The sequence below is a fragment of the Pinus tabuliformis genome, chromosome X (assembly GCF_031772625.1).
Source record: "Pinus tabuliformis cultivar Carrire ecotype Pingquan chromosome X, CPIR1, whole genome shotgun sequence".
NCBI classification, from domain to species: domain Eukaryota; kingdom Viridiplantae; phylum Streptophyta; class Pinopsida; order Pinales; family Pinaceae; genus Pinus; species Pinus tabuliformis.
Window position 1 is genome coordinate 5,644,699 of NC_142308.1, and position 72,089 is coordinate 5,716,787.

Consider the following 72,089-nt stretch of genomic DNA (forward strand, 5'->3'; position numbering starts at 1 on the left):
CATTACAAATGATTAGGTCCTGGGAACTACAAAGTTTGAGGAGCTCAGTGCCGAATAAGTTCTCGATTATGTCTTCAGATTTTCTCTTGAATCTATTAGCTAAGTGAACATCCTCGTCAAGCCACAAGGGGTCGGGGCTAGAGTTGTTACTTAACATGATAGCTTAGTTAGTAGCAGTCCAAGCATTAAATTCCCCAAGCAAAAGGATATTGTCTTCATTCCTTAGGTTGCAGATGTCTTTTTCTAAGGTATTGAAAGGACAATTTTGATCCAAGTTGTTTTTCTTATAGGATGTAAATTTGATAGGGCCGAAATCGCAGATTGGAAGGAAGATCCTATTGGTTGTGGAATCAGAGATCTCAATCAAAATGTATTGATTGAAGCGGTTGGTTTTATGAAGTCGGATGTGAGAGGAAACAATGTTCCTAATATAACAGGTCATACCACTAAAACCTCTCCTGAAGGATTTCTTATTCCAGGCAGACCAAAGAGTGAACTCGTCAAGGTGAGGGACTCTAGATTTGTCATGTTCCTAAGCTTTAACTAAAATAATAAGATCAATATCACTCGTGATCCAACTTAACATAGGACCTTTACACCATGGAAAACCATGACAGTTCTAGAAGATGATCCATAATTATGTTATTCCTTATTTATCATTCATGTTTGGGACTTTGTCTCTAATAATATCTTTTATATTCCTATTGATTGCCCATTTCCCCTCTTTTCTTGCCTCCTTGACCTTTTGTACTTCTTTTCTAAATTCAGCTTGGTCTTCTGGAATGAGGGCTTCATTTATAAAGATTCTTATTCCTTTTAGGCTTGGTGATTTCCTAAGTATATCTAATTTATGGTCATTACAACTACCTTGACACAAATTAGTCTATGTTTATGCTCAAGTATCTTTCCTACCCTTATAGCTTTGATGAGATAAGTTGTTTGAATTTGAGATTTTGTCTTTAATTGTTAGTTAACTAATTCTAATGTGTCTTCATTGTTTTGTTCTTTTATACCAACAATTATAAGGTGTAAGGCTCTTTTGTGGTGCTCACGTCCGAGTACAATTAGTTTATTAATTTCTTCTTTTATGGGTTTAATATCTAATTTATTTTTTGTGTTATTTAGGGCTGAGTTTTTATGTAGTTGTTCTTTTAAAGTTTTAGTCTCGTTTTTACAATTAGTTTATTGATTTCTTCTTTTATGGGTTTAATATCTAATTTATTCTTTGTGTTATTTAGGGTTGAGTTAGTATGTAGTTGTTCTCTTATAATTTTAATCTCGTTTTTACAATTAGTTTAGTAATTTCTTCTTTTATGTGTTTAATATCTAATTTATTCTTTGTGTTATCTAGCGCTGAGTTATTATGTAGTTGTTCTTTTAGATTTTTAATTTCTCTTTTCAAAGTGTCATTTTCTTTAACCATTGTTTGTTTGCTATGTTCAATTTCTTGAATTCTACCTTTCATTCCTTGGAGTTGAGAGTAGTTTATTTTCTAATGATTTGTGGTTATTGTCAAGCATTGTAGTTAATTCTAGTTTAAAACGATTTTCTCTTTCTTCTCTTTGTCTTTCCAAAGATTCAATGTACTCATAAAGACTCTCTAGGGTAACTTTACTTGGTCTCCCTTTGCTAGAAAGGGGTTTAGAAAGATGAGGAGAAATACTCATAGTGAAAATAAGCAAAACTTAACAAGAAGAGAATAGGTGAGAATGTATGCATTTGTGAGAATTGTCTGTAGTTAAAGTGATTCCTCTGGATGCGTGCTCTAATAGCTATTATAAGTAGCAAATTGCCCAATTTCTAATCTGCAATATTAAATTGCTCCCGTTCTACAACAACTACTTGAAATTGTAAATTGCCCAGCTCTGAATCTGGTAATGTTTGCCAAATAAGAGAGTGGAGTTTTTCTTTTGGCAAAACCAAAAAGCCATAGATAAATCTAAATGAGGCCGCACTAAGGTATTCCACCAAATATAAGCAAAAGAAAAGAGACTCATTGATATTTCAGGCCTTCGTTGTCCTACACATCCTCTTTGAGTGTGGCCAAATAACCCAAACTTCAATGAGTGGCACTTAAACTTACAAGTTCAAGAAATGTGATTTGTTTATCGTTTGCCTCTCGTTTGCGTCAGGTCATCAAGGTTGAAAACAATTCTGGTTAGGGCATAAAAATCTCATATGTTGGATCTTGAAACACTTCAATTAAGCGCTGGAGTAGTAGGCGCAAGTCGTTAGGGGAGGGACGCCATTACCTGTGCGCCCTCCCCTCCACCTGGCGGACGGGCACGTTGCAGGCACGTGGCCTCGTACGACACCACGCCAACTCAATCCGCCACCTGTTGCCGAACGTGTCAAGGGTTTAGGGTTTATTAAACGAGCATGGAGGGGCTCATTTCCGCCTTTACTGCGCAATGTATGCTCCGACTGTGGGTTTTCTGTTCGGGTCTGGTGGTTGTTCGAAGCCCTCCGCCGATGATGGCGCGGGAGGGCTCCATTACCTGTGCATGAGGTCCGCCATTGTTGAGCTCCTGTCCGCCCATTGCTGTTCAGCCAGGACCGCCGGTGGTTTAGGGTGGTCCGCCATTGTTGAGCTCATGTCCGCCAATCGCTGTTCAGCCAGGACCGTCGGTGGTTTAGGGTGGTCCGCCATTGTTGAGCTCATGTCCGCCAATTGCTGTTCAGCCAGGACCGTCGGTGGTTTAATTCGTGCTATTTGCTGTTTGGGGAGGAGCCAGTACCAATTTACAGGTAACTGCAAATTTCGGTGGTATTTGACTGGTTTTTTGGGTTTTTTTCTTCTGCATTTGCTCATTTGTTAATTTTTTCCAATTGTTGCAGGTGTGGCAGGTCCGGCGAGCACTGGAGAAGGTCCGCCGAATGTGTGGCGAGCTCTGGACTGATGGCTTCTATCCGGTAGGATTTTTATCCTACCAGCCATTTTCTGAAGTGTTTTTCAACACCTCTCACCGTGTGTTTCTCAACACCTCACCTCGCTTATTGGAAGTTTTGTTGTAGCTTTTCGGTGTTAAGGTCTTGTGCTTTTTTCGGTGTTAAGGTCTTGTGCTTTTTTCTGATATAATGGTAGCCCTCTGGTTTTGTTGAATGTATAATTTATTAGCTGCTTTGTTGAAGGGTTTAGGGTTTTGGATTCTAATGGCAGCTTGGTTTTTCTGATATAATGGTAGCCCTCTGGTTTTGTTGAATGTATAATTTATTAGCTGCTTTGTTGAAGGGTTTAGGGTTTTGGATTCTAATGGCAGCTTGGTTTTGGTTGCCATCTCCAAAGCTTGCAGCTAGTGTGAGACTCGGAACATACGGAAATGATGTTGTAGCTTTTCGGTGTTAAGGTCTTGTGCTTTTTTCTGATATAATGGTTTTCTGATATAATGGTAGCCCTCTGGTTTTGTTGAAGGTATAATTTATTAGCTGCTTTGTTGAAGGGTTTAGGGTTTTGGATTCTCATGTGTATATTTCTTAATAGGAATTGTAAATGCTCTTCCGAGGCCAAGATATGCTATTTTTACTACACCTCTTCGCGTATCCACCAGGAGATTGTGAGGCTTCAGGTCCCTGCCATATTATAGGCTGCCTTTCAATATTGGAGCATGAACAGAGAATGTTTCAACTGCCTTTCGAGCTTCTGTACCATTCCATATAATTTAGGCATACTTCATGAATTGTAAGACTCCTAAGCCGGTGGTGTTCTAAGTTGTTTGCTTGTAGGAAGTTTGTCAGACTGTCTTAAGGTGGCTAAGCTGTTTCTAGGGTTCTACTGCGTCTAGTCTTGTTCTGAGGGTTTGAAGGGAGTTATACAGATAAGATGGTATGCGGATTCCTTCCTAAGCAGGTATTGGAATTGAACCACTAGTTCTTTGATATCATGATTTGAACAAGGTTACTGCTACTAATTTGAATACATCTTATATGTGTTAACACTATCATACCTAAGCTTTGAACAGTGTTAATTGAGTACCCCACTAGTTCTGTCCAATAATGATTGTTGTTGTATTTTATTCTTATCGCTAGTTCTGTCCAATAAAGATTGTTGTGGTATTTTGTTTGTATCGCTAGATGGAAAGTATCTCCAACAACAAGTAGCTCTAACATTGTTTCTCTTACATTTACTCTACTAGGAGTTGAGTAGGGATAAAGTCTACAGAAATATCAAAGACTTTGGAGGAGTTGCCCAAGGCCATAACGCAATACAAGAATTGAATTGATGTTTATATGGAACCATAAAGTAATAAATAGTGGGTAAAGTTACACTATCATTACATGGATCTTCTTGAAGCGTGGTTGAGCTTACGAGTAGTCTAACTTATGACTACTAGATTGTTTCACTTTCTTATATTCTTTTTTCACAATATTTTGGGACCTTAACGCATGCTCTAGGATGTTTTCTTTTTGTTTTTCCACCTTATGTTTTCTATGAGATGTAAGGTTGTTTGCTTGTAGGAAGTTTGTCAGACTGTCTTAAGGTGGCTAAGCTGTTTCTAGGGTTCTACTGCGTCTAGTCTTGTTCTGAGGGTTTGAAGGGAGTTATACAGATAAGAAGGTATGCGGATTCCTTCCTAAGCAGGTATTGTAAGGATTCAAGGTCTAGTGTTTCATTCCAAAGATCTAGCTTCCTCAGTCCTTCTAAGCTAATGTCTCAGACCATCTTCAGATTGTCTCTGTCCTTCTTCGGAATGTTGGTTTGCTTCTTGAAGGATACTAGAGCCTATGGTGTAAGCAGCTTACGTATTATTCATATATTATGATAGCTTGTTTCTCTGTATTGGTTACTAGTAATCACAATGCATAACCTTATGGACAGTGTTCACATAATCTACATGCCTTAATTACGATAAGCTCTTGTTCCTGTATTAGTATAGCTTGATTACAGTGATATCATAACTCTTACATATTACTGATATAAGCTCAATGTAAGGATATGGAATATGAAGCGTATAGTCTAATCACTTACACGGGATCAATTGATGTACCATATATAATTGACTAAGCTTAAACTCCATATTAGTAGAAGCTGTAATACATTTATACCTATAACTATTTCACACATATGGCTCTGATTCCCATTGAATTGATTACAATGAGTACTCTTATTCAAGCATTGTGTTAGCTTCTCACTTCCATGGGACTAATCTGATGAATACCGATATAGTGCTTGCAGTAGTTTGGGTTAGGTTCCTAAAGACTATCTCCCATGTTTGCCTATGCCATTCAATTTTGTCTATCACATGCATTTTGTTCGTTTCCTTGGAAAAATACTTAGCTCAATTATTTTAGAACTATATATGACTACATATTTGATTATATTAAAATCAGATTTGTTGGATTTATTTACTTATTTATGGTTGAGAATTTATTTGCAGCTCTGTGTCTTATTATCTCAATGTTTCAGGTTTTCTTCAACAAATTTAAATAATAATTACTTCAAAAATGAAGAAAATGACTTCAAAGAGTTTGTAACTCTTTATGATCTTTGTGGAGTAAATATGTTGTGTAGGCTTTAAGTTTAGTTCAGTTTTGGTTTTGAGCTATTGTTGTGTATTGACTTCTTTCTGTATTCAATAGAAGATGGATGTGTTTGAGAGTTGGGATATTTTACAGAAGTATGTGCTTGTAGGTAAGCTTACTTAGATCTAGGTTATTCTTTCAAAGTTGAAAAACTGCTTACAGTGGCCTGCTTTCTATGATACTTGTTGACTGCAATGAATAATTAGATCTAAAGCATATTGCTACGGTGACTGCATAAATACCATAAGACAATAATAATAAGCCCAAGACCACTGCACATTGACCATAAGAGACTAATAAAGTCATATGTTTTTCTGTTGGTGACTTTCCAAGTGTTTATCTAAGGTCTGGTATATGTTTTCTGATATCTGAAATATGCTTTTCGAGATCTGGTGTACTTGTTTTAGTAAGAAGAAATCAATTTGCTAAGGTTTAATATCCATAAGAAATCACTTATCAGTGTTGGGAGCATCATTTTGAAGCTAATGGTGAAGTATTAAGTGATTTATTTTGTGAAATATAGTTCATCTTTGCAGTGGAAAAAGATGCCCCAAGACATAATATGAATTGACATAACAATTTCAAAAGGGAAATAAGTATCTAAGTTATCATTGTAGTGTCTTTTGTGGACTGATATCATTTGTGCTTAACTCGCAAATAAAACTACTTTACAACCAACCAAGCTGCTGTTGGCTTTTCAATGTAGTGAATGCATAGCACCATAATGTTGTTAGTGTTTCAAAGCAATAAAACAACCTAGGTTGTAAGCCAGAATGTTTTTGTGACAAGAAAAAGACACAATCCATCCAAAATCCACATCATAATGTGGTTACAAACAAAAACATATGACACCCCTATTCTTTATGGCCCTGAGAATCTTGAGTGCCAAAACTCCCCGAGTTACCTTCTTGAGCCAAGTAGGTTGGCCTACCTGTCAAGGGTTGATTAGGAAATGGTTGATTGTTGCCATATGATTGACTCCAATTTGCAGCTTCCAACCATGGAGGTATTGAGTACCCATACCTCACATTTGCACTACTGGTCCCTGCATTAAGTGGAGGTGTGTAATGAGCATACATAGAATTGGCACCAACTCTGGTAGGAATAAGGCAAGTGGGTAAACCCTCAGTAGTATAGTGAGGCACTTGAATGTTTATGAGATCTTGGAATAATGGTGTATTATCTGCAATGGAGTCCAATGAGTTTGAAATAATTCTGGTTTCATTAGCTATTCTTGTATCATTGTCAACCATATTGATCATCCCTTGTTCCTTTTCAAGCATTTGTTGTGCCTTTCGTTTTTCCTTTTCCTGTCTTGCCATTTGCTTTTGTTGGTCCTTAATTTGCCTTGCTTTATCTCTTTCAATCTTTTCATCTGCTCGATGTTGTGCGGCAACAATCCTTGCTGCCTTCTTCTCCTTGACTAGATCCTTCTTTTTCTGTTTTAATTCTTGCATTTCAAATTTCTTTTTTTCAGACTCAACTAACAGGGTTATATAGTCCTCTGAGGTGAGTAACTGTGAGCTTCGGCCCAGACGAAGACTACCTGGTGCACCTTGCTTTTTTTTCATTGATACTCTCTGTACTGGTAGCTTTAGGAATTGTCCAAGTGTCTTCTCCACCCCTCCCACCTGCATGTCATTGCTTGGTACTTCCCTTCCAGTTTCTGTTGGAACTGATTGAACTATATCATTATCTTCATTTGATGCCTCATTATGTCCTTCATCTTCTTCCATTGATATATTGTCCACAAAAAAATGAACAATTTCACTGTTCAATTCTGCTGGTTGTGAGGGCATGTTCATGCTTTCTTCATTGGTTGCTGAGACACTATGTGCATTCATATTGATCATTGCTTCTGCTAGCCATGAAGGTGGGGTTACTTGGCTTGGCAATGTCAATTGGTCATTGTCAACTGCATGTTCAGCAATAACATTAACAATATCAACAACAGGAATTTCATGTTCTTGAGTTGGTGGAACAATCTCCATGTTACTGCGAATTTGTTCATTGTTATATTGTGTTTCACATACAGTTTCATCATCTTCAGCATATAAGTGTCCTTGAGACAAGGAAATCATATTACCAGCTGCAACAACATCATCTTGGTCATCTACTTCTTGCACTTCAACACCTGTTTGGGCATTCCCTTCTTCCTGACCATCCACATGAAACGCTTGGCTACAACCAGTATCATGCATGAGAGCATCATAGTTCAGTGGCCAGATTCCTGTCCTCCTAAAACCAGCCTTGATATTTGATGGTGTCAAAGCCCTTTTAAAAGCTTTACTTGCAAGCTCTGCTAGCTCAAACCTTTTCACCTCAACCCCTGGATTCTTTGCCATCCATGCAGCACGCTCCGACCTGAAATAGTTCTTGAAAGGGCCAAACACACTAACATCAAGGGGTTGCAGTCTATGAGTGGTATGAGCTGGCAATGTCAATAGGTCGATGCCTAAATTGTTTGCTTCCTCAATTGTTTGTACAGCCATGTGGCTCCCATGGCCATCTAATATCAAAAGGTGTCTGTTATTAGGCGAGACGCCACCTGGTACCGATGCAGCAAAGTGAAAAAGCCAACTTAGAAACAGTTCTTTAGTCATCCATGCATGGGGATGTGCAACCATGCATGCACCTGGTTCGCAGTTCTGTATATAGTTTTTCAGTTGATTTTTACCTTTGAATAGATAAAATCCTGGGATTGAAGTACCAATTGCATTAACACAACATAAAATAGTTATCCACTCCCTGCTCTTGGGCAAAATCTTTGGCACATTTCGGCTCCCTCTCTTGGCAATTACCCGCATGCCACAATTCCTCCCTGCCTGTAAACCTGTTTCATCACAGTTCCATATATGGTCTGCTCCATAAGAATGTTTATCATAAGCACTAGAAAGTGTGTCATAGAATTTTTGCACAACTGCAGGGCGCAAATTTAATGCTCTGTCTCTGTCAAGGCCCTCAGCAGTACGCAATACAAGTTCTGGATGCCTTTTTTTAAACCCAAACCACCATGATTTACCAGGAAACCCATCTTTGAATGGGTTTGGCCTCCCTTGACAGATTTGAGCAACTGTTGATTTGAGTTGTATCAACTCTAGCCCATGTCCCAGTTGGGCCATCTCTTTACACCACTCAACCACCTCGGCCTCCTCATCCTCAGTCATAACTGTAAGAGGCCCTCTACGTTTTGTATGAGTCAGTCCATTTATCCAATAATGTATTGATGAGGGAGGAATACCATGTTTTTTTGCAGATGCCCGAACTGAGTATCCATTAAACTCTATGTCGTCAATTGCAACTAACATTTGTTCTTTTGTCCATCCTCTTATAGCACTGATTTTTTTAGTTGAGCTTGCCCCTTGGACTGTTGTTGATGGTGGTTCTGTGGCTGATGGTGTGTTAACATCAGCAGCTGTCACATGGTCATCTTCAACAATGTTCCCTGGTGCATTGCTGGCATCGACATCAGCTGGCCTGTCATCATCGGACGATGTGCATCGCAGCTGCGCACCCCTTGTCACTCTCCTGCCACTTCTCCTTGTACGAGCAGAGTAACTTCCTTTTGCCATAGATGCAACAACCTATAAAATTATTGCATGCATTTAGACATTAGAATATATGTTAAATTATGCTTTATTACTTCTGCAAAAATTATCCCTATGAAGCTGATGATCGAATAATTCCTGTAAGCTAACCTTCAATTCCTGTAAGGTAAGCAACAAATAAGGTCAACAAATAAGGTCAAAACAAGATTTTTACGATGGAGGTAAACTTGTGCTTTTATTTACATTATTGGGACATGTCTTCCTCTGCTTCGCATATCTGGTTACAAAAACTTAGAAATGCTTCCCACTTGACTGATATGGAATTTGTGAGTTTGATTTTAGTTTTTCATGTAATGTCTAAATGAGTCTTTTTCTCTATCTTTACATAATTTCAAAAGAGTTGAAATTATTGCTTCAGTGCTTCCTGTAAGGTAAGCAACAAATAAGGTCAACAAATAAGGTCAAAACAAGATTTTTACGATGGAGGTAAACTTGTGCTTTTATTTACATTATTGGGACATGTCTTCCTCTGCTTCGCATATCTGGTTACAAAAACTTAGAAATGCTTCCCACTTGACTGATATGGAATTTGTGAGTTTGATTTTAGTTTTTCATGTAATGTCTAAATGAGTCTTTTTCTCTATCTTTACATAATTTCAAAAGAGTTGAAATTATTGCTTCAGTGCTTAGTATTTTATTGGTGTTTACCATGCTTACTGGAAATTTGAATCGTTGAAATTATTGCTTCAGTGCTTAGTATTTTATTGGTGTTTACCATGCTTACTGGAAATTTGGATTCAGTGCCCTGTTTTGATTGTTTCCTTTACAGTTACTCTGTCTCTTCTTTCAATTAATTTGTCCTTAGGCTTTTTGAAACAAATGGCTTGCATCTCCTCATATTACTTCACCGATAGTTCACTAAAATCCTATTTAGTTTGTTCCATGTGCTTGTTGCATGAGCAAAAATAAGCGCGACCTTTGTAAAATGTGACTGAACTTAAAATTCGGCTGAGAGGTCTCACTTTTCATTATATTTTGATATATTTGTGAAATTTTCTCTCGTAATCATGTAAGTTCACGGGTTTCTTCAGTATCTGTTTTTCCTGGTATACCACTTAAGCGCGACCATTGTAAAATGTAACTGAACTTAAACTAGTATTTCTGAAATTGGCACCTTTAAAGTTTTGAGTTTTGCAGCTATGGCTTAATAGCGAGCTGGATTACTAATGTAGCCCAAGTATTTTTAAACTTAAAAACACCTGTTTTATTAAGCAGACTTAAAAATAACCCACAGTCGGAGCATACATCGCGCGGTAAAGGCGGAAATGAGCCCCTCCATGGTCGTTAAATAAACACTAAACCCTTGACACGTTCCTTAACAGGTGGCGGATTGAGTTGGCGTGGTGTCGTACGAGGCCACGTGCCTGCAACGTGCTTGTCCGCCAGGTGGAGGGGAGGGCGCACAGGTAATGGCGTCCCTCCCCTAGCCCAAGTATTTTTAAACTTAAAAACACCTGTTTTATTAAGCAGACTTAAAATCTAATAGCATCTTGTCCTCTTATTTGATTTGCTGTCTTTCTGAGCAATATGTTTGATAGCTTACTGCACTAATTTGTTTGTAATCCTAGAAAAAATGATCTATAAACTCTGTATAAAAAAGGTTAATTGTAACTGTATAGGTTAACTGTCACCACCCTATGGACAGAACTGTAATGTAAGAAATCTGATAAATGAATGGACAGAACTGTAATGTAAGAAATCTGATAAATGAATGGACAGAACTGTAATGTAAGAAATCTGATAAATGAAAACAATGAAAACAGAACTGTAACAGAACTGTAATGTAAGAAAAATCTGATAAATGAAAACAGAACTGTAAGAAGATATAACTAACTTGAATATATTGGCCACTGTTTTGTGATGTTGTCTTCAAGTTTGCTGAATAGTTTGAAAGCATAAGATGCAACTTCAACAGTGGGTGGATTTGTTTTATAGTTTTGGGGACTTGATTTTAATTGGTGGACATGGATGCACATGGATTGCAATGGCTTCATTTTGAATGTGTGGTATGGATTTAATTTGCTGTGATCTAATGGTTGGGAATTGTTTATTTGTTGATCCATGTGCTTTGATTTGTTTTAATGAGAAATACAATGAGTTGGGTGTCATTTATTGCAGTTATTGGGTCTGGGTGTCATTTATTGAACAAAGTGGATTTAATTGTTATTGGGTTGGGTGTCATTTATTGAACAAATTGGATTTAATTGTTATTGGGTTGGGTGTCATTTATTGAACATAGGGTGCTTAGTTGTTGAACAACACAGCAGTTATGGCTGACATACATTCCTTTTGTTATGTGCAGGTAGGCATATTTATTTGGGATGCAAAGTTGGAGTTCTCATGAGTGGGGGTTGAAGTGACTGCTGTTTTGTACTTCTGGAATAGACCAGTTTGGAAGCCTTTATGGCTCTAGCTGTTTTCTACTTGGGTCAATATGTTTTGCAATATTAAGTAGTAAAATACTATTTATGGACAGTTGTGGGCCCAGTCAATGTATGGGTGATTTTTGGACATAATTTAAAACTTATTTATACATAATGTTATTTATTTCTGTTTAAAATTTGGTTTCACAAGTCTTAATCACTGGTGGTTTGGTGGGACCAGTATTATATCAACTACTGGTCCCTGCACAAGAATAGGAATCCCTCCCCTATAATCGCTGAATTAGGTCTGGTGCAACGAAACCCTTTTTTGTAGTACTTCCAAACGAATCTTGTTAGGGCACGTGTTGTCCAATGATGGGATGAGTGAATATTTTCGGTCTTCGCAAACCTTTGTGGATGCATACAAGAACTTGGCGAGTTTTTCTACATGTAGGACCAAGAAACCATAGATAAATCTAAATGGAACCAAACCTTTTTAAAATAATTTTGATTTTGAGTTTTTAAAATAATTATGATTTTGATTTTTTAAATTAAGATTTTAAAGTTTTTAAATATTTTTTGAAATATTTTTTCTGTAGAGTGTGGTCTTTTCCAGTATAATATGGTAGAGATGTTGGAATTTAATGTCTTGTAAACATAAACAAAATAAAAATAAAAGAATATTTATTATTTATAATAAACAAAATAAATTTGAATATCTTTATTTTGGTCAAGTTAGGGTGGTTTTTGAGCTCCATGTTTTATGAGAACCCATGGTATTGGCCCATGGTATTCATGTAAAATATAACATATTTAAAGGGGAGAATTAAATAAGCTTAGATCCATCTTTACTCCTGATGTAATAAGACCCTAGAGAAATCACTTATGCAAACCTTTTTTAGAGTGAAAAGACATTTGATCCCTCTGGGCTCTTGGTAGATCCTAATGCAAACCTCTTTTAGAGTGGAAAGAGATTCGATCCCTCTGGACTCTTGCCTGATGCAAATATCTTTTAGAGTGAAAAGATATTTGATCCCTCTCGGCGCTTGGTAGATCCTCAGTTGAGATGGTTCTAGGCACCTCTTTTAGAGTGAAAAGAGATTCGATCCCTTTGGAACCCTTTTTAGAGTGAAAACATATTTGATCCCTTTAGAGTGAAAATATATTTGATCCCTCTAAGCGCTTGGTAGATCCTGAGTTAAGATGGATCTAGGCTAGTTTATTGCTTCAAGAGGCTCTCTCCAAGGCAACATGATAGAGATGTTGTAATGTCTTGTCCTGTTTAACATTTTGACTTGGTCAAATCACATAAAAATAATAACTAAAGTAAAAATGTTGTAATATTTTGTCGTTTAACATTTTGACTTGGTCAAATCACATAAAAATAATAACTGAAGTAAAATGTTGCAATGTCTTGTCCTGTTTAACATTTTGACTTGGTCAAATCACATAAAAATAATAACTAAAGTAAAATAGTTTATTCATCGTTGACAATTTTTGGATTTTAGATTTTGAATAAAATATTAATATATATTTTTTAAATATAAGATAATAGCCTAGTAGGGAAGAGACGATACAAATAAAGCATTAAAAAAAAATAGTGATATGTTAAAATAAAATAAAAATAACTTTTTGAGTCATTGTATTCGCTCATGGTATTCTTCTCTAATGTAGGCTATTTAAAAACATGAATTTTTTTCTCCAAATAGAAAGATTTGATTAGGGCTTTGAGTGGTATCTATTTGTTGAATCCTCACAAATTATAATAGTCATTTTCAACTAAATGTTAAATGTTGAATCCAAACAATAATGAGAATCATAGTCATAGTTATAATGGTTGTTCATGTTCCATGGTTAAACATTTAAGTTGAAGAATAATCAAAATCAAAACAATGAAAGGTGAAAACGCAAGTATCTTCATTTATTCATTTGGTTTACCTCAATAAACATAAAAGACAGCTATGGTAAAGATCCAAGGAGCCTTTGTAACTCAATATTAGCCAAGACCCCAATATTTGTTACAGAGGATCCAGTTTGTATTCTCATCATTATTTCGAATTCGTTGATATTTCACAGTGTTTTCATTAAGATTGATATTAACTACTATTTCTTCTTATTCCTTTTTAATTCTTAATTTTTGAAATTTTTAGTTTATAAGTTTAATATTAATTTTTGACATTTTTAGTTTATAAGTTTAATATTTATTTAGATTGAGAAAATTAAAAGTTTGACTATCATTTCCACATTTATTTCAGTTGATAAAATGAGAGGTTAAGAGGTGGTTTTAACATTAAAAAGGGATATTAACTTTGTTATAATTATTATTAATTAAAAAAATATTTTATTTTTTAGACAAAATTTAGATTATTTTTAATTTGTTAAGAGTCTATGTTCTTTGGAAATAAGTAAATAAGTTAAAGCTTTTATCCTAAAAATCTATTTTTATAAATTACTAATTGCATGGAAGAGATATTGTAAGGTTATATTATGTGATGTGATGTTATGTTATATAAACATTTGGACATGGTGAAATTAGATAACAATAAAAATAAAAGTAAAATACAAATTAAATAAATAAAATGAAATGAATAATTATTTATAAAAATGAAATTCATAATACCATGGTATTCTCAACCCATGGTTTTTTCTTATGGTATTCTCTAAACTGGGTTTTTATTAAGAATTTGAAACATGATTATCTTAAACATATTATAAAGTTAGGTCCTCTGTTGTTTAACATTTTGACTTGGTCAAATTACATAAAAATTAAAATTAAAATTAAATTAAATAAAATTAATCATTTTGCCAACCCATGGTTTTTCCCATGGTATTCTTTAAATTGGGATTTTGATAAGAATTTGAAACAGGATTATTTTAAACATATTATAAAGGCGTAGTCTAACTTATAGAGAATGACTTTTTTCATGACATTTTTTGTGGTTACTTTAATCAAAATCGGACAGAGAAATTTTTTTAACTTGAGTTTAAATTGTTTAATTTGCATAATTGGAATGCCTCAAGGTATTGTCGATTTTGGTGAATTTCTATGAAAAATGCTATTCGTCTATAAGTTAGACTAGCCCTATTATAAAATTAGATAAACATATAAAAATACTCTAAAATTTAAAAGTTTATTGCGTTGAGAGGTGCTCTCTAGTTCATTATGGTAGAAATTTGGTGAATTTCTATGAAAAATGCTATTCGTCTATAAGTTAGACTAGCCTTATTATAAAATTAGATAAACATTTAAAAATACTCTAAAGTTTAAAAGTTTATTGCATTGAGAGGTGCTCTCTAGCTCATTATGGTAGAAATGTTGTAATGTTCTGTGCTCCCACGTTGAACATTTTTAAGCCGTCAAATTGTAGAAGGCTTTTTATTTCAACTTAATGTGGATGAGGATCTGTTGACTTTTTTCTCAAGGGAATATGCTCAACATATGCTTATGAAGGGTTGTAGTGTGTTATAGAGTTTGTTAGGTTGTTGACGTTTAATAAATTTAAAAAAATTAGATTCGTGTCAAGTGGCTCCCCACCCACCAATCTCCTAGGGATTTGAGATTATTCCAATTTTAATAAGCTCCTCCATGATAAGTTCCTCATTATTATTTATAATAGTAATTTATGTATAAGTAAATTTTATTTAGCAAAATGGTCCATTACTTTTAATAAATTAAAAAAATTAGATTTATGCCAAATGGCTCCCTACCCACTAATTTCCTAGGGATTTGAGATTATTCCAATTCTAATAAGTTCCTCCATGATAAGTTTCTCCTTATTATTTATAACTTTCATTTATATATAAACAAATTTTATTTAGCAAAATGGTCCATTTTACAATAAGATGTGTAGTTATTTTTTAAGTTAAAGTTGACCCATAACTTTTTTATACATGGTTAATTACGTAAATGTATGCATTGGTAAGAAACATTCTACATGTTGCAATAGTTTTTTTTGTTATATTTATGAAGCCTTTGCCTATATCAACCACATTAATATTTTTAATGTGGTTGTACTATTAAAAATAACAACAATAATAAAATTAATAATTTTGGCAATCCATGGTTTTCTCAATGTATTCTTAACCCATGGTTTTTTCCATGGTATTATTCTCTAATGTAGCCCATTTAACTAGGTGCATAATATTTTTTTAAAATTACAATTTTTCAGTTTTACCTAATTTACAGTCTATAATTAATATTAGTTTCTTCATTTTTACAGTCTATACTCATCGAGACATAATAGAAAACTCAACTATGAATTTAACTAGTAAGCTATCCCTTTCATCACAAAATAATATGATTGATTTCATGTTAAATTTTAATTTATTTATCAAATAAGTGTTAATTAAATTTTGTATTTGAAAATAACATAAAGAAATCAATAAAATAAATAGAAAGCAAACCTAGTTATTAACCATAATATTTTAAAATTAACAAAGAAGAAATCCCAACTAACAAAACGCGTTTTATCTATCAAGTAAATAAAACATTTGTAATTGCTAAAATTACATTAAAAAAATAATAATGATAATTACGTCTTAAAGCGTTCCATCTGAAATCAACAATCTTAACTGCCTTCATGTCATAATCTGTACCATTAGATATTTTGTTTAAACGATTGAGTTAAGATGATTCATCGACTTCAATTGCATGACGATGCAAACTACTTTGGCTGAATGAGTCAAACGTGTTCATTTGCCCCCGTTTGGATAGCTAATCAGTTGCAACCACTCTCGATAGTTACTCTGGCTAGTGAGTCAAGCGTGTGCAATTGCTCTCGATAGTTACTCTCGCTAGTGGAACTTATGCGCTCGGGCTTGTTGCATGTACTCAGTGTGCTTGAGATGGGCAATTTTTCAGAAAGAAAACAAGGCATTCAAGAGTGTAGAGACTACCTTGTTTGGATGTGTTTTTCAGAAAGAAAACAAGGCAGTGGTGGATGAACAGAATTTTGTGCTTTTTTAACTTCTATTTGGCGAGTATTTTACTATAAATGCCATGATAAGTTCTCACAAATTTAAGTTCTGGTTTTATTTATGTGGCCTTGCAAGGTCAACTTAGTTTAGGGTATTGCAAAAGGTATTTTTAATGGCTTCACCTAGCGCTTATTTCATAATAAATTGAAATAGAATATTTGAATATTTTTCGGCATCAACCTGACAACGTACTCTGTAAATTCTTTTTTTTTTTTTGCTTTGTGATGGTTGTTTTTCAGTATTTTGTTTTATTTATAGAAAATATATTTGTTGCTGGATATTTATTTTAGATCATTGGACAATATTTAATTACTTGAAAAAAAGTTTTAGGAACAGCAATGTACTCTGTAAATTCCTTTTCTTTTGCTTTGTGATGGTTGTTTTCCAGTATTTTGTTTTATTTATAGAAAATATATTTGTCGCTGGATATTTATTTTAGATCATTGGACAATATTTAATTACTTGAAAAAAAGTTTTAGGAAGGCTCATTTTGGCGGATTATTTATTTTAGATCATTCCACAATATTTAATTACTTGAAAAAAAGTTTTAGGAAGGCCCATTTTGGCGGATTATTTGGCAGGGATGCCTGTCATTCTTTCTAAGTTTTTATTGCCATGTGGCCCTATTATGAGGATTGATTATTTAAACAAACAGTTGTATTCTTTTTTAAGTCATCAAGATGTCTGCCATTCTTTATAAGTATGGTTTTTATTGCCATGTGGCCCTACTATGAGGATTAATTATTTAAACAAACACTTGTATTCTTTTTTAAGTCACCAAGGAATAACTAAGCGCAAGTAGTTCCTTTTACTTCACAAAATTCTATTTCAAGGAATGCAATTTTTTTAAACCCTAAACTTCATAATTAGTCTGTATATTGGGGATTACTATCATTTGACTTAATTTCTTGTAGTATTTCAGTTAATTAGGCTTATTTATTTTGGAATAGTTTAACATATGGGTTGATAAAAGCTAATAAACATTTATTATCAAATTTAAAATAAAATTAAAAATTAAAAAATTTAACTATATTTAATTTTATTTTTATTATTAAAAAATAATTAATTGCACTTGGAGTCTTATTTTACAACTCAATATGAGGGAGATGTGTGATTCTATCAGTGGTAAATATGGAGTTGACACATCCTTCTTAAAATAAAAACAAAATAATTTTTTAAATAGAAAAGCAATATTTGTATAATATAAAACAAAAATGAAAAATAAATATGCATGTTGATTAATTTTTAATTAATTAAAAATATGATAGAACATCAATAATCCCAATCTTATTATGATAAGTAGATCTATTCTTGATATTACAAATAATTCACTCAGTATGGGTTGCAAATAAAATATAATATTTTATGTCCACATGGCATAATATAATTTGACATCAACTTTAAAAAGAGAAAGTAGAGAAAGTAATTAAAGGTAAAAAAATGACATATACAACGTAAATCACATCATGATGTGATTTTGTATTAACGATAGGGATAAGGTTTTATAGATAACAATTTGATTGCATGACGGAGATGGAACTTCAATCAAATTAAAAAGCAGTTTTCTTGCACTTTAAATGCTATGTTTGAGATGCATAATTTTTCATGTGACACCATAATTTTTTCCAACACTTATTAGCAATATTAATGGCACAGTATTATACATAGTAATTGAATTTGAAAGGCCTTGGGTATGATTCCTCGGCATATAAAAACTGTGCTTTCTCTTCTTATTCTCGATCCTCTTACTTAGAAGCAACTCATCCCTTTTCATCCTATGACCCCCAGAATCTATGGGCAATCAATGATTCATAAAAAGAATATCCCGTTAAGACCCATAGTTATGCCTTAAGACCCATAGTTATGTCTTACGACATTTCCTTTGCAACATCTAATGCAAATGCTAGTTAATAATTAAATCAGCAACATCTAATGCAAATGCTAGTTAATAATTAAATCAGCGTAGATCCATGTTAACTCATCTACCAAGAGCCGAGAGAGATTAAATCTCTTTTTACTCTAAAAGAGGTTTGCTCAAGATATTTCAAATTATTTTTAATTTGTTAAGAGTCTATTTTTTTAAATAAGTAGATAACTTAACTCTTTAAGAGTGAAATTATGGGTTTTGTAACTTATTAGTAGATTATTTTAATTGATGTGGTTTTCTTGAACAACAATGATGAGGTAGTGTTAGCTCTGCTACAAGACAAGGATTCCATATGGTCGGAGGCCGATTTGGTTTGCTTGGTTGTGCCCAAAAGGATTCATGCATGCTGTTCAAATCTTCAAAGTTTGGTTAATGGCCCTCCACTGATCAAGGCTATTGCAAAGGAAAGCCCTTGGGAAAGCAGAAATAATCTATCAGGTGGCCAAAAGCACTCCAAAACAATCAAAAATCAAAAGCGCAGGCCTAGCAGTTCAAATGAGCGACAGCCGTTCGATCTGGCCGATCAACGGTCCAGATCGCGTCGGCCTATCGCAATCGGAGGAGGCGGGTAGTGGTAGCGACATAAGATTTCGCCGATGAGCGATCGCCGATATCGCATCGGCATATCGCAGTGGAGGACTTACAAAGGGGGAGATGCAATCGCCGATGGGCCGGACCAGACATCCATACAACGCTGCATTTTATATTATATCGGGTCCGCGACGATATCGCTATCGGCCGGGGCTTTTAACATATGTATGTTTGCGATGCGATAACCCAGACCCGATGGCGCTATAAGTTATCTTTAATGAATTATCAGGTCCGGGGTGATTTCGCTTTTGGCATTTCGCTATCGGCAAAACCAAAGGGGCGGGCCTTTACCATTAGTTATGTGCCGATGCGATGGGCCGAACCCGATATCATTCAGCACTCCATTTTATAAACTTTCAAGCCCGCGCGGAGGCCATTTTCATTGATATTGGGCGCGTTTTCTGTGAATTTTTCAAATTTCAAGGAACAGAGGATCGACCGGCTACTATACGCGACTGCAATTAATTCACAACATGGCCGCATGGAAAGAGGACATGCCTTGGGCAGATAGCAGCAATTATCAGTCATGGACTTCGTCCATATTACACGCCACCTGCTCCAAGGAGGACAGCAGAGCACCAGAGAGGGTCAAATCCATTTAAACACAGCCAGATATGTACCAGAGGCCCATTTCTAAATGTAAATGCGGTTGGTGACCATTTATGGGCTCCTCCACGCATAACTTAGAAGAGCAATCTTGTAAACCAATTGTATATATACCCAGAACAGAGATGTAATGGATTGATGAGTGTTTGATGAATGAGAGCTTATTGTAGCCCTTTAACTTCTGGAGACTGTTAATACTATGAGACCTGCAGCTTCTGGTCTTGATTTCCATTAATACAAGCTTCTTTTGCTGTCACCTGCTCACTTTTCACTTCTGCTTCTTGTTCTAGGCTGTGCTTGCTTCCATTTGTTGATGTGCTGTTAATGTTTGATATCAGAGGGGCTGTCATCCCACCCCTGTATTATGATTTAGTGGCTCATTGAAATTGTTTGCAGGTGGTTGTTGTTCAAATAGCAGAGAGCTGTCATCCTCACTGTCTATTGAATAATAGTCGTGCAGATCCTCTAACTGATTGCAGCTGGCCATCACAGAGCTCTGTGCATCTGCTGGTGCAATCAGTCTTCTCCATTATCACCTTTACCTTAAACCGTGAGTAGTTGGTGGTTGAAAGTCTCGTAGTTTGGGGGTCTTCACCCATGCCTGGGGTAAATCATAGTAGGAGTGGTTATCTGGCTTAAAGCTGCTGCACATCTTCCATTTATCCATCATTTTATCCAACAAAAACTGTTGAATTTTTAATGTTCCTGAGCATCACTGATTTACAACCTAGGTGAGTTTCTTGGGGTGATAACAGGTAGTTTACATTACCGAAAGCTATAACAAATGACAATTATTTTTACCCATTAAGAAATGAGTTATCTAGCCCACTATGGTAGAGATATAATGTAATGTAATATAATGTCTTGTAAACATTTTTACTTTGTCAAAGTAAAAAAAAAAAAAAAAAAAAGTTAAACATTTTTACTAGTCAATATAAAATAAAATTAAAAATAACACTACATTAAAATAAAATTAACTTTAAACTAAAAAAATGAGGTAAACTTGACTTAAGTTAGTGGTGGTTTTAAGATGGGTCTAGGTTGTTTATAATAAATTGAAATAATATTTGTGTCGAGAGGTACTCTCCACAGTCCTGTTTAACATTTTGACTAAGTCAAAATACATAAAAATAAAAATAAAATAATAAAATAAAAAAAATTAATGCAATGTAATGCAAACATTTTAACTAGTTCAAAAAAATATAAGTAAAAAACAATAAAAATAGAAAAATAAAAATAACTATATAAAAATATAATAAAAATAAAAATGACCCATGGTATTCATGTGGAATATAGCCTATTTAACGAGGAAATTAAACCGGCCTAGATCCATTTAACTTTGAATGTACACAGCTCCTTGGGGGATTAAATCTCTTGAGATGCAAACCTTTTTTAAAGTGAAAATATATTTGATTCCTTTTGAGCTTGTTAGATTCAAAGTTAAGATGGATGTTTTAAATTATAATTTATGAATATACAAATTTAAAATGAGATGCAAATTTCTTTAGTGAAAAGAGATTTGGTCTCTATGGGAGTATGGTAGATCTATAGTTAAGATGGATCTTTTAAATTATAATCTATGAAAACACACATATTTGTTAACTAAATTAAATAATTACAATTTGTAATAAATTTAAATGTAAATATAAATATGATTTATTTATTTTTTCATTTTATAATAATAAATACAAATTTATTAAAATAAAATTATTTTGAATTTAACAAAAATATTTAATTATTTTCAATTTTAAGAAACAATGATTAAATCTTAAAAGTTTGTTTGATAAGTCTATAGAAGAATAAGAAGAAATTATATATTGATGTTGATGAAAGCTTTTGGTAAATTTTGTGTAGTATTTGTTGATGTTCCCTACGTCTCACGTGAACACTTGGCCCATCTTCAGGGACATAAACCAAACTGATGCTGTGAAGAGTGCTAGACCAATATAGTGCTAGACCAATATAAATAGATGACAAAGTTGCAATATATTCGTTAGGGTAGGGAACGAGGGGAACGATCGATATTATAAAAAATGATTTAATTAGTAATTAATTAAGTAATTAAGGAAATAGGGAATTAAAATATCAAATAAAAGAGTTAGAATTGAATTTGAATGAATTTAAATAGCTAAATTAATTAAATTAGACAAATATGGCAAAAATTATTGGGCGTACAGGTGCTCTGTAGGCGTAAATGTTTAACATTTTTACTAACCCACTGTATGGATAGTTGTATAGGCCTAAATGTTTAACGTTTAACATTTATACTCCATTAAAAAGTAATAAAAAGTTAAAATTAATATAGAGCGCGTATGAAGGAGATGTTGTTGTGTCTATAATGAATGTAAACATTTAAATCTTGGCTCAATTAATAATAGAGGTTAAAAGTAATAAAAGTAATAAAATTTAATTTGTCATAGTGTAATTTTGTTTTGCACGGTAACTTAACCCCTCCAACTTAGGCTATAAATTTTACTCTATGAAAAATTACATAAATAATTATAAGTTAGATTGGTCATTGATAAATTAATAAGTTGATAGACAAATCATCCTATGGTCTTGCCTTGGTAAGGAGTAATAAATTGAGATGTGAAGTGGATAAGTAAATTGCTTACTTGCAAAAAATTTGGTGGGTAGTAACCACTAGTAAGTCTATACATTTAAAGTTTTACTCCATAAGTGTTGAAGATATCATAAAAAATGGTTGCTTAAATTTTGGTAGGAAGTAATTGATGGTAAATATGTCATTTAATTGAATATAAGTGGTGGCAGGTGTAATGAACAATCGTTCAAATCCAAAAACTATTTCTACAAGTTCAGGTGGAATTTCTTCTTGGATTTCCTTTGGAGTATCCGTCATCTACCTCCAAACTTGGCTATTTTGTTAAATTAGCAACTTGGCTATTCTATTAAATTAGCATAATTGATTAATTTTAGCCACAACCTGAGAACTTTTCAATTGCCGCGGAATCAAAAGGAATTCAAACTTTTCTTTAATTCCTTATCGCGCCCGCCTTTCCACAAATATTATCGCGTTAATTCTTCATTGTTGATCTTACCCTTCAATCTGATGGTTGATGGTTCACCCGATCAACGAAACTAATCGGTGATGCTCCATCGTTGATCATAGTGCACTTGATCCAACAGTTAACATCGATATCAGGTGAGGCACTTGCACGAGGATTACCCTCTTGATAAAGGGGTTTTCTCTATCCACCCAAGTGCTACGTGTCGGTTGATTAATGGAATCAGGTGATCACTTGAATTACCACTTACCACTTTTTCTTCACCCGATAACCAACTTTGCTGATAAAACCGCCTTCCTTCCTTGACTATTGCACGAGCTGATTGGTGCGCGATGACTGTTAGATCTATTGGATTTGTAGATCGGACGAATCTCACTCTTCTTCCCGGTTTACCACCATTTGTTAGGCTTCCCTCTGTTTTGCTGTGATTTTAGCGCTTCTACTAGATTTAGTTCTACAGTTTATAATTCGAAGCTTAGCTAATTAAAGCTCTGTGGTTCGAAACACATTCAATTTAACTTAATACACGGCGAAAGAGAAATTAAATGCGACCACACCAGATCATATAGAACTCTAATTTTTCAGGCCAAACTGAAATTCAATAATACACAAAGATACTTCGAAGGGATGCAACGCCTCCGGGATTGACCAATTATACACAAAAAAAAACACAAAGATACAATTTCTGTAACTTAATCTTATATGGCCAAATCAAGCCAAATCAGTCAAAATCCACTTACAATCATTCAGAACATTCTAACAATCAGATCCTTAATCTCTGGATCGAATCTACCTAATCTTAAACAATATCTAATCTGGTTGATATTCTCCTCGAGAATCTCAACTGAATCTAAACTACTTGAATTAATTACAAAATCACTTGATCCCTAAATCCTAGCTCAATTCCTATCTAGAAAACTTGTAAATTGATAGCTAAAGGATCCCACTCCTTTGCTTGTAAACTTTTTTTTTGTATTTTTGGAATAAATTCGAAGCCTTTTGTCTTCAAGCCTCATGCTCCTGCATCAGACTCCTGAGAACAAAATTCTTCATGGGCTCTTGTCCATGAGCTCTTCTATAGAATTGCCCAACTTCTGTAGCATGGAATCTGTCATCCAAGTAGCTTCAGTAATTGGTTGATCCTTCCATTTGACCAAATACTGAAAATACTCTTGTCCTCTTGTCTTCTTCAACAATTTCTTGTCCAAAATCCTCTTTGGCTTTAATTCTTTTGCTATAGGTAACTGTTTTACCCAATCAATCTCTTGTTCTTCTTGATCCTCTACTGTGTCATCTGCATTTCCACTTTCATACCTATACAAATCAGCAACATTGAAAATTGGAGATATTCCAATATCAGGGGGTAATTCAATTTCATATGCATTTGCAGAAAATTTCCTCAAGACTCTGCAATTTTCTTAAAATTTAGCCTATTATATTCCCTTTTTGGGAATCTTTCCTTCCTCGGGTGTGCTAAAACCAAATCTCCAACCTCAAAATTAACTTCTCTTTTCTTCAAATCTACTCTGCTCTTGTATTTTATGTTGTTGTCCTGTAGTTGTTTTTTTACCTGTTCATGTATTGCTTGAACTTCTGTAGCAAAATCTTCTCCTTTCAGATTTTCCCAAGTCTATCAATTTAGACACTCCTCTTGGGTGCATTCCATTGATAATATGGAATGGACTCTACCTTGTACTCTTGTTAGGAGAATCACTATATGCATATTCTGCCTGTGCCAATACTTGATCCCACTATTTTGGATGTTCACTTGCAAGACTTCTCAGAAGATTACCTAAGATTCTATTTACAACTTCAGTCTGTCTGTCAATCTGAGGATGATAAGCAGAATTGAAACTCAATTTAGTTCCAAGCTTCTTCCACAACGTCCTCTAGAAATTTCCAACAAATCTGGTGTCTCTGTCTGAAACAATGCTCTTAGGGAACCCATGTAATCTTACAATCTCCTTAAAAAATAGATTAGTAATGTGAGTAGCATCACTAGTTTTATAACATGGAATAAAATATGCCATTTTTTAAAATCTGTCAATTACTACATAAATTGAATCATTTCCTCTTTGAGTTTTTGGTAAACCTAAAGCAAAGTCCATACTTACAATATCCCAAGGCCTATCTGGAATAGGTAATGGAACATACAAACCTGTGTTTTGGCTCCTTCCTTTTGCATACTAACAGACTTTACAATTTTTCACATACTTAATTAATTCCTATTCTCATTAAAATCACTCAAAATCCTAAATAATTACATTAATTTAACACTTAGGAAACCAACTTCCTTAAAATACAAGACCCCCTATGTCTACTAAAGTATAATGATAATTCTGAGTTGAATGCTCCTGCATCAATAAGTTATTTTCAAATATTTCATTTTTAGAAGGTTTTCTTGCAAAAATTAGGAATAAAAAATCACTACACAAATACCTAAAAATCACGCATGAATATTGCAAGCATATCTAAAAATTATAGCATAAAATATGTAAGGTAGTTATCCAAATGGAATTATATTGTGCAAAGGTTGCAATAAGACCTTCAAGTTATGGTCCAATCAAATGTTTGAAAATTACTTTTTTAATAGGATTGAAACATAAATATTTACTTTTCAAAGTTAGCATTATAATTTGCATTAGTCAATGCTAATCTAATAGCTATGTCACAAGGTTCGTTGAACTTCAACCTTGAGGTCGAACCTCATAGCCATTGACCAAGTCCATATATCAAAACTCCTAACCTCGGGTCACAACTCAAGATTGTAATTTATCCTTGCAGTTTCCACCTAATCTAATCATTGCTCAAGCTTGTAATCTATCCTTGCAGTTTCCACCGAACCCAATCATTTTTGAGTGCAAACCATGTGACTTAGTCTAATAGTGATAATAGACAAATCAATTGTTATTCCCCATAACCATATTTAAATTCAATTAACAAGCACACAAAAATTTAACACTTACAATAAAATTAGAATATAACAAGTTTCTTAACCATGGATATCCACCCTCACTTTAACATAACTCATGTCACAATTAAAAATTAAAACGTGAAATATATTAGACATTACATATACCATTGATAACATAGAGTAACAATTTTGGATCATATGGATGGAGGCAAAAGAGAGGGGGGGGGAGGTGAGAAGGAGAAAGAGAGGGAGATAGTGAATAGAGATGGAAGAGAGAGAGAGAAAGGGGGGGAGGGAAGAAAAAAGACATAGATAGATAGAGAGAGAGAGAGGAAGTGACAAGGGGGAGATAGAGAGAGAGTGAGGGTGAGAGGAGAGGAGGGACGATAAATATAAGGAGAGGAGAGAGAGAGGGAGAGAAATGGACGAGAGAGAGGGAGACATAGAGATGGAGGGGGGAGAGAGAGGAGGAGAGAGGGAGGGAGATAGTGATAGAGTTGGATGGTAGACAGAGAGATGGGGGGAGAGATATAGGGATGTGGGGGAGAAAGGGAGAGAGAGGGGGGAAGAAGAAAGACATATAGAGATAAAGGTGGAGAGAGAGAGAGGGAGTGATAAGGGAGAGTTGGAGAGGGAGAAAGTAAGAGAGGAGATGAGGGAAGAGAGAGAGGGAAACATGGAGACGAGGGAGGGGAAGGGGAGAGAGAGAGAAGGATATAGGGAGGGACATAGTGACATAGTTGGAGGGTAGAGAGAGAGAGAGTGATAGAGAGAGATGGGGGGAGAGACAAAAGGATATGGGAGAGAAAAGGAGAGAGATGAAGGAAAAAAGAGAGGACTTGAGAGAGAGAAGGAGAGAGGAATGGAAAGAGATATGGAGTGGGAGGGGTAGAGAGAGGGAGGGAAGAAGAAATACATAAAGAGAGAAAGGTGGAGAGAGAGAGAGAGAGAGGGTGACAAGGGAGAGATGGATAGAGAGTAGAGTGCGAAGAGAGAGAGAGAGATGAATCCAACCTAGATGTGGTATGTGTGTATATAAAAACCAACATAGACCCATCTTAACCCCGAGATTTATCAAACACCAAGAGGGATTGAATCTCTTGAGGTGAAAACCTCTCTTTTAAGAGCAAAACTTAAGGAAAGGCTTTCACCTTGAAAGATTTGATCCCTTTCGAAGCTTGATAGATTCGAGGTTAAAATAGATCTACGCTAGTATATATGAAACAAGGTCAAATAATCAAATTGAGAAAAATATAAGAGAAAGTCAAATAATCAATTTGATAATAGTTCAAATAAATAAATTTAGCATTAAGAATAAAGGGTTAAACTTTGACTAAGAATTTATTTTTATTAAATAGAATTTAAAATTTTATAGGAAATTATTATTATTGATGATGATAATGGTGGTTAACGTCCACCAAGACCAATATGGTCTACTAGACCTAAAGAAGTAATTAACTAAGACTCTTTAATATTTTATTTCTATGATAAAAAAGAAGGGAGAGAAGCATCCCAAGATCATTGTAGTTTGCTAACTTATTAAGTCAAGAAGGTTGGTAGTGTGGCCAATGTTTTGAAAATGAGAACATATGCGAGTAAAGGGCAAGCAATCCAAAAGAAAGTGCTTTTCATCTTCATCTTTCTTAGTATCATAAAGGGGGGAAATTCTTTCGTCCCAAGGTGTTTTGGGAATAGACCAATGCTCGGTTTCACTCCGAAGCTCATGAGAATTAGTTCTTATCTTTGCAATGTTCATTTTATTCTTAGCACTGGTCAAGACAGAAAGTTAATTATGGTTAACATGAGTGGGGTTGATCACCTTCTTATAATACCTTAGTTTCCTTTTTCCATCTAACTCCTTATCATCCCACATCTTTTCCTTAAATTTGGAAGTAATAATGTTTTTAATATTATCCTTATTCTCCCAGATGATTTACTCCTTTATCCCCCAATGATCAAGTCAGGATTGGGCATCCTTATGCCAACCTAGCTTGAGCTGGAGGTGGGGGTTTTGACTAGAGTAAGAAGCAATTCTGGGGAGCCTTTTGGCTTCCATGTTGTGAAACTTATACTTGTACATTAAATATCTATACATAGCCATGTTTTCAATGGGGGAAAGGCTAGCTTTAATCAAGGGAATAAGGTATGAAGTGTTTCCTTTAATCTTGAGGTTGTAAGTTATAATTTGTTTTTGGATCATCTCAATCTTTGTCCACAATTCTCTAGATATATTGCATCCCCAAACCTCACATCCATATAAAATAACAAGGGTGATGGGAGTCTCGAAGAGGGAATTTTTTCTACTCCAAACCCAAAGATCTGTTGACTTACAATTGTTTTCAAGCTCATAGTAAGATTCAAAAATCTTCTTCTCAATGTTATAGTTCCAGTTGAGTTGATGGTGAATGTCAATACCTAAATATTTGTATGAGGAAACCTTCTCCAAGTAATTGTTATCATAAATGAAATTATCATAGTTAATCCTTTTGGATTTAATTATCATGACTTTAGTCTTGTTGATATTTACAATCATACCCATCTTAGAGTAGTAATCATGGAGGATTCCAAGTTGTTGTTCAAGATCATGAGGGATTTTGACAAGAAGAACAATATCATCAACATAGAGGGGAATAGTAATGAAAACACCATCGAGCTTGGGTCCGTCACATCGTATAGCTTCTAAACACTCTCCCATTTTATCAATATAAATTCCAAAATGCATAGGGGATAGGGGACAACCTTGCTTAACCATGATATTGCATTTAACCAACCCTTGGTGGTTTTAAGATTGGAAATAACATTCATGTATAACCTAGTTACAACCACCCTAACCTCAAGAGGAACCATTATCTCATCGAGCCTTTACCATAACTTCTCCAGAGGAATAATGTCGAAAGCTTTTCTAAAGTCAATAAAATAACATAACAGATCAATTTTACTATTGTGACACTCCTCGACAATGGTCCTAAGAGTGAAAAGGTGGTCAATAGTTGAGTGATGCCTCCTAAAACCAACTTTCCCTTTAGCTCTTTTACCATGGATTTCAAGCCAGAGGCTAATCTTCTTCTCCAAAATGAGCCCATACAATTTGGCTAAAATGTGGCTAATCATGATAGTCCTATAGTTAGAGGGAATGTTTTTATCCCCACTTTTAAAGATAGGCACAATAAGACTTTGCGTCCAAGGCTTAGGGAAGTCATGTTTCACTGCCAAATTGAGGATTTTGTGTATATGAGGGATGAGGATAGACCTTCCCATTTTGAAAATTTTAGCTTGGTAACCTTCAATATCCCTAGCTTTCCCATTAGCAAGCTTCTTAATCCTAAACTCTATGTCTTCCAAAGAAAAGATATATTCCTCTATAGGAGTGTTTATGATGTTGCACATGGTGTCTGGGGAGTCATAGAGGTTTTTAAGATAGATACCCCATTCTTTAAGGGGATCAAATTATCTTCTTTCATTTTACAGACAATAATATTCCTCCAAAACTTTCTAGGCTCAACTTTAAAGAGCGAAGAAGACACTCATGCCTCTTATTTTTATAGTACATTTTCTTCATTTTACTGAGAGCCTTGTACGCACTTATCTTTTCAAACTTTATAATGTCGTTAGGAGCATCCTTAATCGCCTTCTTGGTCAACTTACAATCCTTATCATACCAAGGGTTGGAAAATCTATTATCCTTTTTATACAATACCTTGGTAAAGAATTTGTTAATGGTACTAAAGAGGGTTGTAGTAAAATTGTGGTAGATGTGGTCAATGCTATCATTATACATTAGGGAACCTAAATCCCTTATTAAATCTTTTAAGAAGAGATCCATATTACTTTTGTTGAAGTGTCTATGCCTTTGACTTACCATTCTTTTACATGTGGTGGGTGTGTATATCAATATTGACGTTAAAGAATAACGATATGTTTTCCTAATTTAATTCTAATTTCTTTAAATATATTTGTGTACAATAATTAATTATCCCCTTAAATCATATCTTTTAACCTTAATTTAATTTAATTCATAAACTATGCATTAAACCTGTGGGATATACTTCAGCAGATTGGTCGTGGATTCATGAAAGGTTCTTCAAGAGGATAGCGAGCTAGGAATTTAAATGTCTTTCATTGGCTGGGAGATTTATATTAACGCAAGCAGTTCTGGTCCAGTTAATGGTTTATTGGGCCCATCTCTTCTTCATTCCTGTTAATATAATCCACAATCTGAATAGGACTACTGCTAATTTCATTTAGGGGAGTAATAAGGATCACAAAAGATTCCATCTGACAAAGCTCTCAAATTTGTCTTGTCCTAAAAAACTGGGGGGCTGGGGTATTTTGGATCTAAATTTGTTCCGTATTGCTCTCCTTTGCAAATCATTATGGAAGGCTGTATTTGGGGATAACATTTGGAGCAAAATCATCAAGACAAAATATATGGAAAACAAAGATTTATCTTTCTGGTATAGACAAGGATCTTTTGGTCCTCCCCATGGATCTGCCATTTGGAGAAGTTTCCGAAAAATTGAGCATTTTTTTCTTAAAAACTTGGCATGGAGCTTTCATTCGGGGAAAAAGATCTTTATTGGTCTTGATTCCATTGTGGGTGGTGAAGAGGATACGCCTATTTCTCAGCAGTTACTTTGGTCCTTACAGCAAAAAGGGATCTTTTTTTGGGACCAGGCCATTGACAGATGGATGGGATCCCTTCCTATACGGTCGAGATGTTGGATCTCAATGCTGATCTAGCTCCTCAATGGGATAAGGTCATTTGGTCTATGAGAAACAAGGGTATTTTCAGAATAGAGGAGGTGGATCAACTAATTTGGAAAGGTTACAAGGGGAGGTCTTCAGTTTATGTAAAATATATTTATAACCAACTTCAGCTGGACAAATCAAACCCCCCTGATATCATTTTCCCCTTAACCTTTTGGAAATTGAGTTGCCCTATCAAGATTATTTTATTCGCTTGGCTGGTTTTCCACAATAAGAATTTAACGTGGGATAACCTACAAAAAAGGAATTGGAGCGGGCCAGCAATCTGTCCTATTTGCAAATCGAATGAAGAAAACAATTATCACATTTTCCTCATCTGCCCCTATTCTCTGAAGATATGGAAGTGTCTTGCTGATCATTTTGGTTTTAATAGGATTTCTTTCCCATCTATAAAGGATGCTTTTCAATGGTGGAGTAAGATGAAAACAGACTGGAGACCTATTCCGCTGTTTGCCATTTGGGCTATATGGAAATGGAGGAATAAAGCACTTTTCCAAAACAGCAAGGAAAGCTATTCCAGTGTTCTTGATTCCATTTTATCTCAACTTTCCGTCTACAGATCCCCAAATACTCTTCATAGTTATAGGAAGCATTTTGGAAATAAGATGGATCCCTCAATTGTTCCACGTGCTTACTTTGATGGGGTGACAATGAATGGTTTCTGTGCATGTGGGGTTCTTATTATTCCATGTGAGGACCAACATATTGACATCTCTTGGCACGGTGGGAAAGGGACGAACAATAAAGCAGAGGCTATGGCCTTGGCGGGACTCTTGATCCTTAGTGACTTTTTAAACATCTAGGGTCTGCATATTTATGGAGACTCCAAGGTTGTAATTGATCATGTAAAATTTGTCCACCTGGATAGAATAGCCTCTATCTGGAAATCACGTAAGGACTATTCTATTCAACATATCGATAGAGCTTTTAACAAAGAGGCAGATGCTCTCTCTAAAGAAGGCCTTTCTTCACCAAATGAATTATGGAAGGTTTCCATAACAGTGGGAGATGTTCGGCACAATATACAGGACTTCTATCTGCCGGGTACATAACATATTATCTCTTTTCTCCACATCTCTGGTATGTAGCATGAACCCTTTTATATTTTCTCTTTTTTTGTCAGTCATTCTCATCATAGTTGCTTTATACAGAAGGCCTCTATATAATACTGTATAATCTAGAGATGGATTCTGTTTTTTTCTTGGTGATCTGAAGCGGATATCTATCAATCTGATGGCTTGCATGCCAATATCTGGGTATATTTTTGTGATATTTATCATGATATCTCTCATCATGGGCCTACAGGCCATAACTGGGTTCACTATCTGATAATTATATCTGGCAGATGTATTATAAAAAATTATTATGAATATAATATATTTTTTTTCTTACTGGAAAAAAAAAATCAAAAAATCATTATAATATTTTATTCAAACTTTTTATAATTCAATTTCCTATCTTCCTATTTAATCCCACAATTTTTTTATTCCAACAAATGATAGGTTTTATTCAAACAAATTCTTCTTAGTCAAATATGTGAGATTTTATTATTAATAATAAAATATTGGAAATCTTATTATTAATAATAATTTAATTTTTATTCCATCAAAATAAAATTTTAATCAAAATTTGACACTTTATTTTTAATAGAATTTCCTATTCTATATGCTAAATTTATTTATTTGAACTATTATTAAATTGATTATTTGACCAACTTTTATATTTTTATCAATTTGATTATTTCACTTAAGTTTATATATACATTTTTTCTCATATTTCTCTAATTTAATTAATTTACCCATTTAAATCAATTCAAATTCAATTCTAACTCTTTTATTGGATATTTTTATTCCTTATTTCTTTCCTTAATTAATTAATTAATAATTAAACCATTATTGAATAATATCAACAGTGTCATCATTTTCCTTATCCTAACGACTATATTCCAATTCTATCTTCTATTTATATTAGTCTAGCACTCTTCACACCATCAATTTGCTTTATGTCCCTGAAGATGGGTGAGACAACACAGAGTTTGCTTTATGTCCCGAGTTGGGTGATACAACACAGAGTTTGTTTTTGTTTTATGTCCCCGAAGATGGGTGATACATGTCCCCCAAGATGGGTGATACAATATAGAGTTTGCTTTACCTCCCTGAAAATGGGTGATACAACACAGAGTTTGCTTTAAGTCCTTGATGAGTGATACAACACAGAGTTTGCTTTACGTCCCTCTAGATGCGTAATACAACATAGAGTTTACCAAAAGCTTTCATCAACATCAAATTAATCAAATTAATGGCTGCAAATCTTCATGCTAAATGTCTATATATTGTTATTTACCTTTAGTTTATATATTATGAGTGATTTCATGACTAGGAGTTGAGAGTAAGATATATTGTTATTTACCTTTAGTTTATATATTATGAGTGATTTCATGACTAGGAGTTAGTTTATATATTATGAGTGATTTCATGACTAGGAGTTGAGAGTAAGATTTAATTATGAGTTGAGAGTAAGATTTAATTATGGACTTTACAATGTTTTATGAGCATCCACACTCCATTAAGTCGGCATGCAAGAGCGTCTTGATACAATATTATTTTATCCATTGAAACTAATCCCAGAGTAAGATTTAATTGCGGGCTTTATAATGTTTTATGAGCATCCAAGCTTCATTACATGTAAGAGCGTTTTGATACAATATTATTTTATCCATTGAAACTAATTCCATAGGCTATTTTCTTTCCCCATTGAAAGCATCCTAGTTCAATTAAGTAATATTTTTTTATCCATTTATATATATATATGCGCGTAGTTTAATTTATAGACAAAATATTTTTCACCTGAATTCACCAAAATTTGATTATACAATTTTCAAGATTTTTTGTTTTTTAAAATACATCTTTGAATGCATAAATGGATTCAACACCCTGAAAAACCTGGCAGCATGTGAACATTTTTTGTTTTTTAAAATACATTTTTGAATGCATAAATGGATTGAACACCTGGAAAACCATACTTATAGACAAAATAACTTTTTTCCCCTGAATTCACCAAAATTTGGCTATACAATTTCAAGATTTTTAGTTTTAATGCATAAATGGATTCAAAACCCTGAAAAACCCTGTTGGCATTTGAAGATTTTTTGTTTTTTAAATACATTTTTGAATGCATAAATGGATTGAACACGTGGAAAACCAGACTTATAGACAAAATAACCTTTTTCCCCTGAATTCACCAAAATTTGGCATTTGGCTATACAATTTCAAGATTTTTTGTTTTAATACATAAATGGATTCAACACCCTCAAAAACCCTGCTGAAAAACCCTCCGGGCATTTGAAGATTTTTTGTTTTTTAAAATACATTTTTGAATGCATAAATGGATTGAACACCTGGAAAACCAAACTTATAGACAAAATAACATTTTTCCCCTGAATTCACCAAAATTTCGCTATATAATTTCAAGATTTTTTGTTTTAATGCATAAATGGATTCAACACCCTGAAAAACCCTGTGGGCATTTGAAGATTTTTTGTTTTTTAAAATACATTTTTGAATGCATAAATAGATTGAACCCCTGGAAAACCCGGGGCATTCTAATTATGCAGATTAAACAATTTAAACTCAATTTTTTAAAACTCTATGTCGAATTTGGATTAAAATTAACCAGAAAAATAGTCGTGAAAATAACCATTTAATCTATAAATAAATTAGACCATGTCTATATTTTTAAAATGTTATTTCAAAATTGAATAAAAAACACAACGAACTGGGTACTCTCACGACCTAGTCAAAATTAAATGCTCTACTAAAATTATTTAAAACTCAGAAGGAATTAAATCCACATAAAACCCTATCAACCTTGAATATCCAAGCTTGAATTAGTGCCCATCATTACACAATACTCTTTTTATCTTTTAAAACCATATATATATATATATATGACATCAAAGCCATTTCTATATATGGGGACTCCAAAACAATGGTTGATCACGTCAATGGTAAAGGTTTTGTCAGCTGCCCTCACCTCTCTGTGTGGATGGATCGAATTATGTTTTTTTGGAGCCGTATGCAGGGGTCTACAATTCAGCATATCTTCAGAGTTTGGAATCAGAGGGCGGATTGCCTATCTAAGGAGGCGCTTCTTATGGAATCTGGTGCATGGTCCTTAAAGATTTCTGATGGCAGGGAGTCCTATATCATTCAGGACTTTTGTATCCTGGGATTTTGATTTCTTCTGTGCCTTTTTTGTCCTATCTCTTTTAAGATCTGTCCTGGCATATGTTAGATCTGTTTATGTCTATAACTCTCTCCGTTTTTTGATCCCAGCTGGTGCTGGGGATGTCTTGTGTCCTGGCTATTTGCTCTGTAGACTCTTTCTGAAAAAATATATAGATTTTAAATTTTAAATTGTAGTTAGTTTTGATGTCGAATGAAAATAATGTGTAAAATACCCTTTCCTGAGACTAGTCGAAGTTGAATGCTCCACTAAAATCAGTGGAAGTACCCATAAAACACTACAATTACCTCCCACTCTCCATTCCTAAAAGTAAAATATACTTAAAAACACATCTAATCAACCTTATAGTTCTAATAACTTTGACAATTTATCTCCATTCTAAATTTAGAATCCTTCTCTCTCATAGTTGGTTCGATTTGGCCGTGGTTCAAGGGCGAGATTGACGGAGAGTGTACTGCAAATTCAAATTTTCTGAGTACCCGTAATGGTTCTAACGGGCAGTTCCCGAAATGGCACCTCGCAGAACCGTATACAAGAAGAGTCGGCTACAATGCCAGCTCCAAACCATTCCACAGCTGATGCATTAAATAAATTTTGGCTATGATTCCGCCTTTACTTTTAGGCTTGCGAAGGATCTGAAGTTTATTAATAATTATAATGGTATGGTAAAAAGGGGCCGTTAGGTTGTATGTGATAGTATCTCCGCGTCGGCAGGAATTTGCGCATTTGAATCAGATCCATTCGCAATGGTTCTCCCAACCAAGAAATTGCTGGGGGTGAGGAATCCTGGTAAGAAATGCCAGAAGCGGAAGCAGAATAAAAATCAGCTTCAAGGATTTCTGAACAATGTGGTGGATGGTTTGAAATCCGTCAATGTGGTGGATAGTTTGAAATCCGTGGCCAAATCAGTCAAAGGTGCCCATCACACGGTGTTTAGAGTGCTAGCAGAATGGCTGGAATTGGACCGGGTTTCCCATCAAAGGCAGGCACTAACAGACAAAAAAGAGAGTACAGCTGTTGTTACAAACGCCATTTTGCCGCCCATGGTGGGTTGGGATTTGAAGATGCAGAAGAAGACGATAGTTTTAGATTTGGATGAAACCCTTGTTCATTCAAGCGAAAAGCCCCCCAGGTTTTACGATTTCGCTATTGAAGTCACCATGGGGGGCGAAACCACCACTTACTATGTATTGAAGAGGCCTGGTTTAGATGAATTATTAACTGAACTGGCAAATAAATATGAACTTGTGTTGTTCACTGCATCAATGAAGGAGTACGCGGATGCTGTTCTGGACCGGATCGATCCTCATAGGGCCATCAGGTATCGGCTATTCAGAGATTCATGCACAGAAATCTCAGGAAAGTTTGTGAAGGACCTCTCATTGCTGGGGCGAGATTTGAAGAGGGTTATCATAGTGGATGATAATCCCAATGCATATATGCTGCACCCTCAGAATGCGATTCGTGTCAGTTCCTTTGTGGACAATCTGCATGATGGGGAGTTGGCAAGTGTCATAAGGTTCTGTAAAGTCACTGAAAAATATGAAGACCTAAGGGAAGCAATAAGGCGTTATGTTGTACCTCCGTTGTCATCCCCCTCCTGGGGTCAATAACGACAAAGTCTTCTGAATTTACAGGACCGTCAAAATGATTCTACTCGCCATACAAGTTGTCTTTGATACGAAAAACAAGGTCAGTTTTAAGCTGTGATGTTAATGCATCTGAAGGGCTAATTTTGATTCAATTGTCACGCTGCCTTTCTGTTTTTTAATCATTGGAATTGCAAATCCCAGATTTGATCTTGGAATCGTGTAGTTTGTGGAAACCAGCTATTACTGTTTTGGGTCATCTTTATTCGCGACATTACCTATTTTCTTAACTAATGCTAATGTCTATATATACCGCACCTCACAGGGAACTCTACTAACAATCTCACCCAAATGTGTAATGTTTTGTGGCAGTACCATCCATTTGCTCTTTTTTTCGATTGCTGGCGAGAGGCAGAGCATTGCCTTGGCATAGCCTTTTTTTATTCCAAGGCATACGCAAGGTGCAGAATAGTTTGTTCAAGTCTTTTTATTTAAGCAACCTTGAAAATGGTTATTGGAGCTAGGACTCCTTTGTAATTTATAGAGATGTATTTACAAAGAAACGAAAAGTGTTTGATTACATTGGGGGAATTGATTTTGTACACATTTGTGTTTTTATTTAAGAAACCTTGAAAATGGTTATTGGAGCTAGGGCTCCTTTGTAATTTATAGAGATGTATTTACAAAGAAACAATAAGTGTTTGATTACATTGGGGGAATTGATTTTGTACACATTTGTTATTCGATTCATTAATTTAATCTGTGGTTTATTCCCTTGGCACCCATAGAATTGCTGCACGATATTTGCCTTTATTATAGTCTCTTTGTTAACTCTATATCTCGTTGCTTACATCCTGTGGTTAGAATCTGGATTCTTGGATGGAGTAGTTTTTCTGTGTTTTTAATTTATTTCTGTTACAGTTATGTGCTTCATGTTGGTACCTTTTCTGGACATAATCTGAAGAGATCCGCTGTAAACTGTCGTTCCCAAGGATTTCCGAAACTTGTCATGGACATTTCATTATAAGTTAACCACAATTCCGACCAGTACTTAGGTTATCAATTTACATATTTCCTATACACACATCATCATTGTGAAAAGTAAAATTCTTAATTGTTGGCATATGAAGTGCATCCAGTGTAAAATATTGTCTGCTGCATCACACAGTACATGATTCAAATGGTTGTACGCAATTGGTATCTGGCTTACATGATGACATTTTAACATCAGCTAGTTATGAACTCAACTCAGGCCATTTTATGCAAAATGATGCAAGGCCATGCAGTAGCCCCAAAAATCATGCAATTACCATGGCATACATCATACGATCAACGGCCATAATATAGGATCTAACCAAGATTCAACTAAAATCAGTTTTGCAATAAACAGAGTAAAAGTAGGGGAGGTATTTCGTTACAACCAGCAGCCCCAGCCCATCCAAACCTCTTAATTATTTCCTATCAGCAACCGGCTGCTTACAGCCGCTGGTAACATTTTCTCCAAATTGGAATTTTCTAATTTCACACTTCGTTGTTCTCTATTATAGCATTCAATTCTGACTTGTTTAAGCGTCATTTTCATCCTAGACAAAATTAACTGTTTAATCTTATCCTATCTTCATGCAACCACTTATCCACATTTTGCTGGGAGTGCTCATGCAATTTTTGAAAGTGCGTACATGCAACTTATTTTCACTGGCCAAATGTGCTTCTGTATCCAAACAATAGTCCAAATTGCATTTTCTATCAACTAGATAAAGTATGCTCAGGTATCCAAAATTTGGGGATCCCTCATCTTCGCTGATATATACAGAATATATCACGGTGTTACCAGACCTGCCAGGTTGGACCTGTACTTTGAGTAAAATCCAGTGTGCCAGCGAAAAAGGTCTGACTCAACCCGTTACCTAGTTTGACTTGTCAGGGATGGATTTGACCTGCAAGTACTAGTCGATCAAGCTGGAACTTGTGAAGCACTTTTTGTCATTTTCGACTTGTCAGTAAAATGAACCGGTTTGTCTATAAAACCTAGAAACTGAGCCATTTTTGTTCATCTTCTTCCCTGGTTTTCCTATTTTCTCTACTCGTTCCTGTATTCTTGTGCTAGCTGAGTTTTTCCCAAGCTTTTTCTGACCCGAAATGAACTCTTGACTCTTTTTCCAAGCGGAGTCTGGTAACAATGATCTATATGGCACATAATTTCAAAGCTGCCGTGCACATTCTTTGCTTAGGAATGGCACTGATTGTAGAATGTGACAGGTGAAAAGCAAAAACACAAGAAATGATCTGCATAGATTCGACATTAAGTGAAATGAAATTTAAAAATTAATTGATGTCCTCTAGCAACGGGAGAATGATCGATAAGATTTTGTTATAAGACAAATTGCAAAGTGAAGAGGGGTGCCTAGCACAACTTCCAACAGTAACGACGAGGCATAAATACAAGTATAAGAAGTTGTTTGACATTAAAAAGTTGAGAAACACTTGATTCTAAGGAATCTAAAACATGAGGGTAGTCAGTCACCAATATTCATATATCAGCCATTAAGACCATTTGAGCCCTACTAGAAGATTACTCTGGACTTTGGTGTCTTTGAAGTTTGTATTACATGATGACACATCGATCTAGTCCTAGATATTGTGAGATCACCAAATAATTCGTGGATCATGTGTCTTGTGGGTTGGCAAACGAGATAATCACTAATCAGTCTAAAATCGGTTAGATCTAACCCCTAAGAGGCTAAGACCCTCTTCCTATGTTGAAATACCTCTTGAACAAACATGATAAGAAATCACTAATCCTATATAATTTATCGAAAGGGCTAAAGTGTCGTATTTTTTTAAAAGGAGTACTATCGACCCAAAATCTCATAATAGATTGGAAATATAAAGATGAAATGGTACTCTAATTCTAATCCATAATATATAACCTACAATTTTGAGACTCTAAGAAGATGGTGGTAAGTCTGGGTGTAAAGTTGGTCAGGGCAACACAAACAATTGACCTAGAGGAAATCATAAATCGTATCATATCTGAATTGTAGCATATCTCTGTGTGATGATAAATCCATTCTCCATTTACAGAAAAGAGAAAAAATGATGGAGCTTCAGTGATGGTGGTTGTTTAAGTTCTGTTCATGCTGTCTTCAAACGCAGTGTTATAAGGATCAAACCGGACCGATCGGTTCAGACCGGTCCGACTGTTTTGAGGCAAAAACCGGTTTGAACCAGTGACTTGAACCATTTTTGTCCGGTTCGGTACGGTAAAGTCATGTAGAACACAACAAGTGGGGCTTGTTTTGTTTTTTTCCTTTTAATGTTTGTTGTAGTTTGGCACTAGCCCATGATAGGTGCCTAATATTCAAGCATATGGCCCTACTATTGCTATGTAAAAGTGACATTCGCCTTTATAATTCATTTTCATCTTTTTACTTAAATTTTTAACATTACCATGAAATGACTCTGGATGTTTGAGAGTGATTTTGACCTAATTGGATTTCATATGGAGAAAGTAGAATTTTAGATCTTAGTCCAAATCCAACAGACTTAACAGTTTTCCAGGATTTCAGGATTGGGGGGATTGCAACGCTACATTGGATTTTCTCATGTACGAGGGCATGGAACTAGTATTTAAATAAGAGCACGAAGCCCTCTATGTACCTTGATGTTAGTGGCACTGGTTGTTGAACTCCTCTATCATGATCTTATTAAAAAAAATACCCATCACTCAAACAAAATCTTGACTTGACATGCTATGATTTTTCTATCTTATTTTAATGCTTAGAGGGTGATATTGATGACGAAGATCCAAATATAGGCAATGATTTTGATGATATGTAGGTATTTATTGTAGCATAAAATTTTTTGTATGCTAGAGGCCATGTGGAGCTTGTTTGCTGATGTATTTTCGGTTTAGAGATGGATTGCACTCGATGCAATTTTGGTTACGTGCACTTTTACATGCTATATAAACGAGAACTTTTGCTTATTTGTGTATAAAGGTTTGGATTCATATGGATGCACATGAATATATATGTTTTTCTTTAAAATTTGAACATTTAATGTGTTTTTGTTTGACCGGCTTTTTTACTGGTTTCTGTACGGTTCTGACCGGTTCCCAGTCCGGGGGGTCTACCAGTTCAATGACCGGTCTGGTTCTGATAGGCCTCTTCTTCAATCCCCTTTTAACATTTCTTTTAGGAGGATGTGGACAATTGATGGAGATAGGAGGCATTTCTATATCCAGCTTCCAAATCAACAGCGACTCAATGCTGTGAAGGAGTGCCTAGCACACTTTCAAATAGTAACAACAAGGCATAAATGGAAGTATAAGAAATTGTTTGACATTAAAAAATTGAGGAACTACCACATGAGGGTAGTCAGTCATCAGTATTCATATATAGGCTATAGCCACTAAGACCATTTTAGCCGTCCAGAATGTGAGTCTGGACTCTGGTGTCTTTGAAGTTTGCATTACTTGATGACACATTGATCTAAAACTAGATATTGTGAGATCACCAAAGAATTCGTGGATCATGTGTATTCTATCTCTAATCCTATAACAAACACGATGACAAATCTCTAATCCTATAAAGGGCTAAAGTGTATCTCTAATCCTATAAAGGGATAAAGTGTCATGGGCTTTTTAAAATGGAGTAATATCAACCCTAATTCTCATAATAGATTGGAAATATGAAGATGAAGTGGTCATCTAATCCTAAATCCATATTATATAACCTACAAATCTGAGAATCTAGGAAGATGGTGGTGATTCTGGAAGTAAAGCTGGTCAGGGCGCACACACAGTTGACCTAGAGGATATCATTAATCATATGATATCTGAATTGTAGCATAACTTACTCTGATGATAAGGCCATTCTCCATCTACAGATAAGAGCAAAAATGATGGAGTTTTGGTGATAATGGATCTTCTAGTTCTGTTCGTGCTGTCTTCAAATATGCCCTATAGGTCTCTTCTTGAATCCCCTTTCTCTTTTAGTAGGATGTGCATTGTGGACAGTTGATAAGGAAAGGAGGCATTTGTATACCCAAACCAAATTAATGCTGCAAAGTAGCGGCCTTGCACAACTTCAAACAGTAACAACAAGGCATAAATGGAAGTAAAGAAATTGTTTGAAATTAAAAAATTGAGGAAACTACCACATGAGGGTAGTCAGTCATCAGTATTCATATACGGGCTATAGCCACTAAGACGATTTTAGCCGTCCAGAATGTGAGTCTGGACTCTGGTGTCTTTGAAGTTTGCATTACTTGATGACACATTGATCTAATCCTAGATATTGTGAGATCACCAAAGAATTCGTGGATCATGTATATTTTGGTTTGGAAAATTAAGTAATCAGTCTGGAACCTGCCAGATCTAACCCCTGAGAGGCTAATATCCTCTTCTATCTATGTTAAACAAACACGATGGCAAATCTCTAATCCTATAAAGGGCTAAAGTGTCATGGGTTTTTTTAAATGGAGAAATATCAACCCCAATTCTCATAATAGATTGGAAATCTGAAGATGAAGTGGTCCTCTAATCCTAGATCCATATTATATAACCTACATATCTGAGAATCTAGGAAGATGGTGGTGATTCTGGAAGTAAAGCTGGTCAGGGTGCACACACAGTTGACCTAGAGGATATCATTAATCATATGATATCTGAATTGTAGCATAACTTACTCTGATGATAAGGCCATTCTCCATCTACAGATAAGAGCAAAAATGATGGAGTTTTGGTGATAATGGCTCTTTTAGTTCTGTTTGTGCTGTCTTCAAATATGCCCTATAGGTCTCTTGAATCCCTTTTTCTTTTAGTAGGATGTGGACAGTTGATAAGGAAAGGGGCATTTGTACACCCAAACCAAATCAATGCTGCAAATTAGCGGCATTGCTGTGTTGGTTAAACGTGTATATATATAGGTCTCTTCTTAAATCCCCTTTTAAAATTTCTTTTAGTAGGATGTGGACAGTTGATAGAGAAAGGAGGCATTTCTATATCCAAATCAAATCAATGCTGTAAAGTAGTGGCTTTGGTGTGTTGGTTAAACTTGCATGTGTATGTGGCTAATTGCAAGGAGGACTAAAGGACTAAGTATACATGTTCTGTCCATTTTCAAAATCTGCATTACATTGAATTCTGTGTTAGCACAATGACAATATGAAATACTTTTGATCTGAATAATAGCAAGTGCGAAGTTGGACATGGAGTAATCTTCTTATCTCAACCAATTTTAGAAAATTTAGATAGCATTGATGGGACGATCTTTTGATTATAGGAATGGCCCTGGGTTTCATAATCTAGCACCTCATATTGCATATATTGTGGCAAAATGTTTGAGTGACTAGTGTACGAAGGAGTTGGATCTTTCTTTTTATATCTTGAAAATGAAGTTGGAAAGCTTTGCTCTATGTAGTTGCTGACTATAATGACCCCTACGCTTCTTTGGCTGATGCTAGAGATAAGATAGACAAGATAAATTTATTAATGTCCAGCAAATGACCATAAAGTAGGTCTATTGAACTAAAAGATAACCATCAGTATAACACAAAGTGGGAGTGTTGTGGCAGCTCTTAAATCTAAGCTAACATCAATGACTATACAGAGATAGAAGTGTAGATTTTCCACAAAATCCTGCAACTGCTATGATGAACAATCTGAAACTAGTTTCTTTTCACCAAGACACAAAATTTCTCCACAATAGATAAGCAGCGGAATAAGAACACAGAGATAAAGAATACAGTCACACAATTAACACAGTAAATTTTCTAGGGAAACCCAATTGGGAAAACCCTCTCCTTGCTGTAGAATTTTATTGAGAGAATAAATGGATCAAATACAAAGCAATCTGTCTATTGAGAACAGAGATGTTCTCCTGCTGATCTAGCCTAGACTTGTCTGCAAACCCTTCGATCACAGCTCCTGCTTCCTTGTGCAGCCTCTGCCCTATTTCCTAGTGCAGATTGGGCCCCTATTATTTAGGAATTTCCTCCTAAATCCTACTGCAAACCTACAAGAAAGTCTGTCTCTCAATTCTGTGTATAGGCTCTTCCTTGATACGTACTCTCAACAAGGTCTCTGCATACAAATTCATGCAAACAATAGTGGTACAATGATGTGCCTTCATCCTCCTTTTAAGCAATTCGATCCAGTTATATCTGGCAAGTATAAACTTAGAACACGAGTTGAGTTTGACTTGTTAACTAAGTCAGATTGACTCTCTAACACATCCTTGCCTCAATTAGAAGCTGAAGCTCCCACTCGTCCTCTTCTAAATTTAAACTAGCACTTGGAGATTGACTTAACTGACCCTCCAATCTTTGCGCATGAATTTCCTTGCTCCACGAACTCATCCATGCTAAAAGAAGCACTGATCATGGTCTTTCTTGACTAAGGCACAAGTCAAGAAGACCTTCTCTCGCTACTATTTTCAACACTCCCTCTTAGTGAGGAAGGGATTCTGTACAACTCCCAACTTGTCTCTAAAATAGACAAAACTGCTTCTTGCCAATGCCTTGGTCAAGATATCTGCTATCTGCTCCTCTGTTGGAATGTACGGTAGCTTCACTATCCCTTTCTGCACACAATCTCTGAGATGATGATACCTAATCTCGATATGCTTTGAGTGATCATGAAACACTAGGTTCTCAGAGAGCTTAATGCAACTCTGATTATCACAATGTATCATAGTAGGCTCCATCCCCTATTTGAAAAGTCCCACAAGCAACTTCCTCATCCAAATAGCTTCACATGCTACCAAACTGGCAGCGTGTCCTCAGCCTCTGCTGCACTGATTGCAACTAATCTTTGCTTCTTGTTGTACCAAAAAACAACTGTTGACCCGATGTTGAAGACGCCACCTGAAGTACTCTTTTGATTTGTGGAGCTCCCTGCCCAATCTGCGTCTATGAAGCCCTCAAGCCTCACTCCATCAACCTATTTGTACTATAATCCATAATCTATTGTGCCTATGAGATACCTCAAAACATGTTTCACAACTACCTAGTGAACTCTGGTTGATTCCATCATGAAGTGACTCAACTAGTTGACTGCAAAACAAATATTAGGCCGGGTGAAGACCAAATACATCGACGAACCAATGAGCTGCCTATATACTGTAGCATCCACTCATTCTGCTCTGCTAACATCCACCTTCCTCCAGTTTGTGACTAGAGGCGTGGCCATGGGCCTGCAATCTTGCATATGAAATCTTCGAAGAATCTCTGTAGTGTACTTCCCTTGTCCCATGAAGATCTCATCATCACTCGGACAAACCTCCAATCCAAGGAAATAGTGCATAAGCCCCATATCCTTCATCTCAAACTCCCTTGCAAGGTCCTCCTTGCAATCTTGGATCAAGTTGTCTGCTCCAGTTAATATAAGGTTGTCAACATAGAGCACTAGAATGAGCGGAAGCCCTCCAACCATGATGTAGTACAGGTTGGCATCTGCCTCACTCTTAGTGGAGCCTAATCCCCGAAGGTCGCTGTCAATACGAGTGTATCATGTTTTCGGAGTCTGCTTGAGCCCATAAAGAGCTCTCTTCAGCCTGCACACATGTGTGTCTTTGCTAAATTGCTCAAACCCCTCTAGTTGCTCCATATAAATATCCTCCTCAACCACTCTGTTGAGGAATGTTGTCTTCACGTCCATCTGGTGGATCTTCCACCCCATTTGTGCTGCAAGTGCCAAAATAGTCCTGATGGATGAATACTGTGCTATTGGGGCAAAGGTCTCATCATAGTTTGTGACTCTGTGCCCTCAATCTGTGAGAAGCCCATGGCCACAAACCTAGCCTTGTACTTTTCTACATTCCCATCTCCTTCATGCTTCACCTTGTACACCTAGTGTGAGCCTACCACTGATTTGCCCTTAGGTCATGGCATAATCTCCCAGGCATAGTTCTTCATGATGGAAGAATATTCCACCACCATGGCATCCTACCAAACCTATTGAGACACTGCCTCCTTATAACTAGAAGGCTTAGTGTCCATCGCCCCTGTCATCAATGTCATATAACCTGTGTACCTTTGTGGTTGCTTGCTCTACCTAAACATAGAGCTAGGAGCTTCAACATGCTCTTGGGCCTCTTGAATCAACTTATCAACCCACTTGGATTTCTTCTTCCATGTGCTAGGAGTATCTAACTGAGAAGCTTCTTGCTCTTGTCCTGGTCTCTCCTTATCATCCTACTCTACATCTTGTTGTGTGGCTCTCTTGCCACTTGGCTATGGATCAATCTGTGATCCTGGTTGAGGCTCCCCCTTAGGAGCGAGTAGCTCCTCTATCTCAGGTACTGCAACCTACTCTTGCTCTAAGGACTCCCTCAGAGCTTTGGACTCCTCAAACCTCACATCTCGTTTGAGAACTATCTTCTTGAGTCTTGGTAGATACACCTTGTATTCCCGAGCTGCCTCATTGTATCCAATGAAAATACCCTTTTTTGTTGTGGGCTCCAACTTCTTCTTGTTACCTTTGGACACATGGAAATAAACTTTTGTGCCAAATATACGGAAGTGTGAAACATTAGGCTTCATGCCTATGAAAGCCTCCTATAGTGTAACTCGTCCAAGAACCCTATGTGGACTCATAGTTTGTTGAAATATTGCAATGTTGCATGCCTCTACCCACAAGAACATAGGTAGTCCCTTATCATGCAACTTGGCCTTGGCCGCTCCAACAACACTGTAGTTCTTCCTATCAGCCACCCCATTCTGCTGAGGGTTATGGGGTGTTATCAACTCTCTCCTAACATGCCCTCTTTCTCACACAAATCCTTGAAGTTATTGGAGACACATTCTATGCCATTGTCACCCCTCAATGCTGTGATCTTCTTCCTTGTTTGATTTTATACCAAGGCCTTATACTCCACGAACTTGGAGAAGACGTCATCCTTCTTCATAAAGAATATCCAAGTTTTAAGAGAATAATCATCTATGAAAGTGACATAATACCTGTGTCTCATAAGTGATGGAGAAGAGAAGAGTCCGCATATGTCTGAATCCACAAGCTCCAAAATCCCTTTGGCTTTGCTGTCTTGGCCTTAAAAAGAAGTCTTGGCATACTTGCCAAATGTGCACCCCTTACACACATCATGCTGATTAAAAATGCATGCTAGTAATCTTATGGCTATTTGCTGAAGAATCTTCAGCGCCCCATGATGCAAGTGTCCCATGCGCTTGTGCCAAAGTTCTCTAACATTTATACTCTTCTCACCACATGCCTTGCTTCTCAAGGCTGCGCATGTCTCAACCTGCAACCTGTAAAGGTTCTCCACCCTGACGCCTATTTGCTTCACTGATTCAAAAGCTAAGTGCTTGAGGTAAGCCTTACCACTGTTGAAGATGATGTCATATCCCTTGTCCTCAACGGTAGCTACTGAAACAAGGTTCTTCTTCAAGCCTGGAACATAGAGAACATCACTGAGATGGAGAGGACTCCTAGACCCCCTCTCAAAGTTGACAGTACCAATTCCCCTAGATGCGTACTTGCCATTATCTCCTAGCTCGATCTGAAAACTGCATGTCCTTCTCCTTCAGTTGGTTGAAATACTCCCGTTCCCAATCATTTGGAAGGACACTCCAAAATCAATATATCACATGCTGCTCCCTACTATGCTTTCCATGCAAGCTATCAATGAAATATTTCTCGAACTTAGAAGCAAACCCATCTACTTTATTCAGATTAGGACACTTAGTAGCATAGTGCCCAAACTCATGGCAATGGAAGCACTTGATCTTACTCAGATCCTTCTTCTTCTTCTTGCCCTTTTGACTGGACTCAACCTTCCCTTTGCCTTTCTTTCCCTTGATTTTGCCTGCGAGAGAAAAATTCTACTCGCCCTCGGTCTTTACTGATCTACCATCTGTAGTCCCTCTTCGGATCTCTTCCTGAATGCAGTCAGTCCATAAACTTTCCCAACTAGGAAAATTCTCTTAGCCATTGATAGTATTTTGGAAACTATACCAAGACTTATGAAGTTATAGTAGAGAAAAGCTCACAACGTCACTCTCTGGTACAGTGACACCCACACCACCTAGCTCATCTCGAACCTAAGTGAACTAAGAAAGATATGTACGATGGGCTCTCCTTTGCTCATCCTGATGCTTCTTAGCTTCTCATCAAGAGCTAACTTCCTTGCATCATTGGTACCTTGAAACAGATCCAAGATGGTTTTGTACATCTCATATGCTGTCTTCTTCTCATAGAGTTGAAGAATAATATGATCTTTGAGCCCCTTTAGAATAATCCTCTTTGCCTTGATATCATTCTTAGTATGTTGGACCAACTGTTGGGGATCTTGAGGTGGCGATATTTGATTCTTGATAATCTCTCCCACCCCATTATCCTCCAACACTATTGTGATCCTTTCTTTCCATGAGGAAAAGTTAGAGGCTCCCTCTAAACAATGATTTTCTCTTAGTCCTTAGTATGCCATTCTTTTTGCCTAAAGAACCGCTCTTCACAAATTTGATATTCTTGGTGCTGGTCTTTACATTGTTCTCTGCTATGATACTATGTAGATTTTCCACAAAATCCCACAACTTCTATGATGAACAATCCGAAATAAGTTTCTTTTTACCAAGACACAAAATTTCTCCACAATAGGTAAGCAACATAATAAGAATGCAGAGATAAAGAATACAGTCACACAATTAGCACAATAATTTTTCTAAGGGAACCCAACTGGGAAAACCCTCTCCTTACTATAGAATTTTATTGAGAGAATAAATAGATTGAATACAAAGCAATCTATCTATTGAGAACATAGATGTTCTCTTGTTTATCTAGCCTAGACTTGCTTGCAAACCCTTTGATCACAACTCCTACTTCCTTGTGCAACCTCTGCCCTATTTCCTAGCACAGATTGGGTCCCTATTATTTAGGGATTTCCTCCTATATCCTAGCGCAAACCTACAAGAAATTCTCTTTCTCAATTATGCATATAGGCTCCTCCTTGATACCCACTCTCAACAAGCATTAGGGGATTTTTGAGGTCTAAAATGGGCCTCCTATGGAAATTATAAAATAATAGTGAAAATAATAAAATAAGATTAGATTACATCATCAAATTTTAGAGGGAAAAAAGAAGCAACTATTTTCTCAACTCATATTTTCAACCTATCTCCTTATATAATTATTCAAATTTCGAGTGGAAACATTTGTTGGAAGCATAATTTGATTCCTCATTCAAGGAGTACCCATGTTGCATACTTTTGATAGATCCTGCTACATGAAAAATGAGAAATACACGAAACATTTGATTGCAATCACGTTTTTTCATGTATTTCTCATTTTTCACGTAGCAGGGTCCATTGAAACTATGCAACATGAGTACTCCTTGGATTAGGAATTAATTTTTGAATACAATGAGTATTCCCGCTCAAAATATGAGCAAAAACTTAGGGATATAAGTTTAAAATACGAGTTGAAAAAGTAGTTTTATTATTTTATTATTTTTTATTATTTTTACTTTTTTACTCCAAAAATGGTGAATCATCCCCCATGGTTAACATCATCATCTTGAATCCTATTGGTTTTTATAAATTTTATTTTTTTTGTACATTTTTCTTAGGAGGCCCATTTTAGACCTCAAAATTCCCCTAATGAAGTTCTTCTCACACAAACTCGTGCAAACGATAATGATACAATGATGTGCCTTCGTCCTCCTTTTAAGCAATTCGATTTGACTATATTTGGCAAGTATAAACTTAGAACATGAGTTGAGTTTGACTTGTTAACTAAGTCGAACTGACTCTCTAACTCGTCCTTGCCTCAATTAGAAACTGAAGCTCCAACTTGTCCTCTTCTAAATTTAAATTGGCATTTGGAGATCATCTTAATTGACCCTCCAATTTGCGCATGAATTTCCTTTATCCATGAACTTATCCATGTACACGAACTCGTCCATGCTAAAAGAAGGACTGATCGTGGTATTTCTTGACTACGACATGAGTCAAGAAGACCTCTTGCTACTATATTCAACAAAAAGATCTAATAACAAAGCTAGAAAGGGCTAAGCATCTAGGTCGAAAAGTAAAGAATATGTGGACATAAATTGAAATGAATACAAGAGTGAAAACACCATCTCAAGAAGAAAGCACATCAAGTGGTGTTGAAGTTGGGTGCTGAGATGAAAAGAGAAGGGAAAGAAGTCTCCTAATTTGAGTCCTCAAATATTGTAAAAGGGTCACTGCACTATTTGAGAAGGTCATCTAGAGAATTATTTGGGTTGATGGGTCCTTGCTATGATCCCTTAGATTGAGGAACCCCACACTCTTATCACTCAATGCTGGGGGAAATCTTGGACCAAGGAAGCATGTATCTAGCTTTAGAACCTCATCGAACTACACTATTGGCTAGTTGTATGGTATTCATCTTGTGATGTCTCCTCACATGTCTCTTGGAAAAAGAAGAAGTGCAATGTAGGGAAGTTGATTTTCTAGCCATCATTTGTTGCTTTGAAAATGACTGATGATGAGGAAGAAAGAAGTGATTGTCTTGGAAGAATTTTGATGGGGAGAACCATGTACGGGTTGTTATCTAAAATTGAGAACCCTCCTCATAAAAAGATCCAAACATCTCTAATCTCGGAAGTGAAAGAATGTAGAGAGCGACCTATTTGAACCTTGGTAAAGGTAGTAGAACCTCCCTTAGATCTTGTAGTGAATGGAGCATCTAAAGATGAGGTGATCCTCTAGGCTTCAACTCTCTGTCCTATAAGTGGTAACATTTTCATATCCTATTTGAATGAGGAAGATGGTGATCAATTTCAACCTAGAGATAATTGGAGCCCACTTTGAACTGATGAAGGGGGATCTTTAAGGCATGCATCTATTGCTTGCTCCTATATGTAGTTTGAACAATAATACCATCTCTTAGTTGCATAAATTATACAAGGTAGAAATCCATATTGAGTTTGAGATCCACTTGAAGTGCAATCTATGTGACCTGAATACCACCCCCCACAGCTTCAAACTACATATAGGAGCAAGCAGGTGAACTTGGATGGAGAGCTAGTTCCGGGGAGTCACCACCTCAGGGGTATCAAAGCTAGTGCCGGGGAGCTGGTGGCATCAGAGCTAGTGCGTGATGGGAGGACCTTTGTCACATGGGAGGGGGCGTGACCGGGGAGGTGCACTAGCTTGCGCTAGGCCATGGACTTGGATGGAGTTGTGAGCAGACTATGGAGCATTCCTACTACATGGAGAGCTAAGGCATCTTGCAGAGACCTTTGGGCCGAGACTTGTATGCTTGCTAGAGTGTTGGTTGGATATGACTCATGGAGCTCATGATGACATGGGGTTGTGACTTTTAGGGACTTCATATATGGTGGACTTGGAGGATCTGATGCATTGAGAAGCTGAAGTCAGAGACTTTGATGCAGGATGGGGTGCATACTTTCAAGTACATGTATGGGAATGGCTTGAAAGAGTGACTTGATGTGGAGGATCGATATGAGACACTTTGGAGTGATGGAGTTACGACGATGATGCCTTGGTGGCAACACTTGGGCATGGGTTGAGCCGAGACTTAACCACTTTTGACACATGGGGGTTGATTGATCTATGATCATGGGCAACACATGGATAGATGAGACAGGTGTATACTTGTTTCTATGGCAGACTTGAGGGATGGCACATTGCAGATATGATGGAGGTTGCTTCATGGACCTGGATGTGGCACATCGAGAGTCGGAGTTTGATGAGATGATCTCTTCACCTTGAGGAGATGGATGTTTTGTAGATGGATGATGTTGGGGTAGATGTGGTTGATTTCATGTGGCACATTAGTACCAGACATCATGGACAACATGTTGCAGATGAGATGAGGGCTACTTCATGGACCTGAGCATGGCTTACTCTTATATGGAGATGGATTCTTGATTGAGTTGAGGATGTGATGGGATGTTCTGAGAAATAGCTGATGATGGCATGAGGATGTTCACTCTCATGGTTTGAGCATGACAGTTGGACTAATCACCCGACTAGTTTAGACATGGGGGCCGGCATGTACAGAGATGTGTTAGCATTTGTTGGAGTATCATGGCAGCAGTTCACATGAGGACAACACATGATGGGGTCGGCACGAGATGTTGCAGGAAGCATGTAGCTTGAGATGGAAGGGCCAGCCTTCCACAATGGGGAGTAGCATGTGGAGTTTGCGACGAGATGGTCGATGGTCATGGATTGAGATGATTTCTGATGTATGACATACTGATGATGTGTATACCTTGGTATGGTGATCTTGGTGACAGATGGTTGCCGGGATGAGATATTGTCGAGGATGACAATGACTTCCAGTGGGGGAGGATGTTAGGACCTGCAGTCCGTGCGATGGGCAGGGCGACTCCACCGTGCGAAGGACGTGCGAAATATGAAACGAAACGAGCCAAGAAACGAGTTTATAAGGTGTTGGGCGAGTTGAGGGGGCGGTCCCACGAGTTGGGCGGGCCGACCCTCCTCTTGGGCGAGACAACACATGTTGAACGAGTTGGCTTGGGCGTTTGGTGTGGGTCGGCCGGGTGACATAACCCGCCACCCGCCCGTATATATTGGAGGGCGTTTGGAGGCAAACGACCATCATTCGATCACACGAGTTCGAACAAGGAGTTCTGCAGTGCGTGGATGAGCCCACACGACGGGCGGAACTCGGGTGTAAAACTCGTTCAAGAAAGTCGTTCGAGAATTCGTTCGAGAAGTCATTCAAGGAAGTCGTTCGAGAAGTCGTTCGAGGAAGTCGTTCGAGAATTCGTTCGAAAGGTCATTCGAGAAATTCGTTCGAGAAGTCATTCGAGGAAGTCGTTCGAGAAGTCGTTCAGGAAAGTCGTTCAGAAAAGTCGTTCGGGCAGAACTCGGGCGAGGTCGTGTGGCAACCCGGGTGAGGTTGTTCGGGCGACCCAGGTGAAGTCGTGTGATGACCCGGGTGAGGTCGTTCGGGCGAACCGGGTGAAGTCGTGTGGCGACTCGGGTGAACGGGTGGACGTGCGGACGGGCGGCCAGGCGAGGGCGCGCCGTGCACGTTGAAACGAAGAATCTTGCGGATGGGCGACCGAGTGAGGGCACGCCGTGCACGACGAAACAGTGGAAACGATGAAGTGTTGAGATTGTGAATGGAGGTGTGACTCGTGCAGAGGCGTCCGTGTGTGGCGACTTAGTTACGACGAGGCACGCCCAAGTTGCGCAAACAACACGATCGTGCGATGAGGTGAACGAAGGGTTGGTGAGTCGTGCGGCGACCCTACGGAGGTGCCGACGAGCTAGGCAACCGAGTTTGCCGAAGTTGTGAAAATTGGCTAAGTGTAAATTTGGGATTTCCCAAGATTTAACTAGTACTTTGTAAAAGTAAAGATTATATATATTGATTCGGGCAGACTCATATTGCAGGGAGTTGCCCCTCCCTTTATACTGTTGTGCATTTCTCTTGTATAATGTTGTTTATGTGAATGCTATGGGCTTTCACTTGTATAAAGGATAAAGAAATAATACTTGGTAACGAGAATAAAACTAAGTATGGAATGTTAGGCATAGTCTACAATCATAAGTATTGGTGAAAAGAAAACGATTGGTAGTGCCGCACCTCGCTATAAGCGGTTGAAAGACTACTGCAGGTGTAGGGGCATGACAAGTGGTATCAGAGCTAGTGTCAGGGAGCTGGTGCCGGTGAACTGAATCAAGGAGTCAATTCTACGAAGACCGAAGACTTGGCAGGGAGCTCAAGTTTTGCAGGTGACAGGTGGAATATCAGGGTGATTCAGGTGAATGGTGAAACAGGTTTAGCGAGGTGTAGATCTAAGGTGACTGTCACGCCCCCAGGCCGGCGGTAGTCTTTCAACCGTGCTTGGCGAGGTGCGGCACCACCGAACACTTTCTTTTCACCAATACTTATGTTCGTGGACTACACCTAACCACTTATCCTACTTAGTTTGTGTTTCGCAACCAAGTATTATTAATGTTTCCTTTATACCAATGAACACCCATACACATTCATTATCATCAGCAATTATACATGAAGAACACAATTGCACAGTATAAAGGGAGGGGCAACTCCCTGAACAATGAGTCTGCCCGATAATATATTATACAGTCTTTCAATATTACAAAGCTTTACAAGTATACTTGGAAACACCAAGTTTCATACTTAGCCAAATTTACAATCTTCGGCAAACTCGGTTGCCTAGCTCGTTGGCGCCTCCGCACGGTCGCCGCACGACTCACCAACCCTTTGTTCACCTCGTCGCACGATTGTGTTGTTTTCCCAACTTGGGCGTGCCTCCAAGTCGCCACACATGGGCACCTCTGCACGAGTCGCACCTCTGTTCACAATCTCAACACTTCACCAAAAGTCACACCGTGCACACTTGCACGACGGGCGGGTGCTCACCTGAGCCACCCAAGAACCCGTGCCAAGTCGTCGCACAAACCGGGCGCCACACCCGTGCACGCCTTACTCCAACCGGCGGGCGACCTCTACCCGCACCCTTCACCCAAAACCAAGAAACGCTACCTCCGTGCGGCCTTGCCCAAGAACGGGCGCATCACCAAAACTGCGCCTTCTTCTTTGCTGCGTCCACACCTTAGATCTGCGCCTCTTTACATGAGCGAAGTTGTTGTGTTGAGTGATGGTGGAAATGACTCCATTGCATGACCAATGTATATGAGTGGTAGGGTGAGGTCATGGCTGCCCAACCTACCTGCCCACGCCCTCAACGCCATCGCAATTCCTTCTAAACTTCACGTCGGCCATCCTTCAAACGCTCCCAAGTAAGGTCGGCCTTACTATGTTCGTTGGTTGGCCCGTGGGTGCTCCTCTACGCTCCCACGCATATATAAACCCGTCGCTCTGCCCTCCTATGCACTTTAACATCTTCACACGCCTAGGTCGAGTTCGCACTTCAAGCCGAAACGCGTTCAGGACTGCAGGTCCTTACATCCTCCTCCACCTGAAGTCGTTATCGTCCTCGACAACATACCATCCGGGTAGCCATCCACCAAGATCAAGATTTCTATATTCGAACAATCTTATCCATGATATCAACTCCTCCACATACTGCAAACATCCCTGCAACATATGTAGAACCACTGTCTCCATTATGCCTCGTCCTCATCCAGTAGTCTTTCGTCAGATGCCAACACACTTCCATCATGTGCCAACATTGCCTCGTCCTGATGTCAACATACCTTTGCAAACTGGTACCCTTCATGACTCGAACTAGTTGGGTAGCTAATCCAACCATACACCCAAACCACAAGAATGCACATCCTTATGCCACCATCAGTCTTTCCCTGACTTCTGCTACATCTTGGACTCATCAAGAATCTGTCCAATTCCCATGCTCCAGTCCATGGAAAACTCCATTCCATCTGCAACATGTTCAGCCCATGGCCTTGTTGCACAAGGGTGTACAACCTCACCACTGGCTCATACATCTCCATGTCACAAAAACATCTGCACAACATCCTTTGCTTCGGCATTCCCCATAGAATATTTATGAATGACACCCCTACACATGCTCTTGCATAATGTCCCTGCATAACTGTCATGCTCCATGTCTCCAACCTGATGTCCATGACTCTAGTTGTCCATGATGTCCAACCCATGTAGACTCCATCCCAACATCTGGCCATCTGCATCCAAGTCTGCAATCTGTCATAAAGAAGCCTCCCTACACCAACCCTTCTCCAAGGTTGTCTATAGAGAAAGGAGGGCCAGGAAGTTTCCTCCCTGACTCTCATCCACCCATGTATCAGATTGATGTTGTGTCCTCAAGTATCTGTGCACAGCCTCAATCTCCTCACATGTACACCCAAGCTCCCCAAGCTTGGCTTTCGTCAATTGAAAGTCATATATGCCCATAGCATACCTGCAAAAATCCACTATACCAGCCAGATCTCTACCTTCATAATCCTCATCAACCACTGCCTCTGAAGTAGTACTCGGACTCCCTTCTTTCGCAACTCCATTGTGAAGATCATCAATAGAAGATGTCTCTGTCAAGTGCTTCAAGGTTCGTGAGATTTCCCTCTCACTTACTTCATTCTTCCTCGCTCTTGCAATGAAGTCAATCAGCGTCCCTTCCTTCGTTGTTTGAGTCATACTCCCAAGTCCTCTTTGCTCCACATCTTCATGCTTTACATTCGGATCTTTGGGATACAAAGTCATAGAATTCATCCTTGGTCTATACCCCAAGCAACTCCTTCTATTCATCGGAACCATCATGGTTCTTCCTTCAACTGTGATCAAGAGAATGTCCCGGTCCACCATTGGTATGGTTTGTGCAAGTCTCATGAAATCTTGCCCCAGCACCATAGAATGATCATCCATGTCCACGATCCTCAAGTCCAACTTTCCAAACCACGATCCCACTCTCACCTGAGTGTTTTCCATCACACCAATAACAACTTTCATGGTAGAGTTGACTGCTTTGAAAACACTCCATTCCCTCTCCATCTTTGCTTTCTTCCCAAAAGACTTTGTTGCTTTCCTGCTTAAGAAGCTATGAGTAGCCCCCGTATCCACCAAAGTTGGAAATCTCTTCCCCTTCACGGTCACTTGCACAAAACTCAGCTTCAAGGCATCACCTCCTTTTGTCCGCTTTATCTTGTGTCTCACATCAGCAACCTTTTTCAAGAATTCGGCCTCAAAAGTGTCAATTGGCTTGTGTTCCAACTTGACATTCCTCCTAAGGTACTTCAATTCCTTGCTTGGCTCTTCTAAGCAACTCGATCCTGGTCTAGCTTGATTCCTTTCAAGCTTATCCTCCATCACATTCTGCTCAAGTGCACCAACCAAGTACCCATTGACTACTTCCATAGAATTAAGCTTCCGAACATCCTCTGGATTGTTTCGGTAGTGAGTTCCCAGCTTGTCAATGTAGTCGAGCTCTTCCTGCTCAATTACAACGATCTTCTTACCAAGAAGCTTCTTCTTTATCTCTTCCTCAATTTGCTTGATTTCGGCTTCCACCATGGCACTTTTCTTCCTTAACCGGGCTCTTTCATCCAAGAGCTCTTGAAGACCAAGACCACTTTGTCGGATCTCCTCATCAAGTTCCTTGAGTTCACCATCCATCGTACTTCCACATTGGCTCTTGAGTTCTTCAAGTTCCCTCCTTAGTTCCGAATAGCTTTCCCGAATCTTCATGTTCTCAGCCTTCATCGAAACCCAGTTAGAACTCCATCGACTCATCTGTTCCAACACTTTGTACCGGAAGACTTCACCTGCATCATGGCTAGATTCACCTGTCGTAGGTTCATCCACCATCTTCGCCTTTCAGTCTTCTCCAAGTTCCCTGCAAGGCATGAACCAGCTCTTGTTCCACTTGTATGTGAAACCAACTTCCTTCACCTGCAAGTACCTGCTTCACTGTTACCAACTTCCAAGTGTATGCACACCTGCATCACCCAGCTTCCTGCAAGACTCCTCCAAGTCTTCAGACTAGCTCTGATACCAACTGTCACGCTCCCAGGCCGGTGGTAGTCTTTCAACCGCGCTTGGCGAGGTGCGGCACCACTGAACACTTTATTTCCACCAATACTTATGTTCGTGGACTACGCCTAACCACTTATCCTACTTAGTTTGTGTTTCGCAACCAAGTATTATTAATGTTTCCTTTATACCAATGAACACCCATACACATTCATTATCATCAGCAATTATACATGAAGAACACAATTGCACAGTATAAAGGGAGGGGCAACTCCCTGAACAATGAGTCTGCCCGATAATATATTATACAGTCTTTCAATATTACAAAGCTTTACAAGTATACTTGGAAACACCAAGTTTCATACTTAGCCAAATTTACAATCTTCGACAAACTCGGTTGCCTAGCTCGTCGGTGCCTCCGCACGGTCGCCACACGACTCACCAACCCTTTGTTCACCTCATCGCACGATTGTGTTGTTTGCCCAACTTGGGCGCACCTCCAAGTCACCACACACAGGCGCCTCTGCACGAGTCGCACCTCCGTTCACAATCTCAACACTTCACCAAAAGTCACACCGTGCACACTTGCACGACGGGCGGGTGCTCACTCGAGCCACCCAAGAACCCGTGCCAAGTCGTCGCACAAACTGGGTGCCACACCTGTGCATGCCTTACTCCAACCGGCGGGCGACCTCTACCCACACCCTTCACCCAAAACCAAGAAACGCTACCTCCGTGCGGCCTTGCCCAAGAATGGGCACATCACCAAAACTGCGCCTTCTTCTTTGTAGCATCCACACCTTAGATCTGCGCCTCTTTACATGAGCGAAGTTGTTGTGTTGAGCGATGGTGGAAATGACTCCATCGCATGACCAATATATATGAGTGGCAGGGCAAGGTCGTGGCTGCCCAACCGACCTGCCCACGCCCTCAACGCCATCGCAATTCCTTCTAAACTTCACGTTGGCCATCCTTCAAACACTCCCAAGTAAGGTTGGCCTTATTATGTTCGTTGGTCGGCCCGTGGGTGCTCCTCTACGCTCCCATGCATATATAAACCCATCGCTCTTCCCTCCTACGCACTTTAACATCTTCGCACGCCTAGGTCGAGTTCGCACTTCAAGCCGGAATGCGTTCAGGACCGCAAGTCCTTACATCGCATCTAATAGCGCCCAATGTATCATAAGGTCACCCAGGGAGCTGGTGCTGGTGTTGAAGCGTTGAAGCTACCATCATGCCCATGAGGTCCTCCTTCGGACCTAGTGCGTGATGATGAAGGTCCACCATGGAGAGCTAGTGCCGGGGAGCTGGTTCCTCTCAGGGGTTTTCCTGTCACGCCCATGAGCGGTTGAAAGACTATCGCCCGTATCAGAGCAAGGTGGTACCACCTTTATACTGTTCAATTGTGTTCTTCATTTATAATCGCTGATGTTAATGAATGTGTATGGGTGTTCATGGGTATAAATGATAACATAATAATACTTGGTTGCGAAACACAAACTAAGTAGGAGTAAGTGGTTAGGCGTAGTCCACGAACATAAGTATTGGTGAAAAGAAAGTGTTCGGTGGTGCCGCACCTCGCTAAGAGCGGTTGAAAGACTACCGCCGGCTTGGGGGCGTGACAGGTGGTATCAGAGCAGCTGATTCGGGCATTGAAGGTTGAAGCTGCTACACACCTCCACTGAAGTGAAGGTGGTATCAGAGCTAGTCTGAAGACTTGGAGGAGTCTTGCAGGAAGCTGGGTGAAGCAGGTGTACATACACTTGGAAGTTGGTGACAGTGAAGCAGGTACTTGTAGGTGAAGGAAGATGTTTCACACAAGTGGAACAAGGGCTGGTTCAAGTTGCAGGCATCTTGGTGAAGCTGGTGGATGGTTGAAACTAGATTGCAAAGAAGAAGGAAGCTGTTAGCAATGGCAGCTGAATCTCAGGCTGGGTCTAGTCACGGTGCGAAGGATGCTACTATGGCATTCATGGAAAAAGTGTTGGAGAAGATGGAGGACTTGGAAGCTTTCTGGACTAAGAAGATGGACTTGGTCGAGAGAGATCAAGAGGCCAATTTGAAGATGAGGGAAGAGCTCGAGGAACTCCAGACTCAACATGAGTACACTGATCTTATGTGTATACAACTTGTAGTAAGGGTCAAAGAGGTTGAAGAGGCAAGAGATCAGGGTCTTGCAGGGATCGTGAACTTGCGAAAATCTCTTGATGAAGCCAGAGATGAGATCGCGGTGTTGAAGAAGGCCGTGAGGCATAACTCAGGTGGAGGAGTGCCTCATGTGAAAGTCAAGGAACTGGAATCTTACGATGGTACAAGGAGTGCAAGGACTCTTGGCAACTTTCTATGGGACATGGAGCAATACTTGGAACGATTGGGCCTATTTGATGATGAGACGAAGGTCAAGGTAGCTACTCTGTTCTTGACAAAGGATGCTAAGATGTGGTGGCAAAGGAGGATGGATAAGATTGCCAATTGCAGTGCTGGTGACATTATTTCATGGGACGAGATGAAGAAAGCTTTGCAGACCCATTTCAGTCCTCAGGATGAAACGTGGGAAGCAAGGATGAAAATTAAGTTCATAACGCAAACCGGGAACCTTCAGACATATCAGTGGGAGTTTGCAAGTGCGGTTCTGGAACTTCCTGACATGGCGGAGAGGGACAAGGTGTTCAATTTCATTATTGGGTTGAAGCCTTGGGCACGAAATGAAGTGAAGAGGCAGAGGATTAGAACACTTGAGGAAGCTTTTGCTGCTATTGACAGGTTGGTGGAGCATTATGATGAGACTTCTGATGATAGGAAGAAGAAGTCCGATAAGCCGAAAGATAAGAAGAAGGATGATGCTTCAAAATCGGATGATAATTCGAAGACGAAGAAAGCCTTGAAGTGTTGGATATGTGCTGGACCACATACAGTGAAGAATTGCCCTTCTAAACCGAAAGTGGCTGTGATTGCACAATCTAATGCGAAGAATGAAGAAGCTTCTGTGGGGATGATGCAGATACTTGGTGCTGCTGCTGCTACAGAGGTGGTCTCTCGGAGGGATCCTGAGAGGAACCGTTTGGAGTATGTTCAGATGAAGGTTGGGAGTGCTGATATACTCACTATGGTGGATAGTGGGGCTTCTCACAACTTCATGGGTGAAGATACTGCGAGAAGAATTGGGCTGAAATTTGTACTGGTGAAGGCACAGATGAAGACAGTCAATTCTCCTCCTGACAATGTTCTTGGTGTAGTTGAAAAAGTGGACACAACACTAGGTGAGTGGACCGGGAAAGTCGACTTCACTATAATGCGGATTGATGACTATGAGGCTGTGCTGGGAATGGAATTCATGAAACAATTCGATGCTATGATTGTTCCACATTTGAAGAGGCTGTACATTTACGATGGAAGGGAATATGTACCCATTGGTGTTCCAACCATTGGAGTGACAAGGCCTGATTGTAAGTTGGTAGTGATGCAAATGGAGAATGAGAAGCGGATGGAAGACATGAGTAAGCGGTTGTCTACGGTTGAGACAAAGCTTATTGAACAGTCATTGGTCATTAGGACTCTTTTAGATAGTATCTTGGATTTGTCAAGAAGGCTAGAAGTGGTCGAGGATGATGATGATGATGATTAGGCATATGTGAGGCTGAATGTCCGGGAGGAGGATTGGGTCGCTTATCTACAGAGGATGGAGATAGAACATCCTGATAGATGGATTGAGATGATTAGTGAGGGTGAGCCTTCAGGCTCTACCCCCTCCACATCTTCTTAGATGACAAGAAGATGGGGCTCATTGTTAGCTGCTCATGGCAGTGAGTCCTTAAAATAGGTTGAGCAGGTATGACAGATGGTGCAGGGATGGCTTGGCATCAAGCATCATGACATGTTGCAGATGGGATGGAGTTTCCATGGACCTGAGCATGGGAGAGATTCTTGGTGAGTCCGAGATGTGGTAGAATCCGAGATAGATTGGTGAAGGCATAAGGATGGACATTCTTATGATTTGAGCGTGACAGTTGGACTGATCACCCGACTAGTTCAAGTCATGGGGGCTAGCAGTGTACCAGAGAGATGTTGACATCAGGCAGACGAGGAGGACAGTTCACAGGATGAGGACGACACATGATGGAGATGGGAGTTCTACATATGTTGTAGGGATGTTTGCAGTATGTGGAGGAGTTGACATCATGGACCGAGGATGAGACAGATATTGATGTTGATCTTGGTGGATGGCTACCAGGATGGTATGTTGTCGAGGACGACAATGACTTCAGGTGGAGGAGGATGTAAGGACCTGCGATCCTTGAGCGCTCCCGGCTTGAAGTGCGACGAAGGAAAATTGAAGTGCGAGCTCGACCTTAGCACGCGAAGGTATAATGAAGTGCGTAGGAGGGAAGAGCGACGAGTTTATATGCGTGGAGGCATGGGTTTGAACGTATGGAGGCCGACCTACGAACATGGGCAAGCTGACATGTATCTTGGGCGAGATTGCGATGGAGTAGGGGCGTTGGGCAAGTCGGCTGGGCAGCCAAGACTTCGCCCTACCTTTGGTATATATTGGAGATGCGTTGGACTCATTTCGGCCATCTCTCAACACACAACATCTTCGCTCATGTGAAGAGAAGGCACAGAACTAGAAGGTGGACGCACAAGAGGTGAAGGCGCAGATTTGGATGATGCGCCCGTTCTTGGGCAAGGCTGCACGGAGTTAAGTGTCGTTCTTGGTTTTGGGTGAAGGGCACGGGCAGGGTTGCCTACTGGTTGGAGTGAGGCGTGCATGGGTGTGTGGCGCTCGGTTTGTGCGACGACTTGGCACGGGTTCTTGGGTGACTCGGGTGAGCGCCTGCTGATGAGCCCCAAATTTGGTAACATTTTGGGCTCATTTGGCCTAACTACCCTTGCTCAATCCTTCATTTTTCATAACTTATGCATCATTTTTTTAGTATGTTTATGTCATTTGTACGAATAAGGGTAGTCACTATTCCTAGGTGGCTAACACGTGCTCATTTCAGGATTTTTTGACACATGTTGGAGCAAAACCGAGCAGACAAGGGCTAGGAGACAGCCAAGCTGGGGTTGAGGAATCGTAGGGGGGTTGTCTATGGCATTAAATAGCCTTCCTCGGGATCTTCACCCCCAACTCCGAGCTCCAAAGGCTACCAAAACCGGATCTAGAAGGCAGCCAAACAGATTTTGTGGAAGCAGCTGTTCACTCCCAGTTTGGTCAGCCAAGTCCCATAGATTTAGGAGGCCAGCTTGGGCCTCGTGGTGTATAAATGATAAGGCTTCAGCCTTCGAAGAGGACTTTTGAAAAACTTTTGCACATTCTGCACTACAAGCTGCCAGCTCTGTTTTGTTCTTTTGTAGCCATTATTGGCATGACTCTTGACTTATGATTATTATTTTTTAATGGGAAGCAATCAGATTTGATCTCAGCTCTGAGTTTCTAGAGGAGCCATATCTCTCGGGGTTGGGCCCAACCTGAGAGCCTAGGGCCTCCTTCTTTGTATTGATATCTTTCCTTTCAGCATTATGATTTTCCTTGTATGCATTTGAAACGCAGTTTGTTGAGTTAGATTTCGTTGTGTGGTTAAGTAGGTCATTGTTGAAAAATAGAGTTGCTTCAGATGTCTAGAATAGAGTAATGAGATAAGAATTGATAAGAGCTCTAGAAAAGGGTTGCCTGCACTCTCATTTTCACCTCTTCCTAGGGGCTGGAATTGCCGACAGTGCTGCCCAACAAAAACACTAGGTTGCTTACCCATGCAATCTTTGGTGCAATGTTTTCATTTGTAGGAGTTAGTCATGCGTTCAGATCTTTTGGAATGTTTCTTTACTTAAGTGCTGTACATGGTTCTCTTTAGGAATAAAGCTGCTGTTCATTGGTTTCATTAACAGTTAGGATAGATTAGTTAATATTTTGATTGTGTGCAGGACGTGGTTGATTTGGTTAAGTATACACTGTGCGGTGCATCTTTATCACTCTCTCGTCCATCTAAGCTTCGTCCAGGCCAATTGCTCCATCTCCAAGTTAGGTCCCTTGTCTCACAACTACTCTTTTGCCCACGTCACCCTACCTTCTTGCCCTTCCGTTGCCTCAGCCCTCTTTAAGACAAGCTAGCTTTCCACACCCTCTTATCACTTCATCCCTCTGTCACTAAGTCATTTCAGACCCCTATCCTACCTCCCTATCCATTCATGCATCCTCTTTCACTCACCCATCATCCAAAATCCAATCGTAGAACATCCTGTAGAAATTTCTGAACATCCTGTAGAAATTCTGAAACATCCTGTAGAACCCCTGCAGACTTCCTGTAGAAGCTTACAAATGAGGTTTCTTGATAGACAAACTTTGTGAAACTCTCTGGAAGGGTGTTGGGGACTCCTTAGTTCCTCTCTGAACCTTCCCGACCTCTTCCAAGCATTTCTCCTCCTTGATCCACCTCTGCACAGTAAAAAATAGTTAAAAGCACATGCATGATAATTCCAACAACTTAATCAAAAATACAAAAAGATGTTTTCTTCAGATAGAGGTAGTCTAGACACATGTATTTTACCTTCATAGACGTAATGGCATCTCTTTCTGTAGTTTGCATGCTCTCCTTTGCGTCAGTAGGACTAGATGGTAGAATTAGGGTTTGCTAGGGTTTGCGTTTCTTTTTGGCTTTCAGTTTCTTTTTGCAATTAGATTAGCTTCCTTCGAGTTAGCTTTAATCCATCAATTAAAAAGCTTCTTCTAAGAGTTCATAGAAGTTGGCTTAAGCTCCTAGTGGACTTGTGCCAGCTGACCAAGTGACAGTTGCGGCAAGAGCTAGTACTTGTGCATACAGCACCGTCGCTTCCAAGTTTGTTACGAACTACCGGGTTGATAAAAGTAAAGACGGGAGTCCCAGGAGTTGCAGCATTATTGCTGCAATACTGGAGCCCACCATCTTTTTGGCGCCGTTGCCGGGGAAGCGTCAGAGCATTGGTGATTGCTGCTATTCTTCTATTTTCTACTACAACCTTCTGCTAAGTAGTTTATTTCATTTCCATTCTGCAATTTCATTTCCACAAAAGTAGCGTAGACATTTCCTGCTTTCATAGATTAGCATTTCAATTCCGCAAGCGTAGCCTAGCATTTCATTCCTGCAATTTCATTTGAGCAAAATAGATTAGTCCTTTCATGCTTTCATTTCAATTCCGCATTTCCATTTCAGCAAGATAGTTAGTTGCAGTTCAATCTATTTTAGTTTTGTAGGTACCAGAGGAAAAAACAAAAGCAATCAAAAGTCTTTCCATTTCATGCCTCGTAGAAATCGAGATAAAACAAGAAAATTCTTACCCAACACCCCCACCACTTCACTGAGTCACCCTTCTCTCTTCTTTGGTGACAGTGATCCAGAAGAACCTATAGACGAGCCTCCTGTGATATACGAAGATCCTATAACAGAAGAAGAGTTAGAGAACACTCCATCTGAAGCCATCGCTGACAATAGAAGAGAAGATGAGAGAATAGAAGGTGCCTTTCCCATCCGAGAGACCAATGGAGACATGAAAATGAAAAACATAAGCCCCTCCGCTTTACCTCACTTCCATGGACTGACTACTGAAGACCCTGATACCTTCCTGTTTGAGTTTGCTGTCCTTTGTCGAACCTATGACTATACCGAAGATGAGCAAAAAATGAAACTCTTTCCCTCTACCCTCAAGGATGCAGCATTACGCTGGTTCATGGGCTTACCTGGGAACAGTATCACCACTTGGGCTTAGATGCAACAAGCTTTCAATACCAAATACCGGGACTACTGTAGGTCCAAGGAAGCCAAGGGAGAAATCTTTTGGATGACCATGGGAAATGATGAGTCTTTAGAAGATTATGAGGAAAGGTTCCAACTTAGCTATAAATGGGCCAGGTGCACACTTGACCCTGAATCTCTCAAGTTGGTCCTGCTCCGAGGAGTTCCTGAAGACCTTCTAGATACCCTTCACATGCTAGCTGGAGGAGATATTTACCAACTACCTTATGAGGATATAAACACTGTGTTTAGAAACCACTCTAGGGCAGCCCGGAAAATAGGTAGAGGAAACCCCCTCTCAGCTAGTATTCCTTTCTCCAAACATGAGTTTGCAAATCAGTTAGAGGACCTCAAGAGTGAGGTGAGACAGACCATTGCCATGCAACTTGATACATTCCGAATCCAGCAGAAGAAAGAGGAAGCTGAGAGGGCTTTGGCTATCTTCTGCCCTAGGTGTACAAGGAAGCACCCTAAGAATGAGTGCCCATTACATTCGGTAGAGGTATGTTTCGTTTGTGAGGAGGACCACCCCACAAACCAATGCCCAACCTTACCTGGGCTTAAAGCCATGTACCAAGGGACGGAGGCACCCACTGAACCTCTCTATTTCCTCAACCAAAGGAGGCCACATGGACCTAGACCTTACCAGCAGGGGATGCAAGGGACATCCCAAGCTTATTATAGCCCCACCCAATCTGCTCCTATGCCTTCTTGGGGTCCCCCTGCTCATCCTTCCTGGTCTGTGCCCCCTCCATGGTCTTACCCACCTCAATACCATACTCAGCCCACTACTCATTCATTTCACTCACATGTCCAGCCGCAGCCTCAGTGGAATGCACCTCAACCGGGGTGGAGGCCCCAGTACAACACTCCTCCCACCATTTTGCCTCCACCACCAGCTCAACCACAACCATTACCTCCTGCTCCTCCAAGACAACCCCAAATGCCTGCTCAAACGAACCCGAACCCCAACAACCGACATGCCCAGTAGGTATATATTGGGGAAACAACATGCCCTATCTATGCTGTGGAGATCCAGGAGATTAACATGCGATCTGGAAAGACTCTTCCGGATCGCCAACCTCCTCCCCCAGAGGACGAGGAAGATAAACAGGAAAGTGAACCAAAAGCCATTCCACCCTTTCCTGAGAGACTAACAACAACCACACAACCCAACCCAAAGGAGGATGAGCTTCTGGGAGAACTCAAACAGTTGTGTGTGAAAATACCACTTCTCCAAGCCATCAAAGATGTACCAATATACAACAAACTGGTTAAGGAAAAGTGTTTCAGACACCCAGGCAGGCGAAAAAGAGATGCCTCAACCATCAATGTCATAGGACAACTGTCTGATCTTATGTTGGGGCAAGTAATCTGCCCAAAGTATTTGGATCCTGGGAGTCCTGTAGTTGCTGTCCACATCAATGGCACCATCATACCCCACACTTTGATTGATTTAGGGGCTGCCATTAATGTGATGACCAGAGATACCATGCTCAAACTCAACCTTCAAGGTTCCTTAAGAAAGACCTCGACAGTCCTGCAACTAGCAGATCGCTCCACCGTGACTCCCGAAGGGATTGTGGAGGATGTCTTGGTCTCTGTTGACTCTTGGGAGTACCCTGCAGACTTCTTGGTTCTTCAACTAAAGGAAAAGCTTACTGGATACCCCCTTATTTTGGGAAGGCCTTGGTTAGCCACTGCGGATGCTTACATAAGTTGCCGTGCAGGAAACATGACCATCAAAAATGGTCCTATGTCCAAGCAGCTAGTCCTATACCCTCCTGCCCAACCTCTATTAGAGCATGACTTACCACTTTGGTTGGGAGAAGGAGAAGAGGATGAGGTGTACTCTGCACCCTTGTGCACCTTAGAAACCACCAGGGGATGTCCTCAAACCGAGGATGATTTGATTGAGACCTTGATTCATAATCCACCTCCCAGTGCATTGTCCTTAGAGAAATTGGTGGAGGATACCCAAGCCAGCACCTTAGTGGACCTTTGTGTGACCAATCCAATCACTCCCAGAGTAAAAAATGTGGAGTTTGTCCCCGAGAGAACGTTAAAGATCAGCTCCTCCCTATCTCCTTCCCAGGAAAAGGAGCTGTGTAGTCTGTTGGCCAGTCATCTAGATGCTTTTGCTTGGAGATATAAGGAGATGAAAGGGGTCCATCCTTCGGTCTGTACCCATCACATCCACATCAAAGAAGATTGTAAACCGGTCAGGCAACCCCAAAGGAGAATGAATCCAGCCCTTAAGGACATTGTCAAAGAAGAATTGCAAAAACTGTTGGATGCAGGATTCATTTACCCCATCTCGGATAGCGAGTGGGTGTCCCCTCTGGTGTTGGTTCCCAAGAAAAACGGGAAGTGGAGAATCTGTGTGGACTACCGAGAACTGAACAAAGCCACCAAGAAAGACCACTTTCCTCTACCTTTCATAGATCAAGTGTTGGATGGACTGGCGGGAAAGAAGTTTTTCTCTTTCCTAGATGGGTTTAGCGGGTATAATCAGATCCAAATCAGCCCGGAAGACCAAGATAAGACCACCTTCACTTGTCCTTGGGGTACCTTTGCTTACCAAGTTCTTCCCTTTGGGCTATGCAACGCTCCTGCCACCTTCCAGAGAGCCGTCTTGAGCATCTTTTCTGAGCTGGTCCATGACTTGGTGGAAATCTATATGGATGACTTCACTCCTTATGGGTCCAGCGTCCAGGAAGCATTGTCCAATCTGGGAAAAGTCCTAACCAAGTGCATTGAGATGAACCTGTCCCTTAGTCCTGAAAAATGTGAGTTCTTGATGACTGAAGGGACCGTGCTAGGACATACCATTTCTCTCCAAGGGTTACAGGTGGATCCTAACAAAATTGCTCTCATCAAAAAGGTTCCACCTCCTCAGAAGGTAAGAGATGTTCGAAGTTTCTTAGGTTTAGCAGGGTATTATAGGAGATTCATTAAAGACTTCAGTAAGCTAGCCTCACCATTATTTGGCCTCTTAGCAAAAGATGTTGAGTTTAAATGGACTGACGATTGTGAGAGGGCTCTGAATGAATTAAAGGATAAGTTGGTGTCTGCCCCAATCTTGAGAGGTCCAAATTGGGCCCTACCTTTCCACATCCACACTGATGCCTCGAACAAAGCCATAGGGGCAGCCTTAGGACAAGTTGAACAAAAACTTCCATACGCCATATACTTTGTCAGCAAAAACTTATCTAAGGCAGAACTGAATTATACTGTAACTGAGAAAGAATTCTTGGCCGTGGTCCATGCACTGAACAAGTTCCGACATTACATCACTAGTTATGAAACATTTGTACATACTGATCATGCTGCAATTATATATTTAATGAATAAACCGGATGTGAATGCTCGTATTATTAGATGGTTACTTTTGTTGCAGTAGTTTGATTTGACTATCGTTGACAAACCAGGTAAAGAAAATGTTGTTGTTGACTTCTTGTCTAGATTGGATTTACCTGCAGGTGAGGATGGAACAGTGGATGACTAGATGCCAGATGAACATCTGTTTGCTATCTCAGTACTCTCTCCATGGTTTGCCGACATAGAAAATTACCTTGTCTCAGCACAGTTCCCTCCGCACCTATCCTCAAAAGAGAAGAGCAGAATTGTAAAGAAGAGTGCCTCATTCACTTGGATCGGGGGCAACCTGTTCAAGCTTGGCCCCGATCAGATCTTAAGGCGTTGTGTAAGGGAGGAGGAAGTCTTTGACATCCTCCTAACCTGTCATGACGGGCCTTGTGGAGGACATTTTGCAGCCAAAAGAACCGCCTTCAAAATTCTACAGGTAGGCTACTATTGGCCCACGCTTCATCAAGATGTCAGAAGATATATCAGTCAATGTGACCGATGCCAAAGGATGGGGAAACCGACTCCAAGGGACGAAATGCCTCTCCAACCTCAAGTGACTCTTGAGCCATTTGAGAAGTGGGGTATGGATTTTGTGGGTCCTATCAATCTTCCTTCAAGGCAAAGGTCTTACATCATCATGTGCACAGACTATCTGACAAAGTGGCCAGAAACCAAGGCAATCAAAGCAGTGACAGAAGAAAAGGTGGCTGAGTTTTTAAGAGAAAACATCTTCTACAAATTTGGCTACCCAAGAGAGCTAGTCACCGATCAAGGAAGCGAGTTCACCTCCAACTTAATTGAAGACCTACTCGCTCATCAAAAAATCAAGCATAGGACTTCCATCCCCTATCATCCTCAAGCAAATGGGCAGGTGGAAGTCACCAATAGAGCATTAGAAGGGATCTTGACTAAGGTGGTGAGCAGCAGTAGAAAAGATTGGGCAGATCGCCTGGTTGAGGCCACTTGGGCTTACAACACCACTTGGAAAACCACAACCGGCTTCACACCTTATGAGCTGGTCTATGGGAAGAGAGCTTTGCTGTCAATTGAGTTCGAGTACAACACCTTGAGGATGGCAGCTCAGCTGGACCTAGATCTCAGCCATGCCCAATAAGAAAGGTTATTGCAGCTGAATGGGCTGGATGAACACCGAATGCAGGCCCTTCTCCACTCAGAGGTGGTTCAACTTCAGAGGAAGGTATGGCATGACCGGCACCTCAATGACAAGCAATTCCAGCCGGGAGATTGGGCACTGTTGTACGATTCCAGACATAAGGATTTTAAGGGGAAGCTGAGAACAAGATGGCTGGGACCATATGCAGTGGAGAAGTGTAACGACAATGGGTCTGTTCTTATTCGGACCATTGATGAGGAAGCCATCCCCATGCTCGTCAATGGGCATCGACTAAAGATCTACAGGAAACCTCTTTCGAGGCACGAATTCATCAAAACTGTGGAAAAATCAGTGCTGGTCATAGAGAAGGGTTCTGCCTCTGTTTTGGGCATACCCTGAACATCAAAAAAAAAAAAAAAAAAAAAAGAAAAGAAAAAAAAGAAAAAGAAAAAATAAAGATCCTTGGGTGAAAACCTTTCTGAGGCTCCCAAGGCAGATGGTAGGGGTGAAAACCTCATTGAGGCGCCCCTGCTGTCTCTCTGAAAATTTTTGAATAAAAAAGACCCTTGGGTGAAAACCTCCCTGAGGCGCCCAAGGCAGATGGTAGGGGTGAAAACCTCACTGAGGCGCCCCTGCTGTCTCCTAAAAAAATAAAAATAAAAAAAAAAAAAAAAAAAAAAACCAAGAAAAAAGAAAACAGAAAAAGAAGGGGGCAGAAACAGGAAAACAGGCTCAGGATTTGAAAATTCATGCAGGTTGCAGGTATTCCATGCTGGAAAGGAGGCCTCTCAACTCAAGGACAAAGGTCCCTACTATGCTACCAGGTGACCTCACCAGCACTCCCTCCAGAAACACTCATCTCTTCCAAGGTCTGGGCACGATTTGATCACAGTTTAGCCTTCTACAGGAAGCTACATGACTTTCTACAGGAAGTTCTGTATTTCTACAGGAAACTTCCTGTAGAATCTTTGGACGGCCCAGGACCGACTGTGTGGAAGAATTTGAAGCCTGAAGTCCAATAAGGAGGCATGCAACCAATGTTTTTCTCCATCACCCACTGCTGTCACCTCCTTCTACCACCCCTGCTGCCATACAATGGAAATACCTGCACAGTCAAATCAGAACGTTGGATTCTCAGAAGAAACAATTCTCAAATGGAATAAAGTATGCAGAGGCCCAATGCGCTACTTATCAAGGCAATCCGAGGACCCTGCAACCGTGACCGTGATTCCACCGTTTCGGCATGCACCCTAGGAGGAGAAACAGCTACAGGATATCCTACAGGAATCCTGTAGCAGTTGATCCGGCTAGAGCATACACCATGAAGGCACCTGCAACTCATAAAGCTGGCGCATGCACCATCCGCAGCCAGGCAACCGGTCTCGTAACCAGCAACAGTCGGCAAGAAGGAACTCCCGTGCCTGTGCATGAAGCAGCAGCAAGCAGATCCGTCACCCTCGTCCTGAAGCATGAAAATAACGTCGCGGCCGCACAGGTAAGTGCCTCACCCTGTTTCGTCAAATTACATGAACAATGCTCTAAAATGTGTGCGAGTATGAAAATGAATGGGTTGAGCAAGTCGGGTAGCCATTCAACTGGCCACCACGACCAGTCCGATGGTCTCGTCCGATCCAGAAAGCGTTGGTTGTGTCAAACAAGACAGGAAATGGACACGTGGGAAGCGTCCAGTCGGAGAGAAGCGGCGATCTAACAGAAAATGGCGGCGGTAGATATGCAGGGAATGATTCGGCGGTCAGGCAGACTTACAGTGGAATGATAGCAGGTGACGTCGTCCAACGGGCCGGTAGGGACAGCTCACCCCCGCGCCATGAGTTCCGCAGGGATTCAAATCCACCGGCTAGATCGCGTATGGCACTCCACTCATTTATCCTCAACCGCTTTGCAGTCGAGTAAGCATCCGAAATTTCCTGAAGACTGTTACTCCGAGTCCTCGGCCTGTTCAAATGTCCAGTGGTTGCATAGAAGGTCCAGAACCACTGACGCGCTCTCCAGAACCCGTGCACGACTTCTACAGGAAGCTCACTGCTACGGAGGAAATTAAACTATTCACGTCAAAGGTGGCAAGTTGGAACGAGGTAAGCCTGAACATAGTCCTCCCATGCAATTGGTTCGAAGGGTGGTGAAGTCGACGTCCTAAAAGAGTAGAATTACAGTCTGTGCATGAATTTGCAAGCGTCATCTTACTTCTGCATGAGAATTGTCGTCGTAGTGTGTATGCAGGGTTTTTCTACAGGGTTTGGTTCATAATTGAGCCACTGTCAAGGCTCACCTGTAGACAGTCGTGAATTTACAAACTGTGTGCATGCCAGAGGCGTAATTACGCGCTCTATCTAAGGAAATCCCAAAGGTCCATCTTTTTATACGCGCCAGCCAGCTCCGGCTAACACAGCAAGCTTTCACCATGCCGGGTGGGTTCATTAGGAAAGAGCCGACAGACTCAAAGAAGCTACGGGAAAACCCTGAGGTGGTAGACCTATTTTCTCGTGCACGGTGGATGTCGTTCTGCGACAAGCTTCAAGGTTACGATGACGAGGTGGTAGAAGAATTCCTGCGAGCTTTGAAGCCAAAATCAAAAACGCTGGCCGTTGTCAATTTCAGAGGTTTGAACCTCAGACTCACCCCACAGTTCATCAGCAGAGTCACTGATCTCCCGATGGGGGTACCTTGGGATAAGGAGGAAAGAAAACTGGGCCAGAAGGCTAAGAAGGAGTTCTTTCTGCCGGAGGAGCAATTCTTAGAGGACAAGAACGGAGTTCGAAGAGCCAACCTATAGCCGCTCTGGAGTGAGGTCAGCCTCCAAATTATGAAGTATATCACGTGCGAGGGGCGATTCAACATCGTGTATGGATACCATTTCCGGCTGCTCAGAGAACTTAGGCACCAAATGGACCTACCCTCAGAAAACAAGTTGACTATTCCTTACTTCCTCCTGCAGTCCATGACTGAATGTGCCACCAAATTATGAGAGGGAATGCCAGACCAGGTAGCCCATCATGGGCTCATTAAGCTCCTCGTGGAGGATGCACTCCACACATACACCGTCCCTCTCTCATGGGAAGCCTTTCGAAACTTGACTAAGGATGATGACATCAAAATGTTGGCTGAGGAGCTCACCTCCTCCAGCAGTGAGGAGAAGGAACCAATTCAAATAGAGAAAAAAGGAAAAGGCCAAGAAACCATGGCCAAAGCACCAAAGAAAGAACACAAGGGGAAACAAGAGAAACACCAGGCTGCCAAAACAGAGGA

General features: G+C 39.3%; 1 protein-coding gene across 1 annotated transcript; it reads left to right on the forward strand.

The window, feature by feature from the left end:
• The first annotated feature begins 34,941 nt into the window (after positions 1-34,941).
• On the forward strand, positions 34,942-36,843 carry LOC149137998 (uncharacterized). Its single transcript, XM_089447907.1, has 2 exons — positions 34,942-36,236; positions 36,506-36,843. The coding sequence occupies exon 1, from the start codon at positions 35,291-35,293 to the stop codon at positions 36,155-36,157; it is 867 nt and encodes a 288-aa protein (XP_089304033.1). The 5' UTR covers positions 34,942-35,290; the 3' UTR covers positions 36,158-36,236; positions 36,506-36,843.
• The last annotated feature ends 35,246 nt before the right edge of the window (positions 36,844-72,089 follow it).

Bases quoted from the DNA above. Each gene is read 5' to 3' on its own strand.
- LOC149137998 (XM_089447907.1), top strand. From the start codon at position 35,291: ATGGTTCTCCCAACCAAGAAATTGCTGGGGGTGAGGAATCCTGGTAAG.